At 53.7% G+C, this 69786-nt stretch overlaps 1 protein-coding gene across 1 annotated transcript; it reads left to right on the forward strand.

The window, feature by feature from the left end:
• The first annotated feature begins 21984 nt into the window (after positions 1–21984).
• Positions 21985–50187, forward strand: LOC126646385 (corticotropin-releasing factor receptor 1). Its single transcript, XM_050327715.1, has 13 exons — positions 21985–22257; positions 30679–30763; positions 39156–39275; positions 39934–40019; positions 40973–41079; positions 41345–41465; positions 41928–42081; positions 42264–42324; positions 43607–43679; positions 44613–44698; positions 46463–46598; positions 46790–46831; positions 47732–50187. The coding sequence occupies exons 1-13, from the start codon at positions 22207–22209 to the stop codon at positions 47870–47872; spliced, it is 1263 nt and encodes a 420-aa protein (XP_050183672.1). The 5' UTR covers positions 21985–22206; the 3' UTR covers positions 47873–50187.
• Positions 50188–69786: the final 19599 nt, after the last annotated feature.

Here is a 69786-nt window from a genome sequence, read left to right on the forward strand (position 1 = left end):
AAATAATCACAAAGGCTGTCTGGGAGAATTAGTGTTCAGCAGCGATGGGAGGGAGACAGGACAAACCTCGCTGCCTTTCAATTTAGGAAGGGTCACAGGAGACAGATGAGGAAGGAGGACAAAATCCTGCCGTGTCTTTTGCCACTTAGCAGAGCCATCAGAGTGATGGATGATGAACCAGAGAATCATTTAGGTTGGAAAAGACCTCTAAGACCATCGAGTCCAGCAGTTAACCCAGCTCTGCCAAGCCCTCCACTAACCCACGTCCCCAAGTGCCACATCCACAGGGGCTTTTCAACCCCTGCAGGGATGGGGACTCCACCACTGCCCTGAGCAGCTGTGCCAGGGCTGGCCAGCCCTTTCTGTGAAGAAATTTTTCAATCTAAACCTCTGCTGGTGTGATTTGAGGCCATTTCATGTTCTCCTGGTCAGGACATGAGTGTGGGGACAGGACACAGCTTTGCACCAGCAGGGGCTGTTTCACTGGGGTGAGAGCTGCTGGCACAGCAAGGCCACCCCAGGTGGCTGCAAGGACTGGGTGTTTCTCAAGGTTTTAAATGTCTAAGTCTTGCACAAATGGTCCTTTTCCCTGTAATCTGCCATCTGTGCTTTGAGCTCCTCCCCTGCAGCGCTCACAGAGGGTCTCGTGGAAGGGGCTCAGGAACACGCAGTGAGGTTGCACTTCAGGGAGGCTGGAGTGAGTTTAAAGTGCAAATCCTGAGGAACACAATCCCAGGGCTGCCTTAAACCTCTTCCAATAGTGCCAAACATCACCCAGAAACCAGATTTTTGGCTCTTGGAAGAAATGCATCTGCTTTGGCAGAGCTCTCGCTGTGAGTCACAGCCCAGCGTGGGGTCCAACCTGCAGTGGGAACACCCTGGGTCACCCATGCTGTGACAGACACTGCAGTGACTCCTATTCCATCCCACCAGGGCTGTCTGAGAGCTCTGTCTCCCTTCTTTAAATTCCCCTCACAAGGTCCACTTTGGAGCTAATAACAGCCAAGGGGATCTTTCTCTCCCTGAGGCAGCAGAGGGAAGGGCCGAGCCTGCCGATGCGGAGGCGAAGCTGATATGTTCATTCCCACCCTCTCCATGCCAAAGGAGCCCCTCCCGCAGCAGGAATTAGTCTATAATTAGCTTAGAGAATAAAGCACTTTTAATTAAGGCTTGAAATTCAGCAGACCATCTGCCTGGTTGTATTTGCAAGCAACAGGCATCTTCTGCTGGCAGCGAGGCTGATCCTGGTTCCTCTCTCACCCTCCAAGGCTTTTGCTTGAGGTGGGGCCAGGACTGAGCGTGGGGGTCAGAGCCAGGACACCACAGCCACATTTATCCAAGACAATCCACTGCAATTTGCTGGCTGTTCCATTGCACAGCCACTCTCAGAGACAGGCATGGAAGCATCAGAGCTCCGTGGCAGTGCCTGCTGCAAGAAACCCAGCCTGAAAATCTCAGCACGGTCATCTTGCCCTCTGCTCTGCTCTGCAAACACTCAGGGAGCTTCAGAGTAGCCAGAAGGACAATTCCTGACACTTTCCTGTCTTGCACAGGTGTGGGAGGTACAGCAAGCTGGGGAGCTGCTGGTTTGGAGGCCACATTCCTCAACCTGCAATGAGATCATAGAATCACAGAATGGTTTGGTTTGGAAGGGACCTTAGAGATCATCTCATTCCAACCCCCTGCCATGGGCAGGGACACCTTCCACTAGCCCAGGGTGCTCCAAGCCCTGTCCAACCTGGCCTTGGACACTCCCAGAGATCCAGGGGCAGCCACAGCTTCTCTGGCCAACCTGTGCCAGGGCCTGCCCACCCTCCCAGCCAACAATTCTTTCCCAAAATCCCATCTAACCCTGCCCTCTGGCAGTTTGAAGCCATTCAAAACAGTCTCTCTCCATGTTTCTTGTAGCCCCTTCAGGTCCTGGAAGGTCACAGTCAGGTCAACCCAAAGCCTTCTCTTCTCCAGGCTGAACAACCCCAGCTCTCCCAGCCTTTCCTCCCAGCAGAGCTGCCCCATCCCTCTGACCATCCTGGTGCCTCCTCTGGGCTCTCTCCAGCAGCTCCCTGTGCTGTTCCCCAGGGCTGGAGCAGCTATGCAGGGGGGGTCTCTGAGGGGGAGAAGGAGCAGCAGAGATGCAGGAGCCAAAGGGCTGCTACAATTACACCACACTTATAACCCCACATTGCATTTCCCCATTTACTCCATGGGGTTCCAGCCATTTCTTCCTCTCAGTACCCTTTCTGGGAGTGCCATCCTGCACTTCTCTCTCCCTCAAGCAGAGGTGAAAACCCCGTGTCGTGGTCTCGCAGCAAACACAAAAGCAGCGTTCCCATTTTGAGATCTTCACGTCAATCAAAACCTGTTAAAATGTTCTGACATTTCCAACATGACTATTTTTGTTTCAGTCCCTCAGAACTTCCCCTTATTGTGCTAGTAAGGGGAAAAAAAAAAAAAAAAAAAAAAAAAAAGTTATATTGAATTTGGCTGGGAAGGAAAGAGAAGAGAGAAATGCTAAAGCAAATCCTCAGGGTGAGGTTTGGATCCCACAGGAATGTCCTGTATTCCTTTACCTGGGATGACCAAGAAGGGCCCAACAGCTGATTGCTGTATTTAAATAAAAGGAGAAAAGCTGCTAATTTGATAAACTGAGCCTGACTATTCCCAGAGTGAAACCCAGCTCATTTTTGCAGCAGACACTGGATGGAATCCACAGACAAGTTGTTACCCAGGGGACCCAAAACCTCGCTGAGATTCATTCACCCCATTCATGGATTTACTCAGGTCCTGCACAAGCAGCAATCTCTCGACAAGAAATCTGCCCCACCTGCCCCAGCCCTGGGGTTCTTACCCAAACCCTGTCATTCCAGTGGAGGTTTTCCCCTGGGATGAACTGAACCATCCCAGATCTGAACCATCCACAAAACTCATCACAGTTATCTGCCAACCAGACTCAGGGGCATCGAGCAGCTTTTCGGTGCCCAGAGATTAAAAAACAACAAAGCACCAGTCTGTGAGTGATGCCTGGACTGAAACTCAGGGTTTATAAATATATTCAGCCGCTTTCAGATGGTTAATTAATGTCCAGGAAACACACTCTGCTCGTTGTGAGAAGACAGAGATGTGAGGCAGATCCATCTGATGAATTATCTCCACAGAGCACTCGAGCAGCTCGCAGCAAATCCATCTCACCGAGGCAGCTTTCAGGCACACCCTGCTCTGTTGTGTGTTTTAGCAGCACAGCTGCTAATCTTTATTCATTTATTTATTTTTCCTTACGAAAGAAAAACGATTACATTTTAACCAGCCTGTTATTAGCTCTCAGCACCTCATCCTCAGACCAAAAACTGCTTCCAGAGGTCCGGGGAGGGAGGAGTTATGAAACACACAGTAACGAGAAAATCAGATAGTCAGGGGAGTTAGTCAGGCTTGAGACAAACGATCCCCCCTCCCGAACTGAAAAATTGGTACAGAAAACACGCTGAAGGTATGGAAATAAAGATTAAGCAAAAAAAATTCAGAGGCAGCTGAAAGGTTTCCCTGTTGAGAGGGGTGTTTGCAGAGCACTTTCCCCTGCCTGTCACAGTGACAGCTTCAAGAAGCCATAGGAGAAAGGAGAAAATAACATGTCAAGATATTTTTGGAGGCTGGTGAGGCTTACAGGGAAATTCCTTTGCAGGCAAAGAACAAATATTTATTGCCCTTGCTTTATTTCTTCTGCCCTCTCCAAGACACAAAGGGCTCTTGCTCAGATCTCGGTAAACAAGAGCTGACATGAACCTCTGATCTTCCACTCAGCTTTAAATCAGTGCTGAAAGCCAGCATGAGCATAAAATTATTAGTTGTTGCTGTTAATTTGGGGGGAATTAGTGGAAAATACCAGTTTTAGAATTGAGGGGAAATGGGATTGGGGTTGGGCTTTGTCACGAGGGTTGAATGCCAAAGATGCAAGGGCTGCTCCATCCTGGACTGGAAGTGCAGCCTGAGAACCTGCTCCCAACCAAGGCATGGGGGGAAGCTGTGCCAGTCTGGTCCCCTCTGAGGTTGCTGTTCTAACAACTCAACAATTTGTTCTCCCCTTACAGCAGAAAACAGCAAAAATTCAGTGGCCAAATTGAATTTTCGGTGTATTTTAGTCCGCAGGCACAGTGTGAAACTGGGGCCCCCACAGCAGCTGGAATGAAAGGGAGATCCCCTTGGCAGGGTGTCAGCTGAGTAGGTCCCACACTGGAAGACCATGGATCCCTCTGTCCCTCACCCACCACTGCCCAGCTCGCTCCCAGGAGTGCCAGACTCCCAACCAGCAGCAGATCCATCAACGGGCTGGCATAAATTCCCTCAGGAACAGGACCTGCAGCCCGGTGTGCTTTGCTGCCTCTGCTCATGTCACAAATCCAGGCACTTGGACGCTGGGAAGGCTGAGTCATCCTCATCCTCCTCCTCCTCCTCCTCCTCCTCCTCCTCCTCCACCTGGTTGCCAGACACAAGCCGAGGGATTTTGTCCATTTGTTTCTCCTGCAAATTCCTGGGGTTGTTTTTCCTCTGGAATTCCACTCCGGAGGGTGCCATCACCGCAGGTCCAGCGTTAGCAGATGACAAGGTGTGTCAGCTCTTAGGATCATGGAATGGTTGGGGTTGGAAGGGATCCTAAGGAGCCCCCAGTCCCACCCCTGCCGTGGGGTTGGTGGTAGCTGGAGGGAGGCAGTGACTGGGGTTGGGAGTGGATGAGCCCTGCCCAAGAAACTTGTTCATAGGACTGAAAAACCCTGGAAAAGGGCTTGATTTCCCAAAGTTCTGCTGCTCCCTGGCAGATGCAGGTGGAGGGAGTTGTAAGGGGTGATGCTGATGCGGGTCCCTCTCGTGAGGGAGGGTTTGGCCTTTGGGACTCCACTTTGGTTTAGCCCAACTTTCTAAAGGTTTCCATCTGCCTGGAATCTGCTCCTCCAGCCTTGGCAGCCTGATGCTGTCACTGCTTCCTCCTTCCCAGCACCTGCTGCTGTTCCACCTCCATCTCCCCATGTTCTTTCAGAGAACGTTCCCACCACACATCACCTCCTGGGCACCCCACACACCCCAGCCAGGGCTGCTGCCCCTGTTTGCTCTGCCCAAAATGGGAAAAGGAAAAGGGAAATCCCAGCCCTTGAAGGCAGGGGCTGAGGAAATGCCAGAAAAGTGCAGCCCCCTGCAAGCAAACACCTGACGGGGTTGGACCAGACGACCTTTGAAGGTCCCTTCCAACCCAAACCGTTGAGGGGATTCTCTGATTCAATCCCAGATTGGGGCATGGAAAAAAAAAAACAAACCAACAACACCCTGCTTCCCTGGCTTTCCCAGTGATGCCCTGGCCTCAGGTGGAGCCACTGGAGGGAAGGAGTGGCAGATGGGACCTCTTTGGTTTGCTCTCCACGGCTCCCGAGCTGCCGAACCCCGCGGTTGTCATGCGAGGAGCATCTCCGTGCTCGGGGGCTGGTGGGTGGATTGTCTGGAAGCAGAGTGGAAGTTGTTTGTGGAATATGGAATGAGGGGTTATGGATGCTGTGCGGCTCACCCTGAGATTGGCTGAGCTTGGCACCTCGTGAAGATGCAACCAACCTTCATTCTCATTTTGGTCTCCTTAAACACAGCAGGGCCCTTCCCCCCAGCAGGCTGGGAAATCAGGAGTCACCCTTCCCCTCTCCACCCTCTCCATCAAACTGAGGTGACTGATTCAAGTCACAATATTTTCGGAATTCTAATCGGCTCCTGGTGTCTCTTCAAGCTGCTTCTTGATTTTTCTAAGGTGGGGCTAAGTAAAGATTTCAAACTAAATTGCAAGTGCAAATTAGAACACACACACACCCCCACACCCCCCTGCTCCAAAGTGTACTGGATTTCCAGCACCACCCCCAGCTGGGTTTGGATGGCAAAGCTGCAGAAGGAAGACACAGAGATTTGGTTTTACTGCCTGTTGGTGGTGAGACCCCAGAGCAGCCCTACAAAAGCACATCCACGGCAGAGGCACTGCAGGCTCGGGGCTCCCAGGGTTTCTAAGGAGCATTTTGCTTCCCCTGACTCCAACTGCAAGGATTTGAAGGGCTGGAGAAAGGCATTTTCCTGCAAAGCTGGAAATCAGCCTCAACTTGCAGAGGTGGATTGGGACACCTGAGTCACCCTGCTCCCCCTTTCCCATCCCACTTCACAAATCCCTTTTATTTATTTTTTTTGGGGGAGGGGAGGATTTGACCTTCCAGACAAGGCCTTTCTACAGATAGTTTTGGCTCAGATGGAGAGGCTGGGAGAGTGAGGGAGAGAAGGAGGAAAGGAGGGAAGGAGGGAGGGCAGCTGGTGGGTGTCTGAGACGTGCAACATCCCCCCAGCAGAAAGGAGTGAATAGTGGGATAGTCCCTCCATGACTTGTTTCCTTCTTCCTTTTCATTTACCTTTTCCTGGAGGCTTCAGGTTCTCACACCATGTGTTATAAATGATGATTTGGGGCTTTAATGGGCTCTGTGTAATTGTGCCATTTCCAGAACAAGAGTCAGAGGTTGCCTTTGGTTTTTCTTTTAAAGCCTTTTAAGAAATAGCTTCCTCTCTCAGGAAAACACTGGTCATTTTTTTCCTCTGAGAGCATTAACTGGGTTATTTCCAGACTCATCCTTTCATGGGGTTTCATTCTGCTGTACATCTCCCAGGAACAGATGCTGCCAGTCTTGAAAAGAGCTCCAATAATATTTATTTTTTTTTTATCAGTGAAGGAGCAGAAAAAAAAAATATGCTTGCATGGCATGAGAGAAATGAAGTACTTTTTGGTCCATTAGTAACTAAGGAGGTTGTTAGGCAACAAAATTGTATTTATATCATTTTAAATCGATGATTTGAGATCATTTTTATTCCAGAGTCTTCAAAAAGATGGTCAGAGAGTTCTCCACACTCACTAATGAGTGAGAAATCCTTCTTTTGGGGGGGAACCAGCAGAAGCTGACAGAGCATTGTGCAGAGGAGACAAGCAGGATGTCCCAGCCCACTTTTGCTTCACAGTGCAGGTTGGAAGGGCAAAATACCTTGGGAGTTCAGCTGATTGGGAACTGAAGGCCGGGAATGTTGTGCCACTGGTTGACTGAGGGTGGCTCTGGGCAAGAGGGTTTTCAGTCTCACGTTTATGGTTGAGCTAAATAATTGCTCTAATACTGTGGAATTTGATTTCTGGAAGGTTTTGGGCTTAGAGGGTTAAAAGATCAGCACTGAGACAAAATAGACTGCATGAGAAAAAGTGTTACCTGGCCTGGCAAAGCCGGGCTCGCTGGTGCTGATGAAGCAGATGAACAAAGAGCTGCCAGAAGGGAGTCACCTTTTGTTTTGGGATGGGAATGTTTCTGGTGGAGAGCTGCAGAACCACAGCCAGACCACAGAATCACAGAGTCCCAGCCTGGTTTGGGTGGGAAGGGACCTTAAAGAGAAAATGCCACGCCCTGGGAGACTCCCAGAGCTCAGTCTGCTGAGCTGATCGAAAATGGGGGAAAAAAAGAAAAATTAAACCCATCAAGAAGGCAGATTGAGAGGTGATTTGATCACAGTCAGTAAGTGTCTCCCTGCAGAGAAAATACAAGGCACTCAAGTGCTCTTGAATGCAGAGATAGAATCCGTGGTGAGGACCTGAACCAGGGCAGCTTTGCATTGGAAATGAGGAACAGGGTTTGTGTTTTGTGTTGGTTTTTTTAATGCCATGAGCATGACTGATCCAGGCTCCAGCCAGCCCTCTGCTGTTCCCAGAGCAAAGCTGGATGCTGCTCCAGCAAACAGGCTGTGTCCAGCAGAAACCATCAGGCTCAGGAGCTCGGTGATGTGAAAACCGAGCAGCGACTTTGCAGTCCCACCTACTGCTCCAGGGGGGGGCTGGAAATTGGGACTTCAGCTGGAAAATGAGCCCAGGGCTGGAGCAGCAGCTGGTCCTGCACAAAGGCAGGCCACCAGTGCATGGTCTTTATCCAAATTTAGGCTTCCTGCAGAAAATGGAAAAGAAATATAAACACGAAAGACAGTGGGTTTTTCCCCTCCAGGTGAGCAGGGGTGACATATGAGGCTAAAAACCTGAGGACAGCAGAACTGGCCCAAAAACTGTGGAGTGCAGAAGGAGCTCAGCTCCTGCTTCAGTTCCCTCCTCCTAGAATCCAGGGGAGATTCCCAGATTGACACCCCAATAACAGACACCAGGTTAACTCAGCTCCCTCCTCCTAAAAACCAGGGGAGATTCCCAGATTGACACCCCAATAGCAGACACCAGGTTAACTCAGCTCCCTCCTCCTAAAAACCAGGGGTGATTCCCAGATTGACACCCCAATAACAAATACCCTCACACTGAAGCCCTCCTTGGGCAGGGCTGACTGAACTGCTGACTCAGCTCATCCCAGCGACCACAGCTGTGGGTTTGGCTGCTGCCAAGGGTGTTTCCCATCACCCTCCTGCAAGCAGCATCCACAGTGAGGGAGGAATTCCTGCAGTCTCCAAGCAGGCTGGCTGCCAGCTTCCTGCTGCTCCGAGAAAGGGAAACCTTGCCCTCCTCCTGCTGCACTCCAGGAACCACCCAGCAGCCTCTCCCGGTGCTGAGGGCTCTTAAACACGGTTAAAAAAAGATTCACGCAGCTCCTGATGAAAGCAAGTTCATCAGCTACATGCTGGAAACAGCAGAAAGCTCCACAAAGGAGCTGCAATTCCCCCTTTCCGGAGCGTGGTGCCGGTTAAATGAAATCTTGCCGACTAATTAAAAACCCTTCATCCAGCTCATAAACACCCTGGAATGGTTGGGTTTGTTTTTTTTTTTCCTCCCTGACTGAATTATTGAAGAGTGGTTCTCTCAGGATTCAGAGTGATTGGTTTGGTGCTGTGTTTCTCTAAGTTCAGTGTGGTGAGAACCCTTTGGCCTCTGAGGAACCTCGTCCTAATAATAAACCAAAACAAGGAGAGTTGCTCTGCATGCAGAAAACTTCCCTCAGTGAAACCTGCCACTGGTCCTGGAGCCTTTAGGGACATCTCTCCTGCTCTTGTGCTGGCAGGAGGACATGAAATGAAATGAGGGAATGGGGGGAAACTCAAAGCTTCAGCTGGTTTCCCCACCCACTTAAAATGGTTTGGGTTGGAAGGGAACTTAAAGACCACTCAGTTCCAGTTGGACACCTTCCCTTCCTTTTTTTTTTTTTTGGATGATTTGGATTAAGATTGACCCACCAACAGAGAGAACAAGGCTTTCAATTCAGGCAGAGCTCCACAGCAAGAGACAAACTTCAATTTAAGAATCACAGAATCACAGAAGATCCTGAGCTGGAAGGGACCTACAAGGATCATCCAGTCCAACTCCTGGCACTGCACAGGACACCCCAACAATCCCACCCTGTCCCTGCTGCTCTCCAGCCTCTCATTCCCAGTGTGTGCCCTGGGTGGGCATTCACACCTCACAGAGAGAGCAAAGCACTTCACACCCTCTCAGCGTTTTGGCCCACGAATGACGTTCCAGAGCTCACATTTCATTGGGTCACAAGACTCTGTGCCAGTGGCAAGGAACGATGCTTCCAAATGGCTTTAATGAGGTGGAGAAGGGATGGGAGAAGGCATTTCACATGAGCATTATCACTCTGCCTGTCTCAGCAAATGCAATTTAATTTCAATTACAATCTCTCTGATAAAGCTTGTGGCTCTTTTCCCCATCCCCCTTGTTCACTGCAGCTCTCTCTCACACAAACACAGAGCACAGGGCACGTTCAGAAAAGAGAAGATCCAATTTATTTCTGTGGCACTGACTGGGGTGTTGTGCTGGATTCTCCTGCTCCATGCACATGAGGAAGTAGGAACATTATTAACCCATCATTGTTCATAATATTAGGAATTAATAGATTCCCACGGGAAGGAGACACAGTTCTGACTCCAGCTTGGAGGAATCAGAAGGAAAAATATTCATTTATTTGACTGGCAGCTTGGAAACCTGCAGAAAATTGTATTGATCTCACTGAGGCTTTAGAATCATTACAAAGGTTCTGTCTAGAACATGTCAGATGAGTATTTATCCATTTGGCAGGTGACATCTGCAAGGCTTCAGATGTCCAACAGCAACTGGGAGAGAGTCAAGGAAAGAGAAGTGGTGGCATCTGCTCAGATCCTGTGAGCAGGAGAGGGGGACACAGTGAGCAAGGGCAGGAAAAGGGTGGAAAATTTAAAATTAGAGAAAGCCTGGAAAAGACCAGTCCATGGCCAGTGCAAGATGTCATTTTTAGCCCTGGATGTGGGGTTCATGGCTCAAAGGCTGCTCTGTAATGGTCAGATGAACTGCCAGCAGATGGATCTGACTCTGCAATCCCCTTCTCCTCTGTCCTGGGCCTGACACAGGTGCACAGATAACTGTGGATTTTATAAATTCATTTAGCCCAGGGAAGCTTTGAATCTAGCAGGGAAAGGGAAAGGGAAAGGGAAAGGGAAAGGGAAAGGGAAAGGGAAAGGGAAAGGGAAAGGGAAAGGGAAAGGGAAAGGGAAAGGGAAAGGGAAATAGTTGAGCCAGGGACAATAAGGGTGTTCAACACTCCCCTTAGTGCAGAGCTGGAACCTCTCCTGGGGACATCCATAGGCCTGTCTCGGGGTCCTGCCCTAGGCCAAGAGGAAAGGTGACCCAGAAGTCACCCAGACATCCCTCTGACTGTGTGATTCCTCTCATTTAAGCCCAATTCTTACAGGAGGGACTTCCTCCCTCAGCAGCCGAGTGTTCCACCAGCTCCCTCTTGTCCAGGAGTGTGTGGACAGAGCTGGAAGACAATCTGAGTGGGAACAAACCCTGACCTGTGGCTCTGTAGGGGTCTGCTGTGAATGAAACCACAGCTTTCCCCTCCTGTAATGACAGCTGGGTTATGAACCCACCCCACTGCTTCTCCACAGGTTCCTTTCTCCAGCCAAGAGCAGCTGAGCTCAGGGTGATGCTGAACGGTGTAGGGGGGGCTGTGACAGGGACCCCGCTGCTCTCTCCTCCTCGTGCTTGGATGATTTGGTTATTTCTGTCACCCAGTCAGCCCTCGTGTCCTCTCAGAGCATCGGGAAGGCGGCGTGTGGGAGCTGCCCGGTCACGGATGGATGGACAGGAGTGACTTGGCTGCAAACGCTGCCCAGAGCCGCTCATGGGGCCAGGAGGGCAGGAGCTGCCACTCTCTGAGCCTCCCGCCGGGGCTGCCTCCTGTCCTCCGGCACGGACTGCTTTTGTCAAGTCAATTAGGTGCTGAAATCTCGGCTTTCCAGCGCTCAGAAGGGCCCCGCCGGCGGATTCCCCTGCGGAGCGGAGCAGCTCTCACAGCTGGTGCCCTGCCCGGCTCTGCTCTGGCACCGCTCGGTTTCTCATCGCACCCTCTGGATTCGCTCTCTGCCCCCAGCAGTCCCCTGAGCAGCGCGGCTGTGCTGGCAGCTCACACAGGCACGGAATGTGCCGAGCGGGGAGGGACCCACCAGGATCATCCAGTCCAACCCCTGGCCCTGCACAGACACCCCAACAATCCCCCCTGTCCCTCAGAGCATCATCCAAACCCTCCTGCAGCTCTGGCAGCCTTGGGGCTGTGCCCACTGCCCTGGGGAGCCTGTTCAGTGCCAACCACCCTCTGGGGGAAGAACCTTTCCCTGAGATCCAACCTGACCCTGCCCTGACACAGCTCCAGCCCTTCCCTGGGTGCTGTCCCTGCTCACTGTGGCCCCTTCCAACCTGACCCAGTCTGTGATTCTGTGATTCCTTGGGACCTCTGAGTCGTTCCCCACAACTTCATTTCATCTAAATCCAGGAGGATGAAAGATGTTCCCTCCTTGATCTGCAGCCTGCTGGTTGCAAGGCATGTTCCCTGTGAACACACCACGGTCCTTCAAACCAAAGAGGTCCCCAGACCTCTGCAGATCACTGTGGAACAAAAAGCTGCTGTTTCCCAGTTCATGTGTGAGAGCCCTTTTTCTCCTGCTGGTGCCAACTCCTTCATCCCCAGGGAAAAGGCGTCGCTGAAAGAGCAGAGATGGAGAAATAAGTTCACACATACAGAGATCTGGGCAGGCAGGGGGGGAGAGAGACCTCTAATTAATTTTTAGGACCAGCTCTTTTGCTGGTAGGATCTGCCTAAGACTGATTGGCCTGCAGGTGGTATCAAAGAGCCCAGTGATGTGCTGTAGCTCACCAGCATCCCCTACACCATCCCTTCACCTCCAACACTCATGAAGCTGGAAACCCCCCACTTCCACTCACCCCCAATTTCAGAGCAAATGATGATCCAAAGTATTCCCTGGCACAGCCAGGCCATCTCCTGGATGAGTGTCAGTGACTCTGGTTGGCTTTCTGCCTCTCTCTGAGGCTCCTGGTGTCACAGCTGAGCACAGGGAACCTCTCCAGCTCTCACTCATCCACTCTCTCTCTGTGCTGCTGCTTTTAAGTGGAGACTTAATGCATTGCAGCAGGGAGCTTGTCACAACATATTAGCAGGGTACCTCTGGATAATTCCCTTCCATCAGCTCAACTACATCTCATTTTTCAGGAAGATTTCAGGAAATTTTTTGTCTGTGTCATCCAGCAAATAGCTCTGACTTGCACTGCAGAGCTCCCACACAGCCCAGCCAGTCCTTCACTTCAGGATTTTGGTCCCTTCCTTGAACTGATTTTTTTCCCCTCTATCTGATAACTTTCTTGCCTCTTTATCTTTGTGTCACTGAGAGTTTGATTTATCTGATTTAACACAGATGTCTTGTTTGGGGTGGGAAGGAGGGGCCTGAGGTGACCAGTCCCACTGAGGAGACACCTCCACGGTGACAGATGACGACCTTCCCCAGCAAGCAATAAAAGAGTTAAACCAAAATTAGCAGAAAGAACAAAGATGAAAGATGTCGTTTTGCTTGACAAAATGTTTCAGTGCCTTAAAAAAACCTGTCCCAAGGTCAGTATGGGGATACCCTTTGGCCTTTTCCCCAGTGAACCCAACCTGTTTCCCACTGAACAGCGTTTCCCACCCCCAGAATCATTTGGAGTTTCAATAATCCCAGTTGGAGGGCTGGTGAAAGGGCTGATCACAAACAAGGTGCACAGGATCCTTTTGCCCACCACTAAAGCCAAATGCTCCTGGTCCCTGGCTGAGGGAGTGTTGTGGTTTAACCACTGGGCCTGTTGGGTGATGATTAAATAGAGTGAAAATAGGGAAAAACCCACACTGATGACTGGAGGCAAAACCACAGCTCAGCAAGGTATCTCTGCTCTTGGCAATGCTTCAAACCCCAGGCAGAGTTTGGAAATATGAACAATTTCCTGGACACCTGAGGGCCCTGGCAGAGGTCAAACCAGAGCAGTTTCACACTGACAGAGAGTAGCTTTAGATGAGAAAAAAATTCCTCACTTTGAGAGTGAGGAGGTCCTGGCACAGCTTGCCCAGAGAAGCTGTGGCTGCCTCTGGATCCCTGGAATTGTCCAAGGCCAGGTTGGAGCCACCTGGGCTAGTGGAAGGTGTCCCTGCCCATGGCAGGGGGGTAGGATGAGATGATCTTCAAGGTCCCCTTCCAACCCAAACCATTCCATGGTTTATGATCTCCACTCTCTGGCATCTGCCACAGAGAAGCAAATTGTCTCTGCAACCCCTCGAGCTTGTGAAAGCTGACAGAGGTCCTGGATTGCCTCGGGTTAGACAGGATTGTATAAAGATGCTGTCTCATATCAGCAGAAATATAATGGCAGTGTGCAATAGTTACAAGTCCTGAGTGGTTTTCTTCTTCCCTTGCTAAAAAGTTAGGGGTGCAAAGACTCAGCAGCCAGCAGGTGATTTCCCCGTGGTTCTTCAGGGATTTGTTTTGCCGAGGGGAAGGCTCTGGAGCGAGCTCTTGCCTGTGTCCCCTAGGTGGCATCTCCGGACCATCCACGGTTTGTCCCCACGCTGTCCCCGCGGGGGTGGCAGCCCCGGGCACAGCCCCACACCCCCCCACACCGGGCACGAACAGCATTTCCTCGGGAAAACCCATTTTTTACACCCAGTAGGACTCTCCCTCTGGGCTTGGAGCTGTGAGTGGAGTTTTTTTTCCTCCACCTCCCAGGCACCCCGCACACCCCAGCCAGGGCTGCTGCCCCTGTTTGCTCTGCCCAAAATGGGAAAGGGAAAGGGAAATCCCAGCCCTTGAAGGCAGGGGCTGAGGAAATGCCAGGCAAGTGCAGCCCCCTGCAAGCAAACACCTGATGGGGTTGGACCAGACGGCCTTTGAAGGTCCCTTCCAACCCCGTTCCATGATTCTGTGTTCAGATTGCAGGGCCCTGCCAATAATCCTGGAATTTGTCCTCTCCTCTGCTTGAGGAGGTGGAAGGGATGGAGGTGGCTCAGAAAACCATCTCCCTGACCTACTTTGCTCCCCCAGGAGAGCAGGATGCTGCCTGGGACGTGCTGCCCCTGGAGCACACGTGCTGTTGTGCTGGGGAGGCAGCTCAGGGCCCTGGGAAGGGCTGGGATGCTGTGGGATCCAGCAGCTCTCCAGCTGGCTCAGCACACTGGCAGCACAACATAAATCATCCCTTCTCCCTGCCCCTGCTGCTGTGCCTGCTGGGAGCACAGGACACACATTCCCCACACTTGTGCCACCAGGATAATAAATGTCCAGGCCGTGCCCAGAGGCAGTGACAGATTGGAGACTCGTTCAGTTGTGCCCTCTCTGCCCATGGAGAGCTGAGGATTCAGCCCCAGTGGAAGCCACTCCGACACAACTCGGCCAAGGACAAGGACACAGCCTCCTCCTTCCAAAAATGTTACCTTGCTGAGGCATTTTTGGGCTCCTTCACCAGGACACCAAGGTCTTAGAGCACTCCTGGGAGGCTGGACCAGGCTCCCATTTAAACCCCAGCAGCCCAGAGTGGTTTTTCTGCTCAGCCCTGCAGGTGGGACTTGGTCCAGAGGAGCAAAATGAACTCGTGAAGGACACGCTGGGAGGAAAAGAGACCCCTTGGCAAACCCACCACTCACTCAACACCGAACCTGAGCTCAAGGAGACAGGGCAGGGGAGTCTGACAGAGCTGCTGCACTTCTGGGCTGGGTTTAGCTGTCAGAAAGATTAACCAGCACCACAAATCCCGGGGACTGAGGAGAACCACAAATGATGTTACTGCAGACCCAGGTTGAGCATCTCGAGCACCCCCAGCCTGACCTGCTCCCCCTGCCCTCTCCTCTCCTGCTGCCACACAGCTAATTTTTAGGTTAAAGGCCCTTGATCAGCTGACAAGCCTCAGGAATGCTCCAGGCACTCTGTAAGAACCGAGTTTCTCCCCGTGCCTTCCTGGAGGGAAATATTCCAGAGTTTTTGAGTGCGGCAGAAGTGACAGATTCCCACAAAGCTCCTGCAATCTGCTCTTGGAAGTGCCCAGGGAAAATACCTCCTGGACCAGAACTTCTCAAAGGGCATTTCTGTGCTTCACTCAGCCTGCTCTGGCATCTTCAGCTTCAGGGGAGCCTCTTGCCTGGTGCTGAACGAGCCACCCCCACTGACTGTAAGGCCCCAGCTATTAAAAAGCCTAAATTTCCATGTGGTTTATTAAAAATTAAAAAAAAAAGACCCACTTTGGGGTTTTTACCCTCCTAGATTGAGTGGTTTTGGGCCACTTTGAGCCTTCATTTCCTGATTTTCCTGTGTGAATGGCAGGTGGACCATTCCTGCAGGTTCAGGAGCTGGAACCTGAGCACAAGACCAATATTTTTGGCACTCAAAAGTGGAGCAGCACAAACACCTCTGTGCCTAGAAAGCAAACAGAGCCAGTCCCTTCCCACGTGGGAGGAATTCAAGGACACAGTGATGCCTTTTGGAGCAGCAGCAAAGCCTCCAAAGGCAGCAGCTCCCTCATGGAATGGACAAATCCTGCTCAGTGCTGGGCACACCTTCCAGCCAGAGGCAGCTTTGAGCAGATGAGAGCCCTGAAGTGCCAAGCTGGTGCCAAACCTTGTCAAATTGGTTAATTTAGATGCTTATGCTCAAGTTAATGGGAATGTGGAGGCTTTAGCTGTGTTGAGTCATCCTGTGTAGCAACAGAACACAAGCAACAGACACAGAGCCAGGAGAGCTCCAGAGTGGACGTGGTTGAGATCCTGTAAAGCTCAGGATCTGGGACAACAGAGCTGAGTGTGGGTTTCACCTGCTGGCAGGTAAAAGTGCTGCCAATGCACCTTCCCCTGGCACAGGAGCTGCTTCCCATCTCCTTCCTGTGCTGGAGATGTAACCCTGAGCTGCTCTCGGAGCTGTTTTCCCTGGATGATTGGCAAAACACAAGCAGCGGGATTGATTGGAGAATTGAATTAGATGCTGAGGCTGTAGCTGCACATCCCAGCCCTGCTCCAGGGTCCCAGCCCTCCTGTCAGCTGTGCAGCAGGCAGGGAAAATCCAGGGGAGGGATGGGAGGGATGGAGGAAGAAGGAGCTGGAGCAGAGACATCTGCCAGTGCATCCAGAGGGCTCTGCTGCTGATGGAATTGCAGTGCTGAGGGTGCAGGGATGGTGTCCTGGCTCAGCACACCCAGGGCTGGGATATGGTCAGGGGGACTGTCCTTCCCAGCTCACATCCCAACCACAACAGGCACTGGAGACCTGGCACAGTCTGGAGCTGACCATGGAGCACTGGGAAACCAGGAAACAGCAGCACAGAGGGAGTCTGAGCCAGGCTGAGCCAGCATCATTCCTGCCAGCGGGAACTCCCTGCTAGCCTGAGGTCAAACACTCCCCATGCAAGAAGCCTGGATGTGGGAGATGCCTCTGGCTTCATACCTGACTCCATCCCAGAGAGCCTGAGACATGCACTGGGGAGCTGGAGGAGGAGAGATCTGCCCAAACTGGAGCCCTTTGCTGCAGAGCAGCTTTGTGATTTCCTCTTTTACCCCTGTAACAAACTGCAGCCCTTTGGGTGACCCTCATTCAGCAGTTAATTATTCCTGAGGAATGAAAATTCCTGGCTGAGCAACAGTGGAGTAAAATATGCATGAGGAACACAGTTAGCAAACTGCCAAGGACCTTAAACTCTGTGGGATGAAGCATTATAGATATATTAATAATCTCTGGGCTTCTCATGGACTGAGGGGCTTTTATAGAACCAGAGAGCAAACCAAGAGAGATATAAATTCATAAATAAATGACTGGCTTTTGTCCCCAGCCAAAGCAGTGAGGACCTACAGGATCATAGTGCCTGGAGAGGAAAATTTGATAGAAAGAGGATTTTTATCTATGTAGGCAAATTATTTTATCACTGCAACTAGCAGGCAAGCTGCTCCCACCACTTCCCAGCACAGCTGTAAGCTGGCCACAGCTGGAGAAACAGAGCTGGTGGAAAGCCTTTGGACTCCTCAAACACCAGGAGATTATTGTAAAGAAAAGATGTGCCCCAAACACACAAAGGAAATGGACTGAGAGGTCACAAACTGGACAACGCTTGGCCAGACTCTTTCTGGCTGCATGTGCAAACCCTTTTATACCAGCACCATCCACAGCAGGCAGGAATGTTTTCCAAGAACCACGTTCCTGGGTTTAGGAAGACAGAGGAGTGTGGGGGTGGAGGACACACAAAATGCCTCAGATGATGGCTGAGTCCAGTTTGAGGCTGTGCTACCCTGGAAGCAGATGGAGACAGAGCCCTGAGCTCTGCAGGGAGACATCCCCTCTGGAAGTTCTCTCCCCAGGAGGCTCCTGTCCCCGTGCCACCAGTAACAGGCGGCCCCAGTTCCGACACATCCCCCTCCTGCCTTCCTGCCATCCCAGCACAATGGCTCAGGCTGGCTGCTGCCTTGGCACCAACCCACCCTCTCATTAAGGCAGCAGAGAGAGAGAAAGGGAAACCTTCAAAGAAATCCCACCACCAGCCCTCGCAGAAAAGCTTCAGACCCGCCCCAAGCAGCTGAGCCGAGTCTTCTTCATCCCCTTGGTCCTGCTCGGCCTGCCAAGCCCATCTGCTCCGAGGACATCGGGGTCACCTCGTCCCTGCCCTCTGTGCCACCACAGAGATGTGTTTTATAGAACCTGACGTTAGGTTTGGGGTTTTATTTCATCTCCACTTTGCTGGGTTTTGTTCCCTGCGCACAGGCCTCGGTGCCTCGGCGCTTCGGGGGCTTTAATTTGATTGCCTTTTGGAGATGAGGAGATTAATATTTCATCAAATGCACGGGGAATAAATAACCAGGTCTGAAAGACATCCAGGATCTCTCCTGCCTTCTTGGGCATTTACAGGCCTGGGGAGAGGTGGGGAGGTATTTTTGCCACGAGGTATTTCTGAGGGAGCCACAATCCTTGCCGTGATCTCTGCAGGACATTTCCATGGCCCGTGGTGCTGGGGGTCGTGCCCAAAGGAAGGGTGTGTTGGTTGCAAGTGTGCAGCACTCTGGGTGTGGCCATTCCTCTGTCACACAGGGTGTGAAAACAGAGCCACTTTCAGCTGGTGGCTTGATGGCATCAGGTTCCAGAGTAAAACCACGGAGTTCTTCCCGACCACAAACCACGGCGTTGTGTTTGATGGGAAATGCCAGTCTGCTGATTGGAAAATTGCAGTCGACTTAGCTTTGAATGAGAGAAATAATAATTATGACTATTATTATGATTAGTTTAGCGTTCTGCCTTGAGGCTTAATTAGCTGTAAAACAAAAGCTTTTTGTGTCTTCTCTCTTTTCTCTTCAAAATTGATGCACCCTCCCAAAAAGCAATTTGGAAAAACACGGCAAAGTCTTTTTGGAGAAACTTGGGAAGCAAACGACACGTTCGGTTAGATCCCAGATCCGGGCGGGTTTCCTGGAGTTCGCTTGTTTTAGTTTGCAGTTCCCCATGTTTTTGTTCAAGTGGGATCTCCTATCAATGCACACAATGTGGGATGGGGGAGAAGGAGTGACAGGAGGGAATTATCCATGTGCTGAAGGAATTGGTTGGTTGCTGTGTGGAGCGGTGAGTCAGAGCAAATCCCAGCCCCGGCCGCGTGGGAGTTTTACTTCTCCCAGGAGGACACCGGTTTCTCTCCCTGCATGGCCAACTTCTGCTTCTCCAGCAGAGTTTGAGGGGATAAACAGGTGCCTGAAGTCTGCAGGGGCCACCCAAACCCTTCACAAGGTCTTCAGGAAAACCTTCTGCCAGCGCAGCTCCAAGGTGATAACCCCTAAAAGAGTTTGGTGATGGAACAACCAGCCTTTGGCTTCATTCCCTGCAGTGATCCAGCAGGGCTGTGGTTTGAGCTTTCCTGTTCTTCCAAGATGTAAGACTTGCAGGGATGAGGCAGGAGGCACAGATACAGCAGGGCTGCCCAAATCTGGGACGTGATTATGTGATGTGGTGACCTGGAATGAGGGAAACCTGATCCCAGCACCCACCTCCTTTTGTCAGGTGGGTTTGGGGAGCGTGTTCCCCTCACTGCAGGTTTAGGAAGAAGGAAAAGGACACAGGAGAGAAAGCCTGAAAATTAATTTTAAAACCAGGGCAAAAAAGCAAGTCCTCTGGGAGAATCTCAAGGGGTTGGGTTGGGTTTTTGCTCAGCCTGCCTTTGCTGACGCAGCTCCACGTGCTGCCCTCCCTGCCCCTGAGCACCCTGCACCACAGAAACAGCCCCAGCACACACTGGGGACACAGAGGCAGTTGCTGATCTCAGGTGTGATTTCAGCTGAGAAGCCAAACTCCACTCCCCACCAACCTGACCTGCATGCCCGTGACATCCAGGATTATTTTCTCCTGCAGGTGTCCCAGCTGGAAGCCAAAACCCCATGGCCCACCCTGCCACCCATGCCCTGCGTGGGAAGGGGGGACACACGTGCCACCTTCCCCCAGTGCAGCTGCTCAGACACAAACCATGTGCAGTTCCATAAAATAATAATAGGATACCAAAGGCAGATAAGTCAGAGTAAATCACTCCTCTCCCTCCTTCCTGGAAATCTGATATTTCTCTTCATTCTCCCTGTCCCTAATACCCATCTCCCACGTTTGTCTCTGCTCTTCACCAAGGAGTTGGAGATTAACCATGACGAATGGACTGATTTCCTTGTCTCAGGGACTGTTTTATTTTTCCTTTGCCACATCTGACAAGTTGCATTTTACTATAAATCCCCTCAATTAGGCCCTTCAAAACAGCACCTCAGCCTTTTCCCTGATATATGGGGAAGGAATTATCTTCATGTCCCTGGCAACCAATTCCTTGACTAAAAATAGTGGGTGTTCCCTCTTGCTTTTCCCACATCACCTCCCACTTTGGGCACCTGAGGAGAGTGTGGCCATCACACACATCCCTCTTGGTGGCCATGGGTAGGCTGAGATGGTGCCCTGAGCAGCCCCCCAAAACCAGAGTGTGGAGCTGTGTCCTAAACCCATGACAGTAGAAGTTGTCCCTTCCCATGGCAGAGGGACAGCCCAAACCATTCCCATGATCCTATGATTTACTTGGATGAATACAGGCTGCTCAAGGGGGGTGGGTGGGAGCTTTCTCAAGCCCTTTTTGGAAAGTTTTCCGTTTTCCATTGGGCTTTTTGAAGTGAAAGGTAACACAGAGGCGGCTCTGGAGTCTGTCCCATCCCGTCACTTGGCAGGGGAGGGGTGTTAAGAGACCTAAGGAACAAAGAGTTTCCCAAATTTACCACAGCTTTACATGTTTTCAAACTTCTTTGCCAAAGCAGAGACACAATTGATTAAACCCCACCAATGCCTGAAGATTTTTGGCTGTGTTGTTTATTCCCTTTAATTACAGGGCCTGGGAGGGGGGTGGAGGTGGTGTCAGTGGATGCCCCCACATGCTGGGGTGCAGTTCCTGTGCCTTGGTCCAGCAGGTCAGGAGGGACCTTGCTCACCCCCTGCCCTCTCCAGTGCTTCAGAGACACAAAGTGGCTCTGAGAAGATGGATGGAGGCCGTGGGCAGGAATCCATCAAGGGACACTGCCCTGCTATCGATCCGTCTGCAATCCACCCTGGGCTGCAGCCACTCCAGAGGCACAGGCTGTGGTTGGGAGCCTGACCCAGCTCCCTGTGACAGGCTGGTGGTGGATGCACCAGCAGCAGGTAGACAAACATCTTTGCTCCCTCCCACACCCCCTCCAGGATGAGGAACAACTGAGGTTCCCCCAGGGTGTGGTGACCCCAAGGCAATGGTGTTCCACCATCCCCTTCCCAGCAGCACACCCTGGATCTCCTGATTTCCTCCGGGGAAGAAGGAACCACGACGAGTTTAACCCAGCCAGAGGTTGATCCAGCTCAGGGATTGGACCCAAAGCTGGTCCTGGCATCCCCAAGGGACACGGGATGTGGGGGATCCCTCCCCAGGAGCCCAGGGTGGAGGCTGCCAGGGCATGGCAGGAGCTGAGACACTGAGGTGTGACAGGAGACCCTTTAAGGTCTCGGGTTAGGCTGGAGGAGGAGGGGAAATCTCATTATCCAAGACCTCAGGAGCATCATCCAGGCTCCCCCACATCACCCACTGCGTGTTTCCCACCCTCTCCAAAACCCGTGTCCCCCAAAACACCGCTCCTCTTTATCAGTTCAGTCCTGCCTGCTCTCATCCCATCGCCCCTGCCCCTCCCATCACCATCCCCGGAGACAAACCCCGCTCCCGGCAGCCCCTCCACCTCCCCCACGACTCAGTTCCCCCCTTTACGATCAAAAGACCCCCTCCAGCCCCGCCATGTGAAGGACCTACACCCCCCGGAGCCGAATCCTCACATATATACCCTCCCACCTTCCACAAATTGCAGCCCCAAACACACAGGAGAGACCCCACGGGGAGAGACTCCCCACGAGGGGAGTGCGGGGGCACAGAGGGAAGACCCCGATCCAGGGGGAGCCGGGCGGGGGTCCCTGAGCCGGTGGGAAGTTTCTGCTGCTCGAGATGCTGAGGGAGGGAAGGAGAAAGGAGAAGGGGTGAAAAAAAAAATAATAATAAAAAAAATTCAAACAGACTTGGAAGGCACCGGGGAGGTGGAGGAAGGAAAAGGGGAGGAGGAAGAGGAGGAGGGAGGGAGAGAGGGGGGAGTGGGAGGCTGGTGAGGAGGGATGCAGCCCATCGGCGGGCGAGCCGCAAGGTGGGCAGCGGGAGCACCGGCTCCGGGGAGGTTATAAAAGGCAGGAGCGGGGTCGCTGAGCGGAGGGGAAGCAAAAGGGACCCGCGGGGACCCTCCACGCTCCTGCGCCCGAAGGATTTTCCCCCCGACGGCAGAAGGAGCCCAGCGGGAGCGGGGCCGGTGCCAGCCATGCCCCGGGGAGCTGGGCACAGGGGCAGCTAAGGATGGTGCCCAGCCCACGTCCTACCCTCCTCCTCCTCCTCCTCCTGCTGCAGGTAAGGCGCTTTTAAGTTCTCTTCTCCCAGAAGGGCCCTTCTGCCCCTTCCCCATCACCCTCCGCTCGCCTTCCCCGCAGGGACTTTCCCATTTCTTAGAGGGAAGGGAAAAAGTAAGAGGAGAGAAACCTCCACAAAAAGAGCCCCCTCGGGACAATTCCTCCAATCGAGGCTCTGGGGCTCGGCAAGAGCTCGCCAGTGCCCAAAAACCTGCGGCGAGGGGGCTGAAGTCGGTGAGAGCATCGTTCAAGGGGGGAAAAAGAACCCGCAGGGAGATCCTCCCGAGCGCTGCCAGCACCTCCCGGGGACACCAGCGGCCACCAGGCTACTGGCAGGGGGTGGCAGCTCTGAGGGTGTGATGGATGGGGACAGCACGAGTGCAGGGTGGCTCTAATTGTACCCCCCGTAACTGGTTTTCTGAGGAAACCTCTCCTATGCCCTCCCTCGCCCTCCCTCCCGGCAAAGCACAAGACTTTTTTTTCCTCTCTCATCTGCTCGCTGTGCAAGTGTAGCCGCTGCTAATTCTGCAGCTCTGCACAACATGCAAATTGCTTTGTCAGGACTGCAGGTAAGGCGCTTTTAAGTTCTCTTCTCCCAGAAGGGCCCTTCTGCCCCTTCCCCATCACCCTCCGCTCGCCTTCCCCGCAGGGACTTTCCCATTTCTTAGAGGGAAGGGAAAAAGTAAGAGGAGAGAAACCTCCACAAAAAGAGCCCCCTCGGGACAATTCCTCCCCTCGAGGCTCTGGGGCTCGGCAAGAGCTCGCCAGTGCCCAAAACCGGCGGCGAGGGGGATGAAAGTCGGTGAGAGGATCGTTCAAGAGGGAAAAAGAACCCGCAGGGAGATCCTCCCGAGCGCTGCCAGCACCTCCCGGGGACACCAGCGGCCACCAGGCTACTGGCAGGGGGTGGCCGCTCTGAGGGTGTGATGGATGGGGACAGCACGAGTGCAGGGTGGCTCTAATTGTACCCCCCGTAACTGGTTTTCTGAGGAAACCTCTCCTATGCCCTCCCTCGCCCTCCCTCCCGGCAAAGCACAAGACTTTTTTTTCCTCTCTCATCTGCTCGCTGTGCAAGTGTAGCCGCTGCTAATTCTGCAGCTCTGCACAACATGCAAATTGCTTTGTCAGGAGCGATATTCCTCCTCCTCCTCCTCCTCCTCCAGGGCTCATCGGGAGAGGAAACGTTCCCAGCCCAAAGCACGCTGAAATCCCAAACCCCGGGCAAAGGAGGTGAAGAGGTTTCCGGTGAAATCTTGAATATTGTTTGGACAAACCTTACGGAGGCAGCGAAAAATGATCAGGGTTTTTGACTTAAGCCTCTGTGTTAAAGGGAGATAAAAGAGAAAACCTGCCTGGCTGGCTGTAGAATGGTGTCTGAGTGGCCCGGTTGTGGCTGCAGGGTTAAAAGGGCAGGGAAAGCAGAGGGTCAGCCCTCCGTGGCTCCCACCCCTCAGGCTGTGCCCACCGGGCACCCCACTGGGCATCACAAGCAGGGGAAGCATCAACTGCCCCTCTGGGACAGGAAAGTTCTCCCCCAAGTGATGAGAGGAGCTGATAAGCCCCAGGAGACCTCCCTGCCAAGTTGGTGTTGCTTTTGAAAGCTCCCTCCTATCACTGCAGCCCCCTAAGCCTGATTTGCAGGAGCTCTTTTGTGCTGATATGCCCCGGTTTTGTTTGTTTGGCTTTGTTCAGGTTTTGTTTGGCTCTGATGTAAGAAATGAAGGTGAGACAGGGCAGGATCTCTTCTCTCCCTGGTCCTTCTTGGCCAGTCTGTGGGGACAGCACAGACCTGCAACAGGGGCAGGTTCTCGTGGGGAGAGCCAAGAGAGCCTGACAGCACCTCACAGCTTCTGGGTGAGCAAAAAGGGTCCTAAAAACTCCGCAGAGGTGCTGAGACACAGCTCCCAACCTCTGGTAGAACCTCCTCAGGCTCAGGGGATTCCCTGGGCATCCTGAGGTATTCCCCAAGGATGGGCTCCTGGGGAAGAGGGAGCACCAAATCCTCGAAAAGCTTCCCGGGTTTGAGGCAAAACCATCCCTGTGCTGGGGCTGGGCCAGGGAGGGGGTCCCAAAAACCAGCCCAAGGAAAGAGAAGCCTCTCCCAGCTGGCTCCAAGAAGAAACACTCAATCTTCATACCCCCACTCCTTGCAGACCAGCTGTCTGTTTTTTCCTATAAACACATGGCTTCAAAATCCAGACCCTATTCCAGAACAATCCCAACCCTCTCCTGGGGACAGCAGGGGCTAAAGGAGCTTGGAACTCCAGCCTTCAGTGAGCAGAGCCCTGCAGCAGCCAGGTGTACCTGCAGCAGCCTCCAGCCTGTGAGTGCAGAGACCTGCAGCATTCCAGCTCAGCAGAGCTCAGCAGGGACAAATCTCCCCTGCCTGGATGGATTTTGCATCCTGCAGGTCCCTGGCTTGGCACAGTTTGGGTGTTCCCCGTGCACCTGTCCAGCAGCTCCAGTTCAGCATCAAACTGCCCACCTTGCCTTGCTGGGTGGACATCCCTTGGGGGGGAAAGGGGGGTCAGACAGTCAGAGCAGGAGAACAGGCAGCCAAACTTGCTGCAAAACGCTCCCTGGCACCCTGCAAGTCATTTAAACAAACTAAAAAAAAAAAAAGTGACTCAAATAAACCAGTTCACCTGCAGCTCTGTCGGGAGCTGATGACATTTCTGGGGCTGGAAAAACTGCAGAAGCATTTCATGCAAAAGCAGAGTTGGATGCTGAGGGGTGGGATGGTTTTTTTACCCCTCGCCCTTGATCAGCTCCAGCAGCCAGAAGCCCCAAAACCAGCCCCCTGATCCCTTCCCTGCTCCAATCCTTGCATAAGATGTGGAGCTGCAGTGGCAGGACGTGCTGACCCTGGGGATCTCTCCCAGTCCTGCTCTCCCTTGCAGGCTGGAGTTGATTCAGTGTGGATGAAATCATCCCTGTGGTTTCGCCTCTCCAGCGAAGAAGTGAATGGAAAAGGCACAGCCTGTTCCCAGAATAGCTGCTCTGTCACCATAGGAGGAATATATAGGAATAGGATGAGAATATCCTGCACCACCAGCCCAACCCTGCCCTGAAATCCAGCTCTGCCCCCCCGGAACCCTGCCCAGGGCTGGCTCAGAAGTTTGTTGCCAGCGACAAGCTCAAGCTGAGATCCCAGTCTGCAGCACTGAGAGAGAGGCTGATCCCATGGTTTTATCTGGGAGAACAGCTTTTGAACCCAAAGAAAGCACAGATCAACCTCCCAAAACCCGGGGTTCCCTCTCCAGGCAGAGCCCAGGAGCTGCTGTCCAACGCTGGGAGCTGTCACTCACGAGCGGGTGGCTCTTGCTGAAGATGCAATAACATACCCAGGGGCCCATCTGTTGTTTTTCCTTCTCCCTGACTGTATTCTGAGCTGATGGAGAGACCCTCCTTCTCTGCAGGGTGTCCTGCTTTACCCACAGGCACCCACCCAGCAGCAATCACCTCCACTCCCATGGCAGAGGGCAAAGGGGGTTGGCGTTTGGCAGATCCCAGTCCCTCTTTCCCCCCCAAAATCTTCCCTGAAATCCTGCACTATCCACCCTGGAAAAGCAATGGCAGATGCAGCTTTGGTGTGGCCAAGTTTTCCCGAGCTGTGAATGCAAACAAACGGGGAGAAAATGAGGGGTGAATTAAATTGTGGATTCTCCCCCCCATCCTGGGTACGACCCTAAAAGGGTGATGGGTGAAGGGAGAGGGGGGTGAGATTTTGGGGGGCAGCTGAGGAAAAAAAAATCTCCAATCCCAAATTGAAAATACTGTGAATGCATGTGAGTTCCACATGTACAATCTGCAGGAGAGTTTCATACAACCACCTGAGAAAAACAGCCCTTTCTCATGCTTGTGTCCATCACTCCAGCTCTTCCATAGCAGCCTTTGCCTTGGAAAATCCAGATCCCATAGGAGCCACCTGGATTGTGTGCCCTTCCCCAGCTTGTTTGTGCCTTTAGCTTCCAGCACCCAAATGCCATTAGTCATTTTTCCACCTGTCCCCAAAAATCCATGTCTCTCTTGAGAGACAAATGAAGTCAGAATTATTTATGGCAAGAGAGGGAGACCAGAGCTTAATCCAGGAAAACCTTTAATTGCTCATAAATCAGCTTTTACAGGGCATTCATTTAGCCCTGATTGATATTCTTTTGTTAGGATCTGCATCCAGCACACTCAGAGAGAGACTCCCAAGCAGAATAAATACTCTCCCCAAAGCCTCTTGTCTACACACCACGGGGACTGGCCCTCTAAATATGGGTAAATTAATAAACTCACAGATTTTAGTGCCAGATGGAGGCGTTCTCACTGCTGCTCTTCCCCTGAGTATCATCAGCTGGGGAACATCCCCCTGTGGCTCTTGCTTTGAGCCTCCTTCTCTGCCTGAGCTTTGCCTCGATGCTGGCAGGGTTTGGGATGGGGTTTTGGGCTGGGTACTGCACCAGGAGGCTCAGAGGAACCCTGAGATCATGGGGGTGTCACTGCCAGCTCCAGGACAGGGGTGTAAAGGGGGTCTTCCATGGGTCAGATGCTCCCTGGGGGCTTCACTCGTGGCTTGGACTGAGGATGGGACTTTTCCAAGGGAAAGCCCTGGAGCTGGGGGAGGGAAGAAGGTCTCCAGCTGCAGAAGACAAAGGGATGCTTTCCAGAGTGAGGGCAGGGGACAGGCAGGGCTGGAGATACCCTGAACACCTCCCAGCACATTTGAGGGGCAGCCCCTTCAGCCAGGCCACCTCCAGCGATGGCTGTGGCCACTGCTCTGCCACCCCAGGTTGGCATCCAGCTCTTTTAACGCTCCCTGTATTTAACACCCAAAGTCTGGCACCTCCTCCTGCAGGCTCAGAGCCAAGGGCAGGCTCCATCCCAGCCTAATGCCCCGGGGAACCTCACAAAGGCCCAGGGCAGTGGCTGCTCAGCCCTTCCCCGGAGTGGCCCGGGAAGTCTTTCCCGTTCCACACCAAGCTGGGGGAGCAGAACTGATGGGTGACAAAGGTTCCTACAGCAAGGACAGCTCCAGGGTGGCTGGTTTGAACCCTCCCAGCCCCACTGATCTCCCCAGCCCCGTGCAAAGCCGCTGGCTCGTGCCGCTCCATCCCACGGATCGCCGGGCTCTGGGATTCCAGCACCGCCGGCAGTGGGAAGCCCAAGCCCCATCCTGGATTGCTAATTAGGCTCAGAGCCATCTCTCTGGCTGCTCAGAGCTGCCAGCCCTCCCTGCCACGCACATCCCATCTTGTCTGAGGCAGTAAGACACCAGGCAGGGGGGGAGGACAGGCCTGGCTCTGGGGGGTGACACCCGAGTCGGATGTGAATGTATTAATTAATATCCATGGATTGCTTTGGAGAGGGAAAGCGCTGCAGGGGGCTATTAATTCCTAATTGTTATTAATTGAATGTTGCTGCCAGGTCAGTGGCAGGTCACAGAAGGCTCTGTGTGTGTGTGTGACTGTGCTGCATCTCCTGGCCCAGGGGACCTGCCAAGAAATACAGTGGGTTTTTTTGGAGCCCTGGACATGGCTGGTGCATCCAGATCGGAGTGACCTGCCCCACAGGCTGAGAGACCTGAGGTAGATGTTCCTCAGCACCTCAGTTTCCCTTCTGGTGGGTGGTGGGACATGGACCACAGTGGGTGTTTGCCGTGGGTGGGATGCAGCCAACACGTCAGCAGTGTCAGGTTTTGGTGTCTGAGCCGTGCAGGGAGGACTGGCTGGTCCTGCTGCAGAAAATGTGGGGCTGAAAGGAAGGAGCTGGTGCTCCATGAGGTTTGAGGTTAAACCAGCACCCTCAGCATCTGCTGTGTGTGAAACAGGGACGTCAGCAGAGCCTGGAAGGGAGCTGGGTGGATGCTGAGGCAACAGCAGAGGAGACATTGGTGTCTCCTGATGGAGGAGAAGCTGCTGCCCCCCTCTTGGGGCCCATGCAGCTCCCAGGGCTGACTGGGACCTCGGTGCAAAGCTCCTGGAAGAGCAGATTGCCTTCCTTCCTGGGCAGCTGAGCACTCAGCTGGAGCTCTCCAGGATTTTGGCAGCCTGAGAGGGGTCAGGGAGAGCTCCTCACTGCAGAGCAGGGTTTGGAGGGGCTGGGAGGGCAGAGGGACGTGGCCCCTCTCTGGACCCACCGCCGTGCCGGGGCTGTTGAGGTGAGCTTGGCTCGGGCCGGGCCCTGCTGGGAGCCAGGTGGCATCTTACGGCAGCGATGGGCTGGCAGGAGAAGCTCTTCAAGGACAGAGCTTTGACCTGCTCTCTCTGCAAAGCGTGGGAGGGGGGTGCAGGAACCCACAAAGAGCAAAACAGACGAGACCCCGACCGCCTGGTGCCTGATCAGGGTGGGTTTGGCTGGGGCAGATCCCCCCTGCAGGTGCCACTTCCCCCAGCTCATCCCCCTCGATGGGCTGGCAGGAGCGGGACAAAACCTCTGTCGAGGGCTTTGGCCACACTGCAGCAAGCAAAAAAAGCTCTTAGCATTTGTTCTGGTTTGGGGGAACATTTTTTTTTTTTCCCCCTTTCTTTCTGCCTTCTGTAGCTGTTTCAGCTCGTTTGCAAAGCCTGCAAAGAGCCATCCACTGAGCTCCATCCACACCCCTCCAGAGCTGGAGCTCGGTCCATGTGCTGCTCAGTGCCAAGACCTCTCCCTGTGTCTGGCAGGAGAACGGGGCACTGCCAGGCTGGAGCAGGCTGTGATTAGGAGAAACACATCCAATTAACACTTGAGAGCCTGCTCAGGTAGGCAGACCATCCCAGCCCCTTTTGGGACGAAGCCTTTTGTCCCAGCCACCTGCACAAAGAGCCACCGGCTCTGTCGGGCACGAGCTGTGCACGCCAAGGCAGAGGGGAACAGAGGGGAGCAGACCCCCTGCACCTCGTTCACTCCACTTCTGCAGCTTGGGTGGTCTCAGCTGTCAGAAAGGAGGCACAGGAGGTGCTGGGCTCCTGCAGGACCAGCACCCCAGGAGCTCCATGCAGCTCTTGGGGCAGGGTTTAAGCTCCTGGACCCCCTGTGCCATCTGCAGCAGTCACGACAAGGGAGCTCCTCTCAGCTCCATTTCTACCTGACATCTCTCTCGCTGACAAAAGCAGCTTCCCAAGGCAGCAAACAGTTGTTTGGAAAAGAGCAAGTGGGTGCTGAGCTTTGTCTGCATGTCTGAATAAATCTTGCTAATGCTTTGGTAAGGCCCGGGGATGGCTGGGTGTGCCAGCCAGAGCTGACAGTGTTTCTAAGGCTGAAGGGCAGGAGGAGGAATGTCTTCTCCCTGCTCAGAGCAGTTTGGGAGTTAAATGGCACTTGGGAAGGGGGGATCAGGCACTAGGGACCAACCTGGCTGATGGGAGAGGTGAAGGTTGTTGTCATGGCATTGCTTCCATATGGGATGGCATCCAACCCTCCCACCCTAAGGAGATGGGAGGTCACCTGCAAGCAGAGGAGGTGCAGCCCTTCCTGCCTCCAGGCTCGGGGCTTTTCCCAAGGGATCTGTGAGTGGTGTATTTTGGGGCACAGCTCTGCCTCTCTGTCAGTGGGTTTTCTCCAGGGGGTTTGGTCAGTCCTTGCAGGGAAGGTGAAAGAAGTGGAGCTCAGCCTCATCCATCAGCCCCATCCGCTGAGCAGAGGGGACAAACCTGTGACTGAGCCAGAGGAGAAAGTGTGCAGCTGGTCAGATAGAAATCTGTGTTCTTCCAAGCACCAGGTCCCCTCCCTCCCCAGTGAGGACTGGGAATCACAGCACCCTCCCTGGGTGCTCACAATCCCTTCGTCCCTGCAATTCCCTTTCTTGCTTTTAGTTTCCCCAAACTCCTGCAAAGGCACGATAATTCAATAGCCGTTTTTCCAAAATAGCTCCCCGTGCCCAGAGCTGATGGTTTTCACTTTTAGCAGAGCAGCAGGGATAGATCCTGATCAGTTCTTCCCGACACAATGGGAATGTTGGTGCCTGCTGACAATTCTCCTCCAAAAAAAAAATAAAAAAAAAAAAAAAAGGCTTTAGCAGCCCTGGTTGTGTGTGGATCTGATCTCCTTAAGGACGTGTTTGAACATCTTCCCACTGACAGCTTACAAGGCTGTGATTTCAATAAGGGATCGCAAATCCGAGCGCCGTGTCAGGCTCGTCATGTTCCCCCTGTCTGCTCCCAGGATTTGGAGATGCAAAAAAAAACACCAACAGCGCTGATGAAAATGCTAAACAGCAGGGTTTGCTGAGGAGGGGAGTGCAGGGCAGGAAGGGATCAGGGGGTGGGAAACAAAGCAGAGAGGTTTGGATGAGCTCAGCTCCCCGGGAATCCATCCTGCCCGTGGATGTGTGTCCGCTGTGGGGGTGGCACCCACCAAGCCAGGCTCAGATCCGACCCAGGGAGGGATTGTGGGGCTGGGGGAGCAGCACATTGCCCATGTAACCCTGCCTGGGGTCTGCTCTCTCCCCATGCAGGTGTTTCTCCTCGGGGACAGCCGGGCTGCAGCCTCCATCCAGGAGCAGTACTGCGAGAGCCTGGCACCTGCCACCAACCACTCTGGTGAGTGCCCCGGCCCAGCACACCCCAGTGCTGGCCATGGCTGGAAGAGGGTGTTGGAGGGGTGTCTCTGGGCAGATCTGCAGCTGCCTGGACCCTTTTTTGGGGGAGGTGGGGTGTGCTGAGGATGTCACAGCCCCGTGTGGCTGCTGCAGCAGCCTCCTTGCGGGGTGACACTCGAGGCAGGTAGGAACATGCAGAGCTCAGGAGAGCTGAAAACAGGGAAAAGAAATGTCTGTTGGGCTGGGCTTTAGGGGGAAGGGGGCAAAGAGACATCTGTCCAGCCCTTGCTCCCTCAATGCCCATTCTCTGCCATGCCCAGGGACACCTTTGTCCCCTGTGTCCACCCCCCCTGCCCAGGGCTGGTGGTTGGAGGTTGTGACTTTCCGTGGAGATCATGTCACCAGCACAGTGTGGCCACCAAGTGCCACCCTCCATCCCCAGCACTCCTAGACATGTGCCACTGAGCTTTTTGGGAGGTCACCAGCCACGAGGAGCTTCTGGGGACGTGGCCATGGCCAGGGCTGGCTCAGCTGAGCTGGGTGGCAGCAGCAGGGTCATGAGCAGCTCATTCCTCCTCAACATTGTCCTTGGGTTTGCATCAGGTCAGGGCTTGTGCCAAAAGTGGCTTTTAAACCTGTATTCAGGATGTGACTTGGATGTCACCTCAGCAGTGCCAGGTCTGGTTCAGTGACAGGTTTTGGGGGAGGAGAGGTGAGAGAGAGATGAGGAGCTCACAGGGACAAGGAGGAAAGTCCTCCCCAGCTCAGGGATGCTGCAGGGTTTGTTTTCCCATGATGGAATGATGACCAGAGCCAGCAGGGTGACAGATAGCCACGGGCACCCAGCCCTGATGGATGGCTGCCCACCACCCAGCTCCTGTTAACAGCAGCATTACAAACTCCTTCTTAACAAATCACAGCTTGGCACCAGCTGATTCAGTGCCTGGTCAAGCCCAGGCCACCACAGAGCCCTGCAAGGAGCATCCCAGATCCCAGGAGGTGGAGGCAGAAAGCCTGGGGAGAGAATGGCAGTGGTTGGGTGTCTGCTCAGGAAACCTGGTCATCCATCACTCATGTGCTTTGCTCCCCGAAGGTTTCATCACTCTGCTGGTTGGAAGTGCTGTCCTTGGCTGTGTTAGGCTGTGATAAATGCTGACCCAGGGCAGCAGGCAGGTCCCAGAGAATCCTCATGGCCTTTTCCACCTGCTGCTGGAACCTCCCGAGCCCAGGGAGGAGAGGGCAGAGAGGGAGGGGAATTTCTGCCGTGGTTTGCTGATGGATTTGCCCTGCAGAAATCACCACCATCCCCAGGCAGTGAGAGCTGCTTTCTGCAAGGACTGGGCTCTGCTCAGTGGGCATTTATCAGCATGATTCCAGGCAGGATTTAGTGCGCCTCAGTGCCCATCACTCTGGCACAGGGGACAACTTGTCAGGCTTCAAATCTGCAAAATGTCCATCAGCTCCACGCACCCGACCTGCCATCCCTGAGCAGCTCATTAATTTGGGATGGGGCTGGCACACAGGAGAGACACTTCCAGCTGCAGGAGGGGGCTCAGAACAAGAGGCAGAGATGAACTAATTGTCTTCTGTCTGTGTGGTAAGCGGAGCTCAGCACCAGCCCCGCTCCTTGGGGTCCATTTAAGCCCAGCCTGGTGGAGGCAGAGATTCCTACAGAGGGATGTTTACACAACTGGGAACTTTGTTTGGAGGCTGTTTTAACATGGAGAGCTTGTTGGGATGATGCTAATGAGAATTGCCTCTTGAGAGGCCACGAGACTTCATTTGTGAATGTCTGCACAGCCCTTGGGAAGTGGCACGTGCTGAGAACACGAGCCCAGGGGTGCCCAGCGCAGGGCTCGGTGGGGGATCTGTTGGATGCACAGAGGGGCAGTGCCTTGTGCCCGTTGTGTGTGCCATCCCTCTTCTGAAAAACAGCCCAGCGTGGCCTCTCCTCCTCCCCCAGGCCACCAGTCCCTTCATTACTTGATCCCACAGGTTTGGAGGGGGATGTGTGGCTGGCCAGTGGTGTCAACAGGGTGCCAGCACTCCCTGGGACACGTGCACCGAGCTGGAGAGGTCTCTGCTACAGCAGTGGGGTGGAGGCAGACTGGGGTGATGATCTCCAGGTTCAGGCAGGGCAAGCAAACCCTCATCCTAGAAAGTGGAGCAGCTGAGCCCCAAAGAGCTCTGCTGTCCTACCCTCTTGTCACCATGGATTTACCCATCTTCTCCAAGTCCCCAGAGCAGGGTGATGTCCCTGGGCTGCCTGTTCCAACTTGATATTTTAGGTATCCATCAAAAACACCTCTTGGTGAGCCCCTGATCCTGGCCAGGGCACCCACACACAGGTGGACACTCCATCAGAAAGCTGCCTCCCACAGGAGCAGCGAGGCAGGAATGTCAGGCTGGACAGCAGGATCTGCTGCACCCCCAGCCACCTGGAAGCCAAGAAATTCCCAGCTCAGGCTTGAAAAGGACCACAGCGAGGATCAGCACCCCTGCTCTGGGGTGGATGGGTGCTGTCCCGAGGGCTCCCAGCCCGCACATTCCCGGAATTTGTCTGGCTGATGGTTGTATCTCCCCGGGGTCTGCGCGCAGCTGCCTCCCGCCCTGCCGCCAAACCCGCCGGGGAGGGCCAAGGTCATTTCATCATCGAGGGGCAAAGCAATCCCCCTGCAGCTGCAGGATGGCTTCCCTGGGGAAGGGAGGGGAATCTGGGCAGATGGGGAAGCCTCTTCCTAATTAATGCTGAGGTTTTTCCGAAGCAGCTCGGCAGGAATTGCTCGAGCGGAGCGCGCTCGGAGCGCTCGGGCGGTTGTTTTGCTGTTCGGAGCTCTGGAGCCTGGCTCAGCCCAAGGAGTTGCCACCCAATTGCCAATATCCCTGTCTGGTCCTGTGCTGTTGTGTGATCCACTCCTTTAAGCCTGTTACCACAATAAATTCTTACCCTGGGGCCCGTGTGCCTGCTCAGGAGGGAGAGGGGAGTGCAGGCAATTCCTCCTCAGCAAAGAAACGTTTCCTGCCACTGCAAGTTCACCTAAAGCCAAGGAAAATGACACCACGGCGAGGCAGAACTGAAAAGAAACCTCTAGGTTTGTTTTGTTGTTTTTTTGGTTTTGTTTTTCTTTTTTTCTTAATAACTGGAGGTTTTTTCAAGGGGGAAATGGAGCGTAGCTTTGCATTAAATAAAGCAAATTTAATTGGTCCAGACGCAGCAAAACCCTGTGGCTGAGGAGCAGCGAGTGATGAGAACATTTCCCTCGCAGGCACTTCATCAGACAGGTTTGGTAACACCTTTCCCAGCGGGTGACAAGTTTGACCAAGAGCTTTTCCACCCACTCCAGCTCAGCTCCCCCAAAGCGCTGACGCTGCTCCAGCAGCTCTCGTGCCGCTGCTCTTCCATTCACTCCCTGGCTCCCCTGGGGTGAGACTGGAATTTAAATTCATAAAGGTCACATTAACAGGATCAGCCCCTCTTCTCCCTTCAGCCTCGTTGGCATCTCTCCCACTGAGGCAGAAATATTCATAAAGGAGCTGAGCAGGGGCTAAAGAGGCAGCAATGAGTCCTGGCAGGGATTGAAGGAGGGACATGAGACTTGGTCTGGGAACCAAAAAAATGGGAAAATACCCTATATGGAACATTATAGTGGTTTAAGTGTCTACTGGCATTGATAAAGCCACCTGCTCCATCATCTGGGAAACAGGGATGGCAACAGCAACTCCCTGATATCCACAGATTTTACTGTAGTGGAGGAGGGAAGATGATGAGGTTTTCTGGTGTCCTGGCACAGCCCAGCCTGAGCAGCAGCTACAGCAGTTAAACTGCACTTTGCACGGGCTGCAGTGAAGTCCTTGCCAGCTGCTCTGTGCAGTGTTAGCCAAACTAGAAGGCTCTGTTAGGAAAACTCTCTGCCAGGGAGGGACTGTGCTGCTTCTCTCACCCACCACCAAATCCCAGCCAAAACCAGGGAACAAACCACTTGCTGCCACCCTTGGTTATAACACAAACTCCAACCGCTCTGTGGGTCATATCAGGAGAACGTGATACACCCCAAACCAAACCCTCCACATTTTACATTCAGTAAATTTACATGCTGTAAAGCTGTTCATGGATCAGTCTGAAGTGACAACATGGAGCAGATGCATCAGATACCAACAGCACAAGCCAGGTTTGGTGACTCCTGTTTATTCTTCCCCAGAGCAGCAGCAAAGACTCGAGGGGACAGACATGGATGGTAAATAGCAACAAGTCAAAAATTCATTACGAAGACACTTTGCTGTCATGACATTTAATTAGCCTGGGTAATTATTTCTCGTGGAGAAGGGTGGAAACTTGAAGTGCTTGGGAGGACTGCTGGGGATTTTTTAAGGACTGGAGTCTTACAAAGGTAAACAGAAGCACCCACGGCCACCAAAAGCAGTGCTGCAAGTAGAGTGTGAGCAAGGATGTATTTTGAGCTGCTCCCAACCATCCTGAGGCCTTCCCTACCTCAGAGGGAAGGCAAGCAGCTCCACCACCCCAATCCTACCCCATCTCAACATAAATTGTCCCCCAATGCCATTCTCCTCAATGCTTCAAGGTGTTGTTCAGCATTTAACACCCCAGTAGCCCCACAGGATGGATGGAACCACCCCTACCTGGCACATCAGCACCTTGAGATAAAAATACCCCCCAGAGGCCCTTGTTTTGGGGCAATAAGCTGTGAAATGGCTCTTTCTGCTCCACCGGGGTGGTGGAGCTGCCTGGGAGGGACAAACAGCTCTTTGTGCCTGCGCTGCAGGGAGTGTGTCTTGATTAGATGTGGAGATGAAGCCCTGATTGCCAAATGCAAATGCTTGCAGCAGACACCCAGGGGACGCTCCGAGGGAGCCAGAGGCTGAGGCAGCAGCCTCAGTGCAGTCACAGAGGACAGCAGGGATGGACAGAGATAACTGTGGTTGAGTAAGAGCTCCAGACAGGTAGTGATAGGAGTTAACAACGTTCAGCTGTTACTCAGCCTCTGGAGACACCTTAGATAAATAACCCCGTCACTCCCAACCACGGCAATGAGCCTGTGATTCAGATTTCCATCCTCTCTGCTGGCTCCTTGGCGTTGCAGGGTTGTGGAGGGGGAGGCTTCCCCCTTGGACCAGTCACACCATTGCCCCTAGATGGGGCACAGTCTGCACTGGGGCACAGCTTTGCCCAGGGGAGATGAGGATGTGTTTACCAGCGGGGTTTTACCACCACAACCTTTGCTTTCCTCCTCCTCTTCGTGCCATCCCAGCAACGGCCTGGTGGCACAACAACCCTCCAGACCTCCTGGCACCAGCTCAAGAGCGTCTGGTGGTGCTGGCCCAGGATAAACACGCTCCATCCTCTTTTAAATTTGCTCCAGATCTTTTGGCAGGTGGAGCTGGGGCTGGGGAGCTTTGCCCTGCCAGGATTCACAGGGGTTTGTGTGGCTTCAGCTCGCAGCCATCTCGGGGGCCTCTGCCAGCGTTGGGAGCAGGCTGGAGAAAGGAGGTTTTATGTAAACAGATGGGATATTGCTACAGTTATCCTGAGACAGTTATTGTGATGTAGTTGTCTCAGTGTAAAGTCCCTGGACAGGCACTTTTTTTCCTTCAGAAGAAAGTAAATGCCTTATACTGCTTGCAGTATTTCCAAAGGCAATGGGGTGGGTGAGAAGGGATTGGAGTGACTTCCCCTGTGCCACATTCCCCAAAAAGCAGGGGAATTCAAAGCAGGACCAGCTCCCTCCTACCCCAAATTCCATGGTTTTTTGTAGGAAGAAGCCAAATCAGGGGGACTGAGTGCAGGTAGGAAATTCATTTGACCCTTCCTGCTGTAAATCTGCAAAGCCCAAACCTGTGCAGCCAACAGAGCTGAGAAGGAGAATAATCCCCTTGCAAACAGGGATGGGCTGCTGAGCAGCCAGGGAATAATTTAGCACTGATACATGTAATTTCCATGCTAAACAGTGCTCCAAGCCCTGAGAGCCACGTGCCACTGGGAGCAGCTGGAGCAGAGGGGATCTCCAAGCATCACAAGCTCTTCACCTGTTTTACTTAACCCTTCCCCAGCAGAAGGGTGGTTTTTTCTCTTCCCCACGTGCTGGGGAGAGCCAGGAAGAGCAGCCTCTGCTTTCTGCAGCTTTTCTTCACCGAGCATCTCTCAGGGTGAGCCTGGGAAAAATATTCCAGCCACCCACTGGATTTAAAAACTGCTGGGACAGACCCAGAAATGCTGCCGGTGGTCGTGGATGGGCAAAGCCTGCTGAGCACAGGGTGAGGTCCCAGCAGCACCCCACAGCCTGGGGAGCATCAGACTGCACCCCCTGACCCCAGTGTCACCCCACAACACACAGCCCTGACCCGTGGGATGAGGAGGGGGTTGGGTGATGCTGATGCTGCTCCACCTTTCCCTGTGGTGGGACCGGTGGGACCCCCCGGCTCTGTCACCTGGTGGGTGGGTGTCTGTCACGCCCTGACAGTGCCACGCAGCATCAGATCAAGCCCCTTGGAGATATGAAACCCAGCCTCGAGCAGATGTGTCACAGGGTGACGCCTCCTCTGTCTGGCCACCTCATCTCCCCGGGTTCATCCTGGGTTTGGTTATTCGTGGCGTTGCTGATGGAGAACATCATCCTTGCTGCTCTCTGACTCTTAATTCCCAGCTCTCCTCCCCAAGCAGTCTCTGTCTGGGCCCCAGCACAGCCCCTGGGATGCAGGAGGGAAACTGAGGCACGAGGGGATGAGGAGAAAATGGAGTTTTATTGTGCTCAGCCCCACCAGTCCCAGGATGGGGGAGCTGCTCTGGGCATTAGCACTGTGCAATCCCCACTTTCCCCGTGCTGGGTTATTCCAAGTGGTGCTTTTCCCATTCCAGACATTCCAGCAGCCCCTCACCTGGGTGGCTCCCAGGGGGAGCACTTGCAATTTAACTTTTTCCTTAAGTGGAAGCAATTACAGCTTGTTTTCTCGTTATACAGCTGAACATAACCATAAAATTTTAAACAGGGACTTCATCTCTCTGTGACCCTCCATTTCTCTGTCAGATTTGGATCAAAACAACGACTGAGCTCAATAAATGCAAATGGATGCAAAAGGCACAGACACTCACACGTGATTAAGGGCACCTTGTTTCCTATGAAATAGGGGCTTAAAACAGTTAAGTTAAAGGCAAGGTTGCCACAGCAACCCTACACATTAGCAAAGCTTAAAAGCAAAGGTCATTGTTAAAATTAATTTCTCCCCACGAGCTCTGGGAGGCAGAAGGTAACACTCACCACGCTGATGCTTCCCTGTCTCACATGCTTTGGAAGTTGTTTCCCCTCGCTAAGATGTTTGAGGAAAACACTTGGAAGTGCTGAAAATTTGCTCTGAGAACGTCCCAAAAATAACGATATTCCTTCATAAAAACCTCCATGGTGTTAACAGCACAGCATTTTATTCTTTTGGTCACCCTTTAGCAGGCTCCATGCAGAGGATTTTTTGGGAAAGGCATTCCAACAGGAACCATGAATTCTGGGGGAGAGGAAATGCTGCGTTCTTGCCCTCACAAGGAGCTGTGAATTGGGATGTTTTGTCCTAGGAAATGGTAATTCCTGTCCTTGTGCCAGCAGCACAAACATCTCTGGTATCCAGGAGTGCTTTGGGCTGAACTCTGCCCCTTCCAGTGTCTCCTGCCCACCCATCTGCTGCTTGTCTGGGATCATATTATATGGATATTACAGGCATGGTGCTTCCTACCTCGCTGGGAGATGGAGGAGGGACATATTTAGCTACAGTACAAGTTGTTCTAAATATATACAAATTATACACAAAAAAGCCTGCAATCTGGCCTACCTAATGCCTACGTTAGCACACTTGTTGGAGCTGGGAAAAGCACACGAGTCCTTCTTGAAATCTGAAATAGAAGCAGCACATTTGGAGTTTTACTTCCCGGGAAAAGGCTGGAAGAGACCAACAGGAATGGCTGGGAAGGAGGGTTTGAAGCCAGGAGATGTGGGAGGGTTGGAGGGATGCTCTGAGGAGCATCCCAGCAGAACCAGGCTGGAGTCAGCACCGGGGGAAGAGAAACTCTGGCTCGTTGCCTGTTGTGGGGCTGGATGCCAAAGCCATTGGGTGGAGGAAGGAGCAGGGCTGGAAGACCAGAGCCAGGGAAACCTCCAGCTGACATGAAACCAGGTCTAAAACCAGCCTTGGGTCAGAACTGGGCTTAATCTGGGTATTTAGACAAGACCAGAGTAGCAGCCATGGCCAGGAGTCTTGGCACAGACCCCGTTCGGTGTCGGCCACGAGGGTCTTGTGGGGGCGAGCTCCTCAGCTCACCCAGGCACATCCCGACCCTCCACCGGCCTGGAGGTGGCCCAGAAACCCCCAGTAACCCCGTGGCCTTGTCCCCACAGGCCCCCAGTGCAATGCCTCCGTGGATCTGATCGGGACGTGCTGGCCCCGCAGCGCCGTGGGACAGCTGGTGGCCCGACCCTGCCCCGAGTTCTTCTACGGTGTGCGGTACAACACCACCAGTAAGAGGGGCAGCATCCTCAGGGAACGTGGTGGGAGAGGGCTGGGAAAACATTCCAAGGGTTTTTGGTTCTGCCAGTGAGTGAGCTGCCTTCAGAGAAAAGGGTGTCACCGTCCCCGTGCCAGTGGCAAGAGTCAGGTCACATCCCCGTGCCCATCCCCACACCCCCTCAGCTCTGGGATGCTCACCCTCTTGTAGCCATAAAATCTGTATTATATACATTTTACTGCAGCTTTACAGAATTCCTAAAATGCAGTGTTCTCATTCTTTGTTAAGGATTTCGAACGCAGAAAGGGTTTTTAATGAGGTAAAAGGTGAAAAATATACTGAGGAAGAGAGATAACACCTGATATAACCAGTCAAAGCTACTGAGGAGCCTTGAAACCATTCCAGAAGGTGTGAGGATGAGGAAGAGAAGATGAAGAGATGGACTCAAATTCAGGAGGCCCCTGTCAGGGTGTGCCGTGGGAGGGAGAGTTTTGGAACGGGGTGTAATGTCCAAATACTGCAATTAGAATCTGAATATTGCCATTAGCATCATTAGGTGCTGGGGTAAAATTGTGAAGCCCTGTGCACCTCAGGGGGTGCTTTTTGCCTTTTAATGCTCCAAATAGGGCAGAGATTTCTTTCTCCTACTTTGAGGCATCCCTCTCTTGCAGACAATGGCTACAGGGAGTGCCTCGCCAACGGGAGCTGGGCAGCCCGGGTCAACTACTCCCAGTGCCAGGAGATCCTCAGTGAAGAGGTAGGACCTTGGGGGAGGCACTCCCTGAAGGGGGGAGTTTGGAGAGGCAGCAGATCTGGGTCAGGAATGCCCAGTGGGAGCTCTGAGTATTCAGCATCCCAGAGCGGAGGCTGCGGGTGGCAGCGATGACCCCCCTGCTTCATCGGGATTTGTATTCCCTGTCAAATAAAGCCTGTTTCCATCCTCATTAAAAATCCCAGGGAGTTGGCAGGGTGTGGTCTCCAGGGGTCTGGGCACAGATTAGCAGGTCCTTCAGCCCCATCACCCTCCTGACACCGCACTAAGGGCAAACCCCGTCCTGCCCTGCTGGTAATGAAATAAAGGAGATTTTTTAGGAAGCTGAGAGGTATAAAAATCAGGGATCAAGAATTACAAGCCCCTGAGCAGGTCGAGCCACCCCTCAGAGCAGAGGGGAAGAGATAAGGGCTGTTCATTTGCAGCTGATACCACCTCTGGTATTTAAGATGCTGATAACTCTTGCCAGGAATGGTTTTCTCACTCAGTTAATTGCTAATTCACAGGTTGGATGAGCGCCCAACAGCAGGAGCGATCAATTAATTTAATTATCACTCACACCTTCCCTCTGCCCAAATTCATCCCAGCCTCTCAGCTGCCCCCAGGGCAGTGGGGGGGATGAACTGAGACATCAGATTGCAGCGAGTTCAGCTCGATCCCAGCAGGGTTTCCCCAGAGGATGGGCTGGGGATGTGAGTGTCCCGGGCAGTGAGTGGCCCTGGCAGGACTGGGATGTGAAACCAGGCTGGTGCCTCCCCTGTCCATGCTACCCCCACCCCCTTCCATCCCTGTCCTGCCCCAGGGGAGCTCCCTTTGACTGCCGAAAAGTGACCCCAAATTCACAGTGCAGCTCCCACAGGTGACGTGGTGGAGGAGGGGGGTTTGTGGTGCTGTCGTGGCTGCTGCTGACCCCCCCTCCCCGTGTGTCCCCTCCCCAGAAGAAGAGCAAGCTGCACTACCACATCGCTGTCATCATCAACTACCTGGGGCACTGCGTCTCGCTGGGGGCCCTCCTGGTGGCCTTTGTGCTCTTCATGCGCCTGAGGTGAGTGACACAAACGTGTCCCTGCTGGGGGGACGAGCCCACAGGGGTCACTTCAGGCAGGGATGGGACCATGCCTACCTCAGGGCTGCTTTCCTCCTTTGAAAGCACCTGGTTCTGGAGGCAGAGGGTGCTCCTCGGTGCCATCCCCCCTCCCGGCCTTCCTCCTGCCCACCTCACCCAGGGCATGGCCCCAGCAGGTCGCCCTCGGGGTCCCAACCAGCCCCCTCCCCGAGCTCTGATGGTGCCTCCTTCCACCCCTCTCCAGGAGCATCCGGTGCCTGAGGAACATCATCCACTGGAACCTGATCACGGCCTTCATCCTGCGCAACGCCACCTGGTTCGTGGTGCAGCTCACCATGAACCCCGAGGTGCACGAGAGCAACGTGGTGGGTGCAGCTCTGCTGGGCTCAGCCCAGTCCTCAGCAGCTGGGGGGGATTGTGGGGTGGGGAGTGAGGGGATCCTGAGATCAGAGCATCACAGGAGTGCTTTGGGTTGGAAGGGACACTTCCCACCAGCCCAGGTTGCTCCAAGCCCCGTCCAACCCGGCCTTGGACGCTTCCAGGGATTCAGGGGTAGGCACAGCTTCTCTGGGCAACCCGTGCCAGGGCCTGCCCACCCTCCCAGGGGACAATTTCTTCCCGATATCCCACCTAAATCTCCTCTCTGTCAGTTGGAAGCCTTTAAGGTGAGGCTACAAAAGCAACATCAGGGGACAAATGGGGCAGTGTGGTGGCTGGGGGACAACCCAGGCATGTGAGAATCACAGGTTCAGCTCCTCTGCTGGTGCACTCGGGCTTCACCACTGCAACCCAGAGCTCCAGAGGCCCCACATCTCCCTCCTTGGCAGGTCTGGTGCCGCCTGGTCACTGCTGCCTACAACTACTTCCACGTCACCAACTTCTTCTGGATGTTTGGGGAGGGCTGTTACCTGCACACGGCCATCGTCCTCACCTACTCCACGGACAAGCTCCGCAAGTGGATGTTCATCTGCATCGGCTGGTGTGAGTCCCAGGGCACCCCCTCCACCCCTCCCCTGCTCCTCTTCTTGCACCCAAACAGCTGCCAGGAGCGGGAGGGTGGGATTTTCACGGGCACTTGGCCTCAGTGAGTGGTGGGGGGGTGGGAAAGCCCCTGGTGCAGCGGGATTTGGTGATGTTGACTCACCTGAGCGTTTCCCTTGCAGGTATCCCCTTCCCCATCATCGTGGCCTGGGCCATTGGGAAGCTCTACTATGACAATGAGAAGTGAGCCTGGTTGCTTTTCATCCCCCCGTTCCCTTCTCCATCCCAAATCCCCCAGGGATCAGTTGTGCCAGGGGCTCTGGCAGGGAGGAAAAAAAAAGATATTAATCTTGCATTCTTTCTTTTATCCCACCTTTGGTCACCCCTCTGCCTCCTGCTTGTTTCTTCTCAAAAGGCAAATGAGATTATTTTATTTTTATTAGGGGAAAAAGGTAAGATTAAACCACAGCTCCTATGATGGGTTTGCTAAATGGAGCTGGGATTGAACCAGCAGAGATCTGAACTACCCCCACCCGGGCCATTTTCACAGGCATCTGCAAATGAAGGTTTTAACAGGCACCTGAGAGCTCCTGCCTTGGGCTGGGAAGTGAAAAGGAGCCCGTTGAGATGAAAGGCTGTTTTCCAGAGCTCGTTTTCTGCTCCCCCAAGGCCCTGTGCTACTCCCACAGGCACAGCACTGATTTAACAACCCCAGCAAGGTGTTCCCAGGACAGGGACCCCAGAGGGTGTGCTGGGAATGGAGCCAACCCAGAGCTGTGCAAGGTCACAGAATATGCTGAGCTGGGAGGGACCCACCAGGACCATCCAGTCCAACTCCTGGCCCTGCACAGAACCATCCCCAAGAGTCCCACCCTGTGCCCCAGAGGATCATCCAAACCCTCCTGGAGCTCTGGCAGCCTTGGGGCTGTGCCCACTGCCCTGGGGAGCCTGTTCAGTGCCAACCACCCTCTGGGGGAAGAACCTTTCCCTGAGATCCAACCTGAGCCTGCCCTGACACAGCTCCAGCCCTTCCCTGGGTGCTGTCCCTGCTCACCCAGAGCAGAGATTGGAGCTGCAGACCCTGGTGAGGTCTGAGCTGAGTCTGCTCTTCTCCAGCTGAACACACCAAGTGCCCTCAGCTGCCCCTCATGGGGCCCCTGCAGATCTTTCACCACCTTCCTGTCCCTCCTTTAAGAGCTTTAGACCTTTCTTACTTTGTGGTGCCCAAATTCCCCTGGGACTCGAGATGAGGCCACCCCAGAGTGGGGCAGAGAGGGACAATCCCATCCTTCATGAAGAAGTCAATCCCTGCTTATCCAACAAAAACCAGTTCCCACATCCATGTGGGGCCCATTACCACCCCCACAAGCCCTGGGGAAGCTATTCCATAGGGGCTCCAGCACCGTGAGCTGTGGGGCTTTCACCCCACACACAGCGACTTCCACAGACTGTGCAAGGACAGGAGTGAATCCAGGTCAGCCCCCAACACCACCTGGCCCCAGCACTGCTTGTCCTTGCCTTGCAGGTGCTGGTTTGGGAAGCGAGCAGGAGTTTACACTGACTACATTTACCAAGGCCCCATGATCCTGGTGCTTCTGGTAAGAGCAAAAGTGACCTCCTGGGCTGCATACAGAGTCCTTCCACCTGCAGGTGGGGGGTATGGCTGCTCCTGACCAGGGTCTGGCCCCCCTCCTTTAGCTTCACTCTGCTGTGGCTGCTCCTGCTGCCCCACAGCAGCACTGCCCTCGCCCAAACTGCTCCCCTAAAAAAATCTGGGCTTGGGATGTGCCTGGAGCACTCACTCTGATGGGGATGTTTGGGTGCAGGTGGGTGCCCTGCACTTGCAGAAGCCTGGGAAGCTCAACCCCCATTCCCTGATCCACCTCTCTTTGCTCCTGGCTGAGCTGTGATGCTTGACCCAGGGGTCACAGGGAGCACAGTTTGCTGGGACTTTGTCCTTTTGGGAAGGGGCAAAGAAGAGCAGTCATGGCAGGTCACAGCCTGGGGGTCCAACCTGCGTTTTGCCGTGCACAAGGTCCCAAAACTATGCTGAAAACACCCAAGGGAGGACTGATCACCAGCCTCCTCCTGGAATAATTGATCCTGCTTCCCATTTCCCAGCCTGTCAGGTGGCCAGGCCACTGCTAATAAATGTCAGTCAGTCGTGCTCAGCTCCAGGGCCACCTTCCCGTGCCCTCATCAGCGATTCTGCGGTGGGAGAGCAGCCAAGCAGCTCCTGGCTGTGGTGGCAGCAACTCCCAGCCTCGTATTCCTCCTCTCCCTCCAGCTTTTTCACCTTCAGCCCTTCCCCTAACACTTGTCCTGCCTCACCAATCTCCTGGCGTGCCCTGATCCCTCGGGCAGACTCCAAAATCTTATTGCTGAAGTGCTTTGGAAACAACAAAGGGACAGGACAGGGAAGGCAGTGGATCAGGTTCAGGAGGAAACATTCCCATTTCCCCTGGCACAGCTGAGGAAATGGGAGGGAATGCTGGGGCAGCAGACACCAACCACGACCCTCTTCCTTCCAGATCAACTTCATCTTTCTGTTCAACATCGTCCGAATCCTCATGACGAAGCTCCGAGCTTCGACCACGTCAGAGACGATCCAGTACAGGTAAGAAAGAGCATGAGCAGCAAGACCTGGCTTCCCCCCACGATCAGGGGAGATGGGAACAGCCCCAGCAGCCAGGTATCAGGGTGCTGGGAGCACGGAGAGACACCCAAGAGCACCTCAAATGCCCTTTGGAGGCACACACGCCCATTAAACCTGGAGTTGTTCAAGAATCCCGGCCAGCGAGAGCCTTGTGATGGAGAACGTGGATCTGCCTTGGAAGGGAGCCCTTGGGATTTGAGTCCCTTTGCAAAAAAATTAAAGCCTGTTCTGGTGAGACCTGATGAGCTCTCCAGGCTCAGAGCTGCAAATCCTGGCACGGAGGTGAGAATTAAATCGCTGCTTGACAGCGAAGCAAAGGCTGAGCAAGGAGTGATGAATCGATGCCACCCCAACACCTCCCTGTGAAGAAGAAGGCAGCACTCCCACAGCACAAGGCAGGAGGACTTAACCCTTCCTCCCCTGCTGGGAAATGTTTTGCAGGCAACCTGGGAGGTGCATGGTCAGAACAACTCTCCGAACTGCCTGGAACAGGAGAAGACACCTCGCTCTTCACCGGGGCTTCTCTCAGCATCATTTTGTGGGCAGGAACTAGGGGGGGATCTCAGTGGGTGTTGGGCCAAGAGGAGCAGGTTTTGGGGTGGAGAGTGGCTTTTTTTTCAGCTGAGAATGGAAAAATTCTGGTTCAGTTCTGAGGAAGCACCAGCTCTCCTCCTCACGGAGGATGAGATGGGATGGATGGTTCAGCTTGGGCTGAGCAAAGAGAAAGCTTGTTGAAAAAGGCTGGTTGGCCCCAGCCAGCAATTCTGAGGGACTTTTGGCTTTCTGGTATTTGCCTGATTTTGGCAGGGAGGGGTTTTTTTTTTCACCTTTGGACAGGAGAACACGTTCATTTCCCAGAAGTATTTTGAGGGACAAGAAAACTTGGAGAATTTGGTAGGTTATAAACTCTGCAGTCCTGCTTAAACCAGCAAGGGACAGCCCTGGAGGGCTCCTGCTCACCTTAGTTGATGGCTTTAGGTAAAAAAATGAAGGGATTTCATGCTGCCAAGGCTGCTCCCATGAGGACAATGTGCTTTCCCAGTGTTTTCCAGCCTGAAGATGCTCCTGTCCTCAGTTTCCTCCAACTCCTCCACATCATCAGCCCATTTGTGTCAGGGGCTGTGCTCTGCTCCAGGTCTGGGATGTAACACAGGTCCCATTCCAACCAGGGATGACCTTCCCACGCATAGCTACTGTTGGAATCTCTCCATTAACAGGATCTTTAAGCAAAAAGTGATGGCTTGGCATTGTTCTTGTCCCCTGATCCAAAGGAACGAGGTGCCAAGCCCTGGATGTCCCTCCCACACTCCCTGTATCAGCACCTTGGCTTTCCACAAGCCACACTTGCAATCTCATCAAGTAAAGATACCAAAATAATTACCTGAGATAAGCTTTTCATAAACCCATGCTGAAGGGCGGGAATTATTATGCCCTCCTTAATTCCTTTTTAATCGAGCCCTGGCTCAGCCAAGCAGTCATTTCACGCCAGCTCAAGGTCAGGCCTCTGCTCTCCACTGCCCTTTTCTGGATGGAGAAGCACAGCAGGTGCTCAGTGCTCAAAGCAGCCCCCAGTCCCTTGGGGATTGCACTGGAAAACAGCTCAGCTTTGCTCCGTCCTCCCCTGGTTTGCCAGTGCCAGCCATGCTGGTTGCTGGGAGTGGGATGGGCAGAGCCCTCGTGCCCAGGGCTGCCCTGCAGCAGCTCAGGTCCACGTTTTCTCCCCAGGAAAGCAGTCAAGGCCACGCTGGTGCTGCTGCCCTTGCTGGGGATCACCTACATGCTGTTCTTCGTCAACCCCGGGGAGGATGAGATCTCCAGGATAGTCTTCATCTACTTCAACTCCTTCCTGGAGTCCTTCCAGGTATGGTCCCTAGTGCTGGTTTTCATGCCAGTCCCCCCACCAAGGGATGTGGAGGAGCCTGTGGGGCTGATGCCTCACCCAGCTTCTGCCCCCTCCCAAAAACAGACACCCCCAGACCCCAGGGCTGCTCCAAAGCTCCCAATTCAGGGGGTCTGTGGAGGTGACTCTGCTCTCTGTTTGTCTCCTTCCAGGGCTTCTTTGTGTCTGTCTTCTACTGCTTCCTGAACAGCGAGGTGAGCACTGGGGGGGTGTCTGGGGGGCTCTACAGACACAAGCTCAGCCTGAGGCTCTGCCACTGCACAGGGTTTGAAGGGTGCTGGTCCCCAATTCCCCAGCTGAAGGTGATCAGAGTCAGTGGTTCACCTCCAGGCACATCTGCAGGCACAGGCTGTGCCCAGATGGCAATGGCAACTGTCAGCCTCTGCCTCTGGAGGAGGAAAATCCAAGGGTCCCCCCCATCCCTGGGGAATCCTTCCCAAGCACTTCATGCCACTGGCATGAACCAGACAAGCCACCCTGACTGCCCCTGTACCTCTTCCAGCCCCTCACAGCACCCCATGCAGGTGTGAGGGGCTGCCTCTCCCACAGAGTCCCCGCTCAGATTTGTTTCTCCCTCTTGTTTCCATTGTAAGCTCTCTCTTAATAGTTAATGTTACAGCATCAACCAGGTTGGAAGAGACCTCTGAGATCATCCAGTCCCAACCTTTGACTGACCCAACAGCCATTTGTCACCCAGACAAATGGCACTGATGCCACACCCAGTCTCACCTTAAACACCTCCAGGGATGGTGACTCCACCCCCTCCCTGGGCAGCCCATTCCCATGTCCCAGCACTCTGTGAGGAATATCTTCCTGATGTCCAACCTAAACCTTCCCTGACACAGCTTAAGACTGCGTTAATTAACATAGTTAATGGGTTCATCTCCCCTGGCAGTTGCAAGGGCTGCGTTCGTTCCACCAGCCCTAAAGCAGTCTGGGTGCCCTGGGTTGGTGACAGGGGTTCCTGAGACCCCCCAGGCGGGGCTGAGCAGGGTTTCAGCGGGGTTTTTGGGTGGCAAGCCTGAGGGTGAGGACGGCTGGTGGCTCTGGCTGGCTGTGTGGTGGCTGAACCCCCCTGTTCCCCGTGCCCCCAGGTGCGCTCGGCCGTTCGGAAGCGCTGGCACCGCTGGCAGGACAAACACTCCATCCGCGCCCGCGTGGCCCGGGCCATGTCCATCCCCACCTCCCCCACCCGCGTCAGCTTCCACAGCATCAAGCAATCCACGGCTGTGTGAGCCAGGAGACGCCCTGGACGGGATGGGGGAGAGGAATTCCCCGCCGTGAGGGTGGCACAGCACGGGGGGCAGGGCTCTCCTAGCCACGGACTCGCTGCGGCCACCACGGGGGAGCTGCACAGCTCCTGCCTGGACCTGCGGGACAGGACACCTGAGAGGCTGCTCACTCACCTCCCTGGCAGTGCTGTGAGCTGCTGGGGTGGAAGAAGGAGCCAGAGGAAGCTGGAGAGGTCGCAGAGGCCTCCCCTGCCCGCTCCAGCCCGGGCACGATGCCCCTCGTCGCTGCCTCGCTTGAGTTCGTCGCTGCTTTGAGGTGACAGGACACCAGGACGTTGCTGGGACAGCTGAGGGGCTTAATCCCTGGGAAGGTGGGGCAGCCCTTCCAGTGAGCACGTGCTGGGATGCTGCTGGTGTTGGAAAACCCTCTGGAGGGGCCAAAGCCCTCTGTGTTGGCAGGGGGTGGATGGAGAGCCCTGGACTGATGGCAGACGTTGCTTTACGTGGCTGTGGTTTTGTACCACTGGGATCACTTGAGCCCTGAGGGGGCTCTCAGTTGAGCCCTGGGGTCATCTCTGCCACTGGGGTTATTGGAGCCCTTCCCCTGCCCCAGATGTCCTGGAACTGCTGCTTGGTCTGACCAGGTCATTTCTCACCTTGACCCCAAGGCTGGGGTGGAGGGGGGAGCAGTGGGGTGGGAGAGGGCAGGGGACCACACAGAGCACAGGGATGGTCCCAGGGACCCACAGAGGGGTGGGGGCTGAAGGGAGGCACAAGAATTAGGTAATTGTGTGGGGTGGTCCAGCCCAGAGGGGTCCCCAGGTCTCTGCACAGCCCCTGCACCTGGGGCTGACTCCGTGTCCCTGCTCAGGGGGTGGAAAGCTGGAGGAGCCCTGTGGTGGAGGGGTGGCTGATGTCCCCAGCTACCACAGGGACATGCTGTGGCTCTGCTCCCCTTTCCCCCTGCCCTGCTTTTCCCTGTGCAGGTGAGCCCAGTGCCAAAGCTGCTCCTCGCTCTCGCACAGGGGGTGGGACCAAACCATCCCCAGGCTGGGGTTAAGTGCCTTGGAGGAGCAGCAGCCTCCATCCCTCCCTCCATCCCTCCCTCCATCCCTCCCTGCCCATGCTGGGGACTCCAGATTGTCCCTGATCCTCCCCCCTTCCCCATGCCCTGTTCCACGTGGTCACTGGAAGCAGCTGAGCAGAGAGTGGAGTGGAAGTGGAGGTGTTTGCATCCTTGGAGCCACCTTTTCCTTGCCCCACAGGAGGTCTGGGGGTGCCTGGTTGGGGGACAGATGCCAGCAGGGCATTATGGGACCAGTCTGCTCTCTGCCTCCCAGGGATTTTTTTTTTTCCAGTGGGGCCCTACAGGATGTGGTGTGAGCCCCTTCACACTTCTGTGCCTCAGTTTCCCCACAATAAAGAACAGGCATAAGTGTGTCCTGCCCTGGGGAGATTTAAGCAGCTTTGAAACCACAGTGCTCTGTGATTTCCTCAGGATACACCACCAGAAAGGAGTAAAATCTTTTTTTTTTTATTTTATTTTATTCTTTAAAGGGAAAAACCTGTGGGTTCTTTCTTTAAGCATTTGAGAAATTCAGTTGTCTGAAGCCAAATTCCTCACGTTTCCCTCCCACTTTGATTTCCCACCTGCATGTCCACAGTGCAGCTAAAACAGAAACATCCCATTTGCCCCCAGTGATGCACTGGGAGAAGCAACAGCTCCCAGGATGACACAGTGACCACAGTGAGGGCCACACCCTGCAGATGGGGCAGGTTTTAGGCTTTGTACAAGTTCATCCATCACCAACAGCCCCAGAAAATGCCCTTAATCCAATATATGGGTGAGAAAAAGACCCCCAGGGTTATGCAGTGGGAAAACTGGCACCTCCCAGTTCTGCAGCTGCTCCTGTGAGGAGCAGACTTGTGTCTTCTCTTGTGTCTTGGTTTCTCTGCCAGGTGCTCTGGCAGATTAATAAAGATCTGCTGGATCTGACGAAGGGGAAACGCCCCAGGGAGCTTTTTTTCATCATCCCCACAAGTGACGTCACCAAAAAAACCCCACCACGATGTGCTACACGTTCAATTCGGATTTTCCTAAAGGCCAGGGTCTACATTTGGTGGGAAAGAAGCTGGAAATTGAAAAAAAACCAAAGAAAGAAACCCAAACAGAAACACCTGTGCTCGCATCACCGTTTTTCCCTTCTCCTCTTGGTGGTTTGCTCTGGCTGATGTGACTTTGCTTTCTGTAGATGGAGAAGTGTGTGTGTGTGTGTTTTCTCAGTTGATTAAAACTACTTGGATTCCTCTCACAAGGACTTTTTTGGGGCATGTTTATCTTTTGGAAAGGACAACCCTTCCTCAGTTCCCACGGGAGCATCCTCCCACCTCAGTGGGCTCAGCATCCCACTGCTCCAGAAGCACCCTGGTGGCTTTTTTTTTGTCTCCTTCCTACCCCAAAATCCAGGACCAGCCCACGTGGATCTCCCACCATCAGGGGCTGGAGAAACTCCTCCAAACTTTCCCCCCCACCCTGCACCTCAGCTAAGGCAGAACAAAAATGTAATGTGCTTCTCAGCAGGAGGGAGGGCCAATTAAACTCGAATTTCGTTTCATACATCAGTGTTTACAAGTGAAATTCAGACACAAACAGATTTCTGGTCAAGCTCTTCCGATGCAGAATTAATTTGGAGAGCCTTGGAGAGAGCTGTAATTTAGTAAGCACCATGCACATAAATAATAATTACAGGTTCCTGCTGATTGCATGATTGTATTTTAAGTTATCAAGTAACTCTGAGATTAATGGCCTGCCAATCCTGTGCTCTTGACGAGGTTGTGGCCTCCTGAGATCACTGTGGGTTAACCCTTGTTGTTATTCTGGCACCTCTCAGGGCTGGGAAAAGCAAAGTGGGACCCCAGGGATGGGATCTGGGTGCTGTGGGACATCCCAGTGGGATGAGGGGACTCACAGGGGCCTCTCCAGCACACAGAGATGGGTTTTTATTTAGTTTCTTTGTTTGATTAATACATCCAGCTCACCATGGGGGTTGTCTCCTGCCCTGGTCACCCCCCCTTGGCCCAGGGTCGCAGTTTGGGGGTCCTGAGTGCCTTGAACCATCCCCAGCAAACTGAGGAGAAAATCTACCATGCAGAGCCTGGGTGGAGACAGAGGGAAGCTCATGATCCTGATTCCCTGTGGAGGAGCTGAGCTGAGCTTCCATCTCACCTTCCAGCCAGGCTGGCCTGTGCCAACAACCCCCTGGCAGAGCCAGGACCTCCCTGTCCCACGGCACGATGGATCCCTCCCTCAGAGCTGGGATTCAAAGCCAAGCCAGACCATCACTCCCCATCCTCCACCTTGGCTCACACCCCACATCTCTGCCTGCTTTTCCACAGCTTTGGGCCATTCCTGGATGTTTAACCCTCTTTGTGCTTTGCCAGGCTGGCAACCACCCTGCAAGGGGTGGGAGGTGGGGAGGAAGGGAAATCTTGGGGCATTTTCCAGCCCATTTGTGGCTCCCAGCGCTGTCTGCCCCCAGGGTGCCTCTGGCCCGTGGTGTGTTGCCCTTCCAGGGCTGCCAAACTCCCAAATAAATGCTTCATCCTTTAATTCCAGTGCCCTCTCCCTCGCTGCTCTCCCCCCAGTGCGAGCCTCTCGCTGACATTTGTCACTGCAGTCACTTTAAATGGCTTTCACCATTCCCTGCCGCCCTCATGAAAATTTCAAAGGGCTATTTTTCCAGTTAGGGGGAAACTAAAGCTCAGAGACACCAGTGATTGCGTTCAGCCCTGGAGAAAAGGCTCCTGGAGGAGCCCTGAGGCAGCAGAGGTGTGGGAATCACACCCAGTGGGAATCACACCCAGCATCCCAACCCCTCCTCCTGCTGGAGCCCTCGAGGATGCTCCCACGGGGATGTGCACCCAGGTTTTCCAGGTTTGTTTGGAAATGGTTGCAGTCCCCAAGCACCTGCAGCACCAGGAGAGCCCCTTGCAAACATCCCAACCCTTTTAAACAACCCTGTTGTTCCGTGTCAGACAGGGAGATGTTGGGCTCTGCTGGCTGAGCACCATCCTGCCAGGCATCCCCCAGGTCTGAGACCTGTTTCAGGAGACATCAGCGTGACTGGGGGGCTCAGCACCCTCCTCTGCAGGTCACAGCTTCTTTCTGCCCCTGGGAATGTCCCCAGCACCCCACCCTGACCCAGCCATCCACCCCTCGAACGCGACCGCTCTCCACTGTCCAAGCAGCATCCACTTCCAGCCAGCTCCCTGCTCCAGCTGCCCTGCCAGCCCCTCCCAGCAGCACACCCTCATTTTTGGGTGCAGCAGAAGAGTCACAACTTGCCTCAATCGACTCTGTGCCCACAGGGCCCAACGCCAGCCGGGTACTGCCAGTGGTGAGTGCTTGAGAAGCAGATGTCCATCCCCTCTCCTGCTCCTTCCTTCCCTGCCCGCTTCATTTGCTGCCTCCCCGTTCTCCAGGGATGCAAATCCCCAAGGACACATCCTCCCCTGCCCTCCCCAGCCCACGGTGTGGGGTGACAGGGCTGTCACAGCTCAGCCAGCACAAAGTCTGCGGGGTTTGTGCGCTGAGTGCGGCTGAGCCCCCACCACGAGGTGTCAGAGAGCTCCTGGCTGGGTCCCAAGGGATCTTCTGAGGCTGCCAGGGACTATCAGCATCTCCAAGTCAGCTGGTTGGGATGAAACCAGCCCTTGAAAAAGTGGGTGATCCAGGGATGTTGCAAGTTAAGAGAGTCTTCTGTCCTGGGCTTGCAGCTCTGGGGGTGCCGGGTGAGGCCTTGGAGGGTGGATGACTTTGCAGGGGGATGACTTCAGTGGGGTGGCTGGAGAATCCCAGGGAACTGGTGGCTCTGGAGAAGCCTTTGGTGGTGTGAAATATGGGATAAAAAGGGAAGCTCTGGGTTAAGCCCTTGCAGCAGTCGCAGAGGGACAATTGTTAGCCCAGCAGGAGCCAGAGACCTGGAGGGACACAAGGAGGGAAAACTGCAGCCTGAAAATCACCTGCAAATGAAGCACAAACACAAATGGGAGCTCGAGACAGGAAAAGCAGTGTGACTGAGCCTGATGGTTTGAGGGGAAAGTGAGATATTCAGGAAAAGCCTTGGATCATAGGCTGGAAGGGTTCAATCCTGCCTGAAGTTTGACTGATGCTCCATCACTAACCCAAAGCCGTGGTGATAGAAATGCTCACGTTCCTGAGGGAAATCCTTTGGGTGGCTGATGGGAGCTGTATTTTAGTGCATTAATATGATTCAGATGTGCTTAGACAGACACAGACTGACTAAGCACATAAAGCAGCTTCTTTTTTTTCCCCAGCGAGATGTGGCTCATTCCATGGAGCTTTCCACACAGGGAGTGCTGCATCCAGCTCCCCCAGCACTGGAAGAACGTGGAGCTGCTGGGCAGAGTCCAGAGGAGGTCATGGAGATGCTCCAAGGGTTGCAGCCCCTCTGCTCTGGAACCAGGCTGGGAGAGCTGGGGAGGTTCACCTGGAGAAGATCCAGGAAGACCTGAGAGCCCCTTGCAGGGCCTAAAGGGGCTCCAGGAGAGCTGGAGAGGGACTGGGAGACAAGGGATGGAGGGACAGGACACAAGGAATGGCTTCAAACTGACCCAAACCACCCCAAATCCCAGCCTGGCAAAACAAGGCGTGAGTCAAGCACCGCTGGAGAGGAGGAAGCGTGGAGCCAATGCCATGGCAATCGAGGGAAATCTGTGCGGAATGGGAAGCAATTAAAAGAGAATTAACCGGGCTGCAGGAGGAGAAAATTGCTTCTTTCAAAACCGTCTTGATTATAGAGCTGCGATGGCCCAGAGCTCCCGTGGCTCGTCACCGGTGAATGGATGAAGAGGCTGTTAATCAAGATTGTCAGGAGCTCTCCCAGAGCCAAACGCCGGAGCCGGATCGGCAGGGAAGTTGTGCCACAGTTTCATCTGCTCGAGCCATCAAAGCCCCGGCTGGAGGAGGGAGGTGGCTTGGTGGGTTTTCCAGAGAAGGACTGGGGATTTCACGCTGGTGGTCGGGAAGATTACAGTTTTTGGGGGGAGCAGGATGGACACGGATCCTCCACAGTCCCGTCCCCGTCCAGCTGAGCCTTTCTTCTTCCCTGCCATCCCGACAGGCTGGCGGTGTCGGGGCTGTGGTGCACAGAGAGTGAAAGGCTTTGGGAAGGACCTGCGTCCAGCCAAGGTCACACCTGGTCCTCCGACCCCCTAAGAGGATAAACCGCAGCTCCCCCCGGCCCGCAGCAGCTGGGACACCTCTCATCACCTCCCTGAAACAGCTCGGGGGGGTTGAAGAAAGGACAGTGGGTGGAAAATTACTGAACCCAGCAAGGAGCGGGTGTGGGTGCCCAGCAAGGGCTGAAGAAAACCCAGCCCTTCCAGTGCTCGGGGAGGTGACCGCGAGCTCCCATAAACCCCAAACAGTTGCCGTTTGGCGCTCAGCAGCTGAGCTGCAGCTGCCTCGGTGCCAATTACATCGTTCCACGGGCGCCACGGCGCTAATTGCATTAATGGGAGACTAATCGCACACCTAACGGAGATAAGCGGGAGCTAATTGCTCTGTAGTGACACCGTGCTCCGTTCTCCCGGTTCCTGGGAGAATCCTGCCGATCCCGGGAGCATCCCCTTGGCAGCCCCGGGACTCCCCGGGGCGGGCGGAGGTGAACCAGGGTGTGGGCTTGGATACGTCTGCTCCTAACCCTCAGCAGGAATAGCCCCCTCGGGCCTCATCTGGCTCTTCCCGAGGCACATTAAGCCCCTTGCACGGCAAGGAGGTGTGTTTGGGTGCAGAGCACCCACGGGCAGAGGTCTCTGTGCATCCAGATCCCCCCTGGTGAAGGGTTCTGCCAGTGCCCATCGGGGTCTTGGACCACCAGCAGCCTGGGTACGACCAGAGGCAGTGGGTGCGCCCTGAGGACACTCTGTGTGGTCGCCCAGAACGTAGGAAATTGGTTCTTCCCGCCGGGAAGGAGCAAGCAGGGGCTGGGGGAGGCACTGCCCCCATCCAGGGGCTGCCCGGGTGCTGCCAGGCCGGGTTTTGCATCGCGTTCCCACTCCCGATTCCCGGCCCCGCGGCTGCCTGCGCTTCACAACCACTTGCTAACACCCTTCCCTTGGGGCTCCTGCCGCTCCTGCCCCGGGCACGGGAAAACTGAGCCGGAAAATTCGCACGTCCCCAAGCGCGGCTCCCGTCCCCGAGCAGTGTCACAGCCCGGTGCTAAAGCAGGACGGACACCCGGCTCTTCCCCGCGGGGCTCGGAGCCCCTCTCCGCCTCGCTGCAGGGGAATTAGTGCCTCTCATCTCATCTCATCTCATCAGTGGGATAAACTCCAGTGGCACAGGGAGGGGGAGCTGGAAGCACCCTGGTGTCAGGACGCGCGGCTTCGAAACGCAGCCTCGAGCGACTGAGTCACATTCTCGGGGTTTGGGATGAGCTTAAGGTCGTTTCCCCCACCCATTGTAATAATATTTCAACCTAATTTCATTTACTTATAACACCGTGGAGCTGCGCGGAGTCACTCGGGGGGTGTTTATCTCTTGATAGACATCGTTATCAGCCCATCAAAGCAGCAAAACACCCTCAACTCTGCCCCGTGATGGGACAGAGCGTTTGGGAAAGTCAAATGTGTTTGGGAAGGCAGGGGAAAGCTCGATTTAGAGGTACCATTTTCAGATAATTGGAGACCGTGTTTAGCTAAAATCTGGGGTGGGGCAAAGATGAGTTGAGGAAAGGACTGGACGAGGCTCTTCCCGGGGCACGTGGCACGATAAATCCGAGATTTTATCACAGCAAACCGGGAGCAGCAGGAGGATAATCACCCAGGCTGTTCCAAACGAGGCAGAGCAGCCGAGGCCGCTCGCAGCGAGTGCTGCAAAGCAACTGCGGAGAAAAGCCCGGCCGGGCTCCCCAGCGCGCTCCGAGAGGGCGATCGCGGGGCGTGAGTGGAATTTTAATGGCACGGCGGCAGCAGCTGCGGCAGAGTTTGTCATCTCAGCATCCCTCCCGGGCAGCGCTGGCGCTGCGGACCTCAAAGACCATTTTGTTGCACCCCCCTGCCGCGGGCAGGGACACCTTCCACTAGACCAGGTTGCTCAGACAAGGAAAGCATCTTCCCCCCCCCCTTTCCCCAGCACTGATTCTTGTTTTGGGGTTAGGAATTCCTTCAGTGGATGAGAGCGGCTGTCCAAAAAGAAAACAAAACCAAAAAAAAAAAAGGAAGGCTTTGAAGTAAATTTCCACCCAAATCAATCTTCTGGGCGGGATCCACATCATGTAATTTTGAAATATCACAGAGAAACATTTCCAGCTTGAAGGACATTCTGGATTTTAGGGGGAGGCTGACAAATTCCACCAGAAGCCCTACACAACCTGGTGTGTGCCAGCACTGCTCAGAACACAAAATGCTGTTGTCTGAACTCGTATTTCCAGGCTGGAAGAAACATTTTCCAGCGGGCACAACCCGAGCAGAGCAGTTATCCCTCGGAGGAGCATCATTTATTTTCCCACCCGTTAAACCTTCGTGGCTGCACCACTCTGTGACCTCTGTCTAAGGAAAGGGGCTGCATTTCATTAGCCAGGGGAAAGCACTCAGCTTGCAAAGGAAAATCGATACCTGCCATCTGTATTTATGTATGAGCTTTTATTTATGTGGACTCTGGAGCTGGGCTGATGTTCTCCCTGTCTGTCCCTAATACCCCCTGCTCTGTGTGCTCTCCCTGCTTCCAAAGAGATGCACTTTAAAAAGCATCTGCACCTCTTACTTTACCCAAAGAAGTGGGGTTTTTACAGCAGTTCAATAATATTCATGTACAATACAACAATATACAATAATATCCTTTGATGCCCTGGCCAGCTCGATGGTGTTTCTCTCTTTTCCTCCATCATCTCTTTCCTCCAGTAAAGGGAAAAATTAGTCAGGGCCTCTGAAAAGCTTTCAGTCAAACATACATATATTTTATTTTTCCATTTTGGGATTGATTGCTGTTTTCTTCCTTAATAAAGTACCTATTTCTTTCTTGTTTTTCTTTCCCACTGGAAGATCAAAAGCTCAAGCGTTCTTTTATTGGCAAAGCTTTCAGCTTTCAGTTGCTGAAAACCGAAGATGTTTTGGCCCGGACCCAAAATCGTGAAAATATTTCCAAAGAACACTTTAAAACCTCGAAACCCTTCTTAGTTTTATAGGTTTTCAGTTAAGATTTATTTATAACAAGTGCTGGAACAGATGTTATCCGGGAGGGGGTTGTGCATTCATCACTTCTGTCTACAGGTCGTGTCTTCCACTGCTCTCGTGGCCGTGGCAGGAGAGCTGAGGATCCCTGGCACGTCCCTCCCATCCTCCTGCACGGTCACTTCTGGGTTAACTCAGAGCTCTGAGCTGGTTTTAACTCCCCCAAAGCCCGAGCAGGCATCCCAAGATGGGATATATTGGCAAGGCATCCGTTTTTGGGGAGCAGCAGTGCAGCAGCACAGGCAGCTTTCTAACTTGGCATCTCTCCACAGCAGCAGCGAAAAACGATCCAAAGCAAATAAAAATGGGATGGGGAGAGAGAAATCCAGAGACTCCAGTGCCTTCTGCCTGCAGCTGAGCTGGACCTGCGTTTCCCCCACGGCTCCCGAGGATGCTTTGAAGTGCTGGACCCTCCCTGCCACATCTGGATCCTCTTCCTCTCCTTCCTCGCTCCTTCACTGCCCAGGAGTGGATTTAACTTGTGCAGATGCTGGTTTGCCTTCGAAGAATTCCTTGATTTAAGCACCCTCATCCCTCGGTGACTTGAGGTGGGGCCACAGCAGAGCAGAGCAGAGAGGGACAGTCCCTCCTTTTGACTGTGACAACTTTGCTGACAGCTGAGAAAAATTGCTGCTGCTGCAGCAAGTGCTGATGTTTGCCCAGGGACAGCACAGAGTTTATTGCTGGGCTGGTTCGTGTCGGCTTTTCCCTTCCCCTGAGGTAGGAGAAGCCAGGGAGGCTGCAGGGTCTTTAACAGCAGGTTAAATATAACAAATTGCAGGGATCTGCAAATGGAGCCCTGGCCTTTGCTTGAAAGCAAAACCTGCGAAAAGCCATTTGGGAATTTATGTTCTATGGGTGGAGGATTTCTTGGCCTGCAGGGAGATATGGGTGAGTGTGACAGAGCATTAAAACACCTCTTAGGCGGGTGATAAATAGGAGCTGGAGCAGAAAGCCCGACTCAGAATGCACAGCATGATCCTGAGGACATTTTACTGCTCCCTTTTGCTCCCTCTAGTAATTACCGAATTTATTAACTTACTACCCCTGCTCGTTTACAATTCCAAAGGACACATACTGAGGGCTGGAGGAGACACACACTGCAAATAAACCCTCGTCCCATGTGCAAGTGATTAGAAAAACATGGAATGGTTTGGGTTGGAAGGCACCTTAAAGCCCATCCCAGTCTTTGCAGGTGAAGTTTACCTTTAAAACATTCTCAGCCAGCCCCTTCAGGCAGATGTTCACCAGGAAGGAGAAGGGGCAGGAGCACTGCCCATCACAGCATGGCCAGAGAAATGCCCTTCCCAAGGCTGCTGCCCCTCTCCCAACTGGGATGCAAACGATTTAGAGTCATAAAATCACAGAATGGTTTGGGTTGGAACCTCAAAGCCCATCCAGTCCCACCCCCTGCCATGGGCAGGGACACTTTCCACTAGCCCTGGTTGCTGCAAGCCCCGTCCAACCTGGCCTTGGACGCTCCCAGGGGCTGGATTTAGACCCAAGCATGAGCTTTTTCCTGACTTACACATTCTTTTTCTCCCTTGAGTCTCTGTTCAGTTATAAACCCAGCAAAAAAATCCTCATGTGCTACAACCCCGAACGTGTTTAATGCAGTGCCAATTCCTCTTCCAGCAGGTGAGCAGCAGCAGCAGGTTGAAGAGATTTAATTTACCCTTATCTTCCTCTCTGGCAGGAGTGTGTTTCCCTGGCTATATTTTCTATGTTAATTAAAATAACTGCTCCTACCTAATTTGTGCCCTATTACCTATTTTTCACTGAGGGTACAAAGAGCCCACCAGCTGCTCACAAATTGGATTAAACTGGAATTGATTCCACAAGTGTAATCACAGAATCACAGAATTATTTGGGTTGGGGGAAGACCCTTTAGATCATCAAGTCCCAGCATTTCACTTGGTCTTTGTCTTCTTCCTCCTGTTACTTCTTCTACTCCTTCTTCCACTCCCAAAGGTCCATCAAGGAATCCCACAGCAGTAAATATCCACTGGGATGCTTCCAAGGTCAACTTGTCCAGGAGTGTCCCACTTTAATCACCATTTTTCCATGGCCACAGGAAGCTGCTGCTGCAGTCGTGCCCTTGCATGGGACAGGTGTAACTTCAGAAAAAAAAAATGCATTTCAAATCCATACAGTGGTGGGAAGGAGACAGGGATGCCTTTGCCACAGGACAAGCAGTATTTGGGGTGTTTTATCCTTTGGAGATGGCACAGAACCTTCCCTTGGTCCCTGGGACGAGGCCTCAGCCCCCTCAGCACCTGGACAGAGGCTGCTTTTAAATAATTGCACCACAATATCTCACTACAGGCAAGCTACACTTAAAGAGCCACACGTGCAGGTGTTTGGCTCCAAACAGCTGCCTTGGCTCGCTTCCCAATACTCGGTGGGAATTGATTTCAGAGCTGTGGGATTCGCCTTTTTGAGAAGGGCTCCAATTCCTGCTGCTCAGCTCCAAATTCGGCTTCTGGAACGTGCTCCTGGAGACCTCCTGCCTTTGCCTGTGCAGCGAGAGGTGCTGTTTGGAGCCTGGATCCCCTGCCAGCCCCGCCAGTGACCTCCTTATCTGTGCCCCCGGGGCTTTCCCGTGCCCTGTTCCCTGCACGGGAACACTTAGTCCACCCTGCTTAAGGCTTAATCTGCGGGCTCGGCTCTCCTTTTCCCAAAACAACACCAGCAGCGGGAAAGCAGCCCTGAAGGAAGAGCTGCCTTTGCTCCAAAGCCTCTCAAACTGTGCCCAAGAACCCGAGGCAGCCCCTGCTCCCCAGCCCGCGGAGCCTCCGGCGGGGAATTTGCCGCAGGGCTGAATTAGGGATTTTGTTAACACGGCTAATCTTGGCTAAATCCCTGCCTAACCCAGACCCTCGCTGGTGTTCCTGCCTTCCAGGTTAATCGGCAGGAGCCTGCTGCTCTCTGTGCAGGGACCCTGCTGCTCTCTGTGCAGGGACCCTGCCAAGGGGTGGCCACTGGGGTTTGGCTGATGGAAAACCCTGATGGTTTTCCCAAATAGGAGACTGGTGCCCCGTGAGGGGAAAGCCTCACACGGGGGTTAAGATCAGTTTTTCCTGATAAAATCTGTGCCAGGCAGTCTGTCCATGTGGGGGGGAGGGCAGGGAGGTGTCCCCAGGGGCTTGTGCTGCAGCTGTGGGAGCGTGAGGGGACCAGATAAGCACGTGGAAGGCCAAATTGTAGAGTTACTGCACAGAGAAAGCCCCTCTGTCTCCCCAATCCCTAAAGCACAAAGAGGATCACCCCTCAATGTGCTGCTGCTCTTCCCCCAGCACCTCCTTCCCCCCTGACCCTGTGCTGTGGTGGGAAGGAGCTTCCCGTGCGAGCCCCGAGGATGTTCTGGCACCGGGCAGGGCCAAAACTGCGACGTGGGGACCCGAGTTTATGGCTCAGCTCGATCCCACGGCCAAGCTGGAGCTGTGTGGCTGCAGGAGGAGTCACTGCAGCCTGGGTTTGCTGGAGGAAGGTGATGCAGGAGCATCTCTGACAGCGATGTGGAGGCTCAGGGACGGCAGCAGCACCCCCCTCCCGGTGCTAATGGCCCTTCAGGCATCAGGGTAATAACTCAGACAGACAGGATCAATCTTTCTTCTCTTGCTGGAAACGGTGAGGAGCAGGAACAGAAGGATCCCGAGCCTGCCTTTGGCATCAATCAAATCTGCATGGAAATAGTTTGGTGGCAGCAAAGCGGCAGGGAAGAAGGGAGGAGGGCAGGGGCTGCTCATGAATCACAAACCAAGGGTGAGAGGGGGGCAGCTGGACGTGAGGCTGAGAGCAGCCTCTCTGAAACCTGCTCCTGGGGGGTTTGGAAGCTGGGAATGGGGCTGGTGATTGCCCATGGAGTCCAAACCTCCTGCTCTGCCACCCTGCACCAGGTGGAAGCCTGGAGGGAGCCGAGATGCCAGTGGGCAGTAAAGGGCAACCTCCTCCTGGTGGTGACCAGCTTGTCCTGAGCTGAGCAAGGAACCACGTTGGACACCCCAGGGGAGTGAGCAGGTTCTGTGGGTGAAGTGAGCAACTTCATACCCCTAAGTTGGCTCAGATGCTGACAATGATCCAGCCCCAGCCACCCACCCCATGTCCTTGTCTTTCACCCACCCCCAAAAGTGATTTTAGGGCAGCCCCTGCTCCTGTTGTAGTGTTACAAAACTGGTCTTCTGGTGGACTCGGTGCTTTTTGCAGCAGTGTGGGGGGGGTGTGAATGCCCCTGTCCCCTCCCCAGCACCCCTGGCTGCTCTGGGGTGTTCAGCAGCACCAGCAGGTTGTCTGAGGACAGGCTGAAGACTGAAGAGAATTCAATTATTTCCTGCAGGAAGTTACAAAATTGTGCTGAAAATGACTCGAGCTTAGGTGAGGCTTTCTCCAATAACAGGGTTCTCTTTCTCTGCCTTTATTGATTGTGCAGTAAAAAACAAACAAACAAGAAAAAAAACACACACAAAAAACCCCAACAAACCACAAACACAAACTTCACCCAAAGTTTTCAGCTGTTTTTTACCTCAAGCTTCTGAAAAACTTCGGCTCCAGGTTGGACGTGGGAAGCAAAGGGGGTTGATGGGTGTGAATATGGGGCTGGAAAAGCTGCATAACAACCCCCATGGAGCCACATAACGTGTCTTTGCCCTTCCAGCAGCTCCTCAACCACAACCAGAAATACAGCCTGGGGATGTGACTTCCAGGGCAAACTTTCAGCTGAAAGTTATTCAAACTAATTTCTTTTTTTTTTAGCAAAGAAATCCTCCAGGGAGGGGATCTTTTTCTTTTTTTTGCTGGCACTGTTCTCCAGGGAGAAAACACCCCCGAGGGAGTTTGCCTCTCCATCCCACTGGAAGCATCTCAGCTGCCAGTTTTGCCATCCTCTGGGTGTCTACGAGCTAAAAATACCCTGTGTACAACCAAGCTGGCACCCATCACCCCCTGGCAATGGGCTGACAGGTGCTCACGAGCTGCAGCAGCTGAAATGAAAGCTCCACAAATAAAAGCTCCCCCACCGAACGAGTCGGAGGAAAGCGGAGCTGTCTCCTCGTGCCGCACTGCGAAACGGCTGGGAAATGGCTCTTTAAAGCACCTGGGAAGGTGATGCCGAGCGAGCAAATGTCACCCAGGGCGGGGCTGGGCTTTTCTCCAGGGCAGGGTTTGGGTTTGGTTGTGCTGCTGGACCCTCAGGGCTGGCCCTGCTCAGGGGAGCTCAGGGATGAGCACAGCTTTGTGCCCCCCACACAAAGGGAGGGGATTCAGGGAAATATCAAGTCCCTGATCCTCAAATTATCGGCACTGAGGGTGATTGCAGGCTCCCCACATGCCAAGGATCCCTGTACAGCAGGTCCGTGGCACTTCTGTGCTCCCCTGACCTGTTTAGTGGGTGGAGGTAAAACTCGGGAGAGATCAATTGACTGGATCATGGGATATCCTGAGCTGGAAGGGACCCACTAGGACCATCCAGTCCAACCCCTGGCCCTGCACAGACATCCCAACAATCCCCTCCTGTCCCTCAGAGCATTGTCCAAACCCTCCTGGAGCTCTGGCAGCCTTGGGGCCGTGCCCACTGCCCTGGGGAGCCTGTGGATGAATCCCATCCCACCCAGAGCATCAGCAGTCACCCTCTGGGATTTTTTCCTTTTCCAGAGGGAAGAAAAGGAGTGTTTTGAATCCACAGGATCTGACTGCAGCACCCAGCAAAAGCATTTCTGCTCCCTGTGCAATGACAGCCTGGCACCAGCTTCCATCTCCCAGTCAGTGCTGTCGTCACCCACTTAGAACAGCAACAACCACTGACAACAGGAGATGCTCAAAGTTCACAAAATACTGTATTTTACCTGACTTTCACTCTGTTAGCACACAACCATCTTACAAACCACCCAGAATATCTGCAAACCTCCACGGATCCATCTGCCCCAACCCTTCCAGCTCTGCCAGACCTCCCAGACCCCAGGTGAGGAAACAGCCAAGGCAGATCTTCAGAGCAGGGCTGTAGAATGAAGGAGGGGTGGGACTGAGCCCATCATGAATCTGTTGTCACCCCCTTGTCCCTGGGAGAGCTCAGGAGGTGCAGGAGAGCGATGGGTCTGTACGTGTTGTCATGAGCAGAAGTGCTTTGGTTCCAGGCGTTCTGATTCAGACAATTTAGTTGTCACAGAAGATAAAGAGGTGACTTGCACACAGCAGATGAGCACCTTCAGAGGAGAAAACACTAGTCTCTGAAAAGCTTTTTTTTTTTTTTTAATCCAGCAGAGCAAAGTTGTGGCGAGACATGGAATGGCTGGAAGGGGACACCAGGCAGGAGCTTGGAGAGAGGTCACCCTGCAGCGACCTGGAAAGGGACCTGCTGCCCTCCAGAGAGTCCCAGGGGCTTGGCTGGGGGCTGCAGGGGCCCAAACTGAGCCCTGCTGAACTCCAAGGACCCCTGCCCTGGCACCACTGTGTTATCAGGGGCAATGGGTAAAAAGAAAAAAGAGCAGGAAAGGAAAGAGAGAGCCAGAGGTTCCCAGAGGAGCCAGAAAATAAATTCCAAAGCTTTCCCTGAGCAGCTCAAGGACTGAAACAGCTGTTCTGGGAGGCTGGCAAGGGCTGGACGCTGCCAGATGTGAGAAGTCTTTGTAGAGGAGAAGCCTCATCATCCAAAAAGAGAGGGAGAGCCTCAGGTCCTGACTGCTGGGCCTGCAGGGAGCAGCAGAGGGGAAGGTGCCCTTTGCTGGGCTGCCAACTTCCCTCCCAGAAAAGCAACAGAAAGGGAAGAAGAAGCTTCACTGCAACTCTGCTGGGGTGGGCAGAGCCCAATCTGCTCCCAGACCCACCCAGCAGCTCCCTGTTGGGTGGGTGTGCAGCACTGCTGGTGCTCTCTGTGCTGTAGAACCTGCTGCCACTTTGGTGTGACTCTTCAGACTTGCTGATGGCAGGGATGCAGGTCCATTTTTATTCCCATGTTCCAGAATATTTTGACATCAGAGTGAGACCAAACGAGGAGAAATTTCCATCCCAGAAGAGCAATTGTTTGCTTTAAAAAAAAGTTATAAAGCTGCTGGGAAAGAGACTTAAATTTGAAGTGACCATTTAGCCATAACTGCAGCTTTGCCAGTGATTTGTTACAATGTGGAATGACTCAGAATAACAAAACCAAGGGGAAAAAAAAATCCTTTCCTTTGTTCAAGGGGGAAAAGAGATGTATCTGTCTTAAAAACAGAACTGAAAGCTCTGCAATATTAGATTGAATTCAGAGCAAAAACTGCACTGAAAATACTCCTGAGTGCCTGGTCCCAGCCTTATCACTGCCTGCCTCTGAGTGCTGTTGTTCACAGCAGAGGGGTGCAAAATGTGCTGTGTAAACCAGCAGATGGATGAACCAGCTCTGGAAACCACCTGCAAGCTGTTGTTTTCCTGCACCAGGTGATGTTTCAAGGTGCCACTTTCCAGTATCCCAAGGCCAGGGGGTTGGTGGGTTCCTGTGCAAGGAGGGCAGGATGGTAAAATCTCAAGCCCAGGTGGGGAATATGGGCCCTGTAAGCCCCAAAATGCACATCCCAGTTGCTCTGGGATTTGGGACCTCTCTCCTGCTCTGTGTGCCTGACACAGCAGACCCCAGGAATTCAAGCAGAGCCCCTGTAGTCACGGGAGCAGCATGGAAGAGGCTCCTCTCCCATCTGTAACCCACTCACTGTGCTGAAGCCTCATCCCAGCACTGAGCCCTGGGGAATCTCCTCAAGTGCCACCCATGAAGATTCTGCTCTTGTGTGCCTCTGCAAGAGCCTCTCTGGCAGATGACACGAGCCTGAGAAGTGATTTTATCAAACTTAATGAGAAAGCTGCACTCACTCAAGCTCTACAGTCATCACAAAATAACCCAGGGAGGATTAAAAGCTTGCCTGTCAAGAGCAGGGAGCAGCCTTAACTCTGCCCTGGGACAGCCCAGGTGCCACCACCCAGGACCAGCTGCTGCAGCTCTTCCCCCATCCCCACCCCCAGGGCTTTGTGCCCTTCTCCACCACCTGAAAATCCCATTTTCCCCCACAGCCAGAGCCTGGGAACGGCCTGGCACACACAGCCAGCTCTCTCATGAAGATGAATGATCCTGTTTGATGTGGTGACACGAGCCAGCAGCTGGGGCCATGTCCCAGCTGCTTGAAGGGCAAAGGAAAGCACTGAGCCTGACATGGATAGTCTGAATCCCTAGGGAAAGGAGGGAGGCAGCCCAGTGATCAGCCCTGGGCTGCCAAAGACACTCAGAGCATTTAGAACCACCCTCTGCCCAGTCCCTGCATTAAATGGGGAACTTCAGCTGGCAAAGGGCAGCAGAAAACCTGCTGGGGGTGAAGCACCTGCAGGACCAGCTGGGCTGGTTTGCAGTGGGAAGATTTTTAAGAGGGATTAAGGCTTCAGGTCACCCAATATGAGTGCAAAGTGCTGCTGGGCTTTTGGTTTTGTACCTGGCTTGGTCTGTAAGGAAACCTGTTTTCCCTCTGACCCACACTGAGACCAGTGTGACCTTTGGGGGCACCCAGGAATGGGAATGGGGATCTCCATCCTCACAATCCACAGGCACAGCAGAGCCGGGCAAAGCTCAGACCTTAAAAAGTTAAGAAGCAGCTGCCTGCCCAAAAACGGCAACGAAGCTGCAGCGTTGCTGCCCTCCCTGGGAAATGAAATCCCCGCACAGAGAAGTTCCTTTTCATTTGGTCAAAAAACCCTTCTCCTCTGATTTCTGATCAAAGCCTCCCGTCCTGCCTCGCCTTCCCCCCTGGCAGCGCTGGGGTCGCCGGGGATATCTCGGCAGGAAATTTCTGAAGGAAGCGCCTTTCAGAGCGAGCTTTTGTGGAGGGAACGCCTCTTATCTCATCAAAACGCCTTGTTCCCTCTTTTATTTTCAAAGAAAAAACCTGCCCAGATGTGCGCTCTGCATCTGCAGCCAGCGGGGAGAGGAATCCAGGCATTTGCTACCCTCTGCTGTCCTGCTCCTGCTATTTCACCTCCCTCTGGCAGCGGCCAGGCTTGGTTCCCTCAGCCCCTGACCCTTCAAGGGGTAAAACAAGCCAAGGGATAAATCCCAGCCTCGATGCTTTTGTGCCCCTGCTGAACGTTTATCACTGCCACCTTAATTTACCACCAGGAGAGCGCTCCCAGAGCAGAACAGAGTCCCCCAGACCATCAGTCCTGCTCTGAAACCAAGAGACACAGCAGCTGTGGTGCCACCTCTGGGTGGATACGGACTGGGAGCTGCTCTGGGACAGCGGGAGCAGCACTAGGGATCTCTTCAGGAGGCATCACATTGCCAGGAGATCCAGCTCTGGCTTCTCTGGGCACTCCCAGGCTGCGGAAAGGGCATCAAACATGGGCACCTCTGTTTCCTTGGGAAGCTGGGCATGGATGGATGTTATCTTAGCCAGGTTTAAATTAGTTCCTGGCAGTCCAGGTACCCCCAGATGATTTTAGGGGACCAGTGTGAGAAGTGAGGTCTGCCAGCAAGGACACAGGGAGGGCAGTGCCAGGGGCAGGATTCAGCTCTGTGTTTGTACAGCACAAGATGCTCCCCCACCCCTGGGAACTGCTGCAATTCCTAAAACCCAAAGGAAAATTAAACCTCCTTGAGCCAAAACACCTCCCCTCCCCAAGCCCAGACCCCTCCTTTCCAGCCACGTAGGGATGCACAAACTACTCCTGTGTCAGCTCTTACTTGTAAATGGAGTTTGCATGTGGGTGCACCCCACATTGCAGGGGGGTTCATTCCTGCTCAGCACAACACAGGGGGATGATCTTTCCAATGCACTTACTGAGGCAGTGGTTGTGTCTCTCCAAGGGAAGCACAGGAATAACAAACACTGTAAGGGGCTAAGAAAGTGAATCTGAATTCTTGGCATTTTCCTGCGGATGACCCAAGCTCAGCTTCCTCCATCAGCTGGAATTTCATGCATTTCAAGCAGGGATCCAAACTCCCTGCTGCGTGGGAAGGGGATCCCTCCTCCTGCCACCACAGCACGTGTTCAGTGACTGCTAAACTCATCTTCTGAGGACTCACAAACAAACCCCTTAATGAGCTGATGAGTTGAAATGAATGCAAAGCCAGGGAATTTCGGAATTCTTGCACCTGCCTCAGATCATATCTGTATTTTTAGCCTGGTCCCCTTAGGAAATGAGCTCCGTGGAGTCATTCAGAGCCTGGCCTGGCTGGCTGCCTTCCTCATGATAGCTTGTGAACACAAGTTTCACTCCAATTGGATGGAGTGGAGATCTCAAAAATACCATCAAGTTCCTGAATGTTTGGTCAGAAGTGATCAGGGGGATCCCCACGGCTCAGCCTGCACCAGGGATGCACATCCCTGTACCCCAAACCGCAGGGAAACCTCGATCCCTTTCTGCTGCTTTCGTGTTACCCCAAGTAATTTCAGACCAGACTTGCTTTATTTATGCCAAAACTGTCAGAAAAGCACTTGAGAGCTGGGGTGTAGTGGGATATATCTCTTTTTTTCCTTCTTCTTCTTCTTTTTAAAGAAACATGAGGGATTTGTTCATTCCCAGGGCAAAGTTTTCTCCACAGGCACAGCCTGGAAACAAGAGAGCCTCGGGAGACACTTCCTCAGCCCTGCCCTTTCCTTTGGCTCCCCACCCCTCAGGGCTGGGAATTGTAAGGCTTTTCGTGGATTTTCTCATTATTTCATCATTCTGGAGAGGAGGGAGGGAGGCAGAGAGAGAGGGAGGGAGAGCTGCCTTAGCCTGGCACGATTTTCCCCAAGAATAATTGTTGGTGTGTTCTGCTGTCTCCGAGTTGTTGTGTGCACTCCATTTCTGTTGTATCTCAAATGAAGTGGTGGGTGTTCCCATATTTCTCTGCTTTTTTTCCTTTCCCTTGTAGCTGTTTTCTCATGCACACATTTTTTTTTTTTTTTAATTTATTTTTTTTCTTCACAAGCCAGCAGGATGATCTGAACATATTTACCCTGAAATCACTTCTCTCTCCCCACCCCACACACTCCTCCTCCAGAAACTCTGGTGCAAGTGAGAAGGAGTTTTTAGCTTTACTCTCCCCAGATTTCTGTTACCCCCTGGTACAAGTGAGAAGGAGTTTTTAGTTTTGCTCTCCCCAGGTTTCTGGCTGTCCCTGTATTTTAACTGCTCGCTTTCAGTTCTCAGGTGGACAATCATAGGAACCCGAACCCCATTTCCAGGGCAAACAGGAACATTAAGAAAACACACCCTTTTTAAAAGAGATTTTGATCTGAACCAAGTGATTGCCTGAAGTGTCCCAGGCTGGGATCCAAACTTCCTGCTGGAAGCTGGGGCTGTGCTCTCAGGATAACCCAAGCTGGCAGAAAGTCCTCCCTGCTCTGTGGCCACGTCTTGCTCTTTGCTCAGAAGCTTCTGTCGTTTCTCCCTCTGAGATTTGGGTGATTGTGATTTCCTTCAAAACCCCCAATTCCCTGTTTTGTTCATCATATTCTTAATTTTTCACATATCCTCCACAGCCAGTTCAAGGCACCCTCCCCAGCTGGAGACCCTGGAGTTTCCCTCTTGAGTTGGGAGGCAAATTCCCCTTCGATCCAATCTGTGTTTTCCCTCTCTTGGTCTGCTGGAATTGCCACCAAAAATCCCCGAATAGCACTCACACCCTTTTCCACCCCTCTCCCAGCAGGACACCCCCAGCTGTATTCCCTTTTCCCAGATCCCTCCCAGGGCCACGTTCCCCTCAAATCCCAGCCCTGGGGAGCGTGGCCAAGGTGGGCAGGGACACGAGGCTGCCCAGCCTGGGTGGCATCACCAGGGTGACAGGGAGAAGCAGCAGATTCCTCGTTGCCATGGGGACAGGATGCTCCACAGGAGCTCTCCCCATCCAGCCCGTGTCCAGGTGCTCTGCCCACTCTGCCGGTGCCCTGGGCAGAGGATGTGGCTTCCCAGTCACAACCAGCGTGAGCAGAGCTGTCCCAGTCTGACTCTGTGCCCTCCACCAGCCCTGCTCACCACAGCCTCACTTCCTGCCTCTTATTCCAACAGCTCCTGGCATTTTCCTCTCCTCTAAAACCCTCAACAGCCTCAAGTCTCTCAAGTCAAGGTGATGCAGGACAGGGCAGGAGAAAGTGCACCCTCAATCAGTTCGTTTTCAGAGCCACGTGGGGACTTGGGGAAGGATTCCCACCTTCCTGGCCTCGAAGCAGACTGGGCATCTGTAGCTGGAAGTTTGCTGAGGCTGCTGGAGAGCCCAGGAGAGGGCAGCAGCGCCGTGCGGGAGGCTCCGGCTTTTACCGGGAATTCAGGTTAATTGGAGCAGGAATTCAGTTCTGGATCCGAAAGGCGAGAGGAGGAGGGGCTTGTTCTGCTTTTTGGTGTAGAAGAAGCAAACTCAGAGCGAGGGGCATTGGCCCAGCTCCCCAGGCTCGTGTTTAGGAGTTTCAGGGGGACAAAGCTGTGCCAAGAAAGTTCAGAGGAAACCTGGGCTGGCAGCTGTTTGCCAGAAACAGTGGGATTCATCCACAGCATCCTGGGCAGGAATGCTGGGAACTGCCTGGGAGGGGAGAAGAGGGAGAAAAGCGAAGTGTTCCAATGCTTGAACACCCTTTTCTCACTGAGAGGGTGGTCAGGCAGTGGCACAGCCTGTCCAGGGAAGTGGTGGGCTGACCATCCCTGGAACCACTGAAAAAACACATAGATGTGGTGCT

The sequence above is a fragment of the Myiozetetes cayanensis genome, unplaced genomic scaffold, assembly GCF_022539395.1.
Source record: "Myiozetetes cayanensis isolate MyiCay16 unplaced genomic scaffold, myiCay2020 scf34, whole genome shotgun sequence".
Lineage (NCBI taxonomy): Eukaryota > Metazoa > Chordata > Aves > Passeriformes > Tyrannidae > Myiozetetes > Myiozetetes cayanensis.

What these genes read in the sequence shown, in the direction of transcription:
- LOC126646385 (XM_050327715.1), top strand. Translation starts at nt 22,207, where the DNA reads ATGGTGCCCAGCCCACGTCCTACCCTCCTCCTCCTCCTCCTCCTGCTG. An exon ending in TCAGAGACGATCCAGTACAG is followed by an intron (nt 44,699 to 46,462) that starts GTAAGAAAGAGC and finishes TTTTCTCCCCAG; the next exon opens with GAAAGCAGTCAAGGCCACGC. An exon ending in CCTTCCTGGAGTCCTTCCAG is followed by an intron (nt 46,599 to 46,789) that starts GTATGGTCCCTA and finishes GTCTCCTTCCAG; the next exon opens with GGCTTCTTTGTGTCTGTCTT.